This window comes from Gekko japonicus, unplaced genomic scaffold (genome assembly GCF_001447785.1).
Source record: "Gekko japonicus isolate JY-2015 unplaced genomic scaffold, Gekko_japonicus_V1.1 scaffold393, whole genome shotgun sequence".
Taxonomy (NCBI): Eukaryota; Metazoa; Chordata; class Lepidosauria; order Squamata; family Gekkonidae; genus Gekko; species Gekko japonicus.
In genome coordinates this window covers 338,239-409,257 of record NW_015177017.1, presented here as the reverse complement: position 1 = coordinate 409,257, position 71,019 = coordinate 338,239, and the positions used below count along the sequence as shown (strand labels likewise).

General features: G+C 48.4%; 2 protein-coding genes across 2 annotated transcripts; one reads left to right on the top strand and one right to left on the bottom strand.

The window, feature by feature from the left end:
• Positions 1-283: 283 nt before the first annotated feature.
• Positions 284-1,360, top strand: CCDC89 (coiled-coil domain containing 89). Its single transcript, XM_015427731.1, has one exon. It carries the CDS (start codon positions 284-286, stop codon positions 1,358-1,360), a length of 1,077 nt encoding a protein of 358 aa, XP_015283217.1.
• A 22,167-nt stretch (positions 1,361-23,527) lies between these two features.
• TMEM126A (transmembrane protein 126A) lies at positions 23,528-39,536 on the bottom strand. Its single transcript, XM_015427726.1, has 5 exons — positions 39,372-39,536; positions 30,411-30,542; positions 28,177-28,370; positions 25,146-25,260; positions 23,528-23,745 (listed from the first exon to the last, which is right to left on the bottom strand). Exons 2-5 carry the CDS (start codon positions 30,515-30,517, stop codon positions 23,541-23,543), a joined length of 621 nt encoding a protein of 206 aa, XP_015283212.1. The 5' UTR covers positions 30,518-30,542; positions 39,372-39,536; the 3' UTR covers positions 23,528-23,540.
• Between the last annotated feature and the right edge of the window lie 31,483 nt (positions 39,537-71,019).

The following is a 71,019-nucleotide window of genomic DNA, read 5'->3' as shown; positions in this document are numbered from 1 at the left end:
CTTATTTGGGGACTTCCGTTCCTAACCAGCCTTGCCTCCCACCCATTCACTACCAAGAGCAATTCTGCACCTTGTCACTGCTGCTCGAACAGGATGCCAAACGGACCCAAACATACTAGTTCTAGAAAGCCCGGCCTCTCCTGGCTTGTGACATCATAGAATTCTCAGAACGTTTTCGCCAACTGTCATCTGGGCGTCTAGAATGTTTGAAACCCGTAACCTAAAGCGGAGGCGGTAAGAGAACGTCGGTCTGAGGCATCGAGAGAAGCAGCAGGCCCTCAGTATGCCGCAGGACGATACGAATCCGGGAACGACCTCTCCTCCGACAATACAAAACGAGACAGGTGGAGATGTCGGTTGGAGTATGGGAGAACCCTTTGAGTCCTTGGACAAACTCCCGGGTTTGCCTGACGGGGAAAAGGGGGAGAAGGCTATGCTGCGCTCCCGGATCCATGAGCAATCTCAACTCATTTGTATCCTGAAGAAGCGCGCGGACGACAACCTCCTGCGCTGCAAGACGCTGGAGCAGCTCAACATGGAGCTGGAAGAGCTGAGGATGGCCGATACTCTGAGACTGGAAAGCCAGGCCCGGCGTGTCCAGCAGTTGGAGGACCGCTTCATGGACCTGGCTGCCAACCACGAGGATATGATCCACTTCAAGGATGAGCACAAGCGCCAGAACATGCAGCTGAGGGAAGAAAACAGGCGCTTGCGCCAAGAGAACCTCAGCCTCTTCAGCCAGCCTTTGAAGGAGAAAGAGGCAGAGCTGGACTGTCTCACGTCACAGTACAAGCAGCTCTCCAAAGACATGGAGGCCCTGACAGAAAGCCACAAGCAAGGAAGCCAGCGTGCCCAGCGGAGGGAGAAGGAGCTTCTGGAAGCCCAGAATCGGCGAGCCAGCGCTCACGCAGAGGAAGTGCGCTCGCTGAGAAGACAACTGGAAGTCCTCGAGGAAAAACACCGCCATGCCACGGAGCAACTGGAGAGAGCGGAAAAAGAACTCAGGGATGGCGACCTGAAGGCCACGGTGGAGCTGCTGAGGCAAGAGAAAGAAGAGCTCCTGAACCTGGCGATGGAGAGGGGCAAAGTGCTGCAGGAAAAGCAACGGGAGATTCTGCAGCTGGAGAAGAAGGCGGAGGAGATGGAGAAGGCCAAGCTGGCCGCGGAACAGCGCTTCGAGACAGAGGCGGCGGCGGTGGACAGCGTCCTCCGAGTCCGAGACCTGCAACTGAGGCTGGATGGGGCCGAGCGAGCTTACGTCGAGCTCCGGATGCAGTTTGAGGCTTACAAGAGGCACAGCATGGATTTGCTTACTAAGGAGAAAGAGTTAAATATGAAACTCCGCCATTTCATGGCATAAGCCTCGCGCATCTTTGCTGCCAGCCCCCAAGCAAAGGTGTCTCACGGGCATTCTTAAAACAATCTTTTACAAGATTATTTTCCTGCTTTAATGCCTTTTATACAGTCCGGGGGGGGGGGGAATCTTGTCCAAATCTTGAAGACCTCTTTGTATTGGTACAAGAAGTTATAATAAAATTTTGAAATCTTCGTTGTGTGTGAAATGCAGTTCTTGCTTCCTGACCTTTGCCACTTAATTCTGAAAATCTATATAGACATTAAACAGCTCTCATCTGCTAGCTAGAATAACAGAATCCTTGTGCTAATGGGGTTTGTAAACCACACAATGCCATCCCGAGCACAGTTGCACCTTTCTAAGCCTATTGACTTTAATAGACTTAAAAGAGCGTAAGTCTGCTTAGGATGGCGCTGTTAAAAATGGAACACTGCGAATATATAGTAACATTTGTTTTGAAGTTCTTACACGCTTCCGTGAACAATTCGAAATGCTACTTTCCTTCAAAGCTGGATTCGTTGTATGGGCTTTTCTGCAATCTCATTTCCTTCGCCTGTAAGTTTCTGATTCTTGAGGGGTGTGTGTCCTGTTCCACATGTCCTTTACCCCCTCTAGTGGTCGATTCGATGTCACGCCGGTTTATGTTTGATTTCTCTCCCTGCAGATTTAAACGATGGGTTTTAATGCTGGACCATAAACTGGTGTGATATTGAACTGACCACTAGAGGGAGCAAAACATGAACGGGACAGACCCCCTCCCCCCCCAAGAAAGAGGAACTTACATGCAAGTAAAATGAGAATGTGGGAAAGCCCTGCCTTAGGGAATACTTCTCCACTGTGAAATCTCATCCCCCCCCCCCCCGGGGGAGAGGGTCCATGTTATGAGTCACATTCATGTCGAGGTTGTCAGCTTCAAGTTGGAAAATTTGTGAGGATCTCAGGGTGGAGCCTAGAGAGTGTGGGGGTAGACAAGGGACCTCAGTGAGACATAATGCCATAGATTCCACCTTCCAAGACATCCATTTCCTCCAGGGGAACTAATCTTTGCAGTCTGGAGATCAGTTGTAATTCTGGGAGATCCCCAGGCTCCCCTGGAGGTTGACTGCCCTAGTCAGTGATACAGCCGGGCTTTTTGTTTACTGAAGCAAAGCTCTTTACAAGATCTTGCACAAGTTCAGATATGGGGGTCCCCTATTTGTAAACCTTCCCAATAAACGTTAAATAGTTCCACCCATAAAAGCGTTAGACTTTAAAACTGTTTCTGACTTAGGGGTGAATGAGCTCCCCCGTTTCCACTTCATTAGTAGAATGCTATAGCCCCCCCCCCCAATTAGGACATTGTCACCTGTAGAGGCAGGGCTATTTTTGGGCAGGAACGCACAGGAACGGAGTTCCAGCTGGCTCCCGAGTTGGCCACACCCAGCAGGAACTCATTAGCATAATAGGCCACACCCAACAGCAGAAACTCATTAGGATTGGCTACAATTAGGGGTGTGTGGCCTAACATGCAAAGGAGTTCCTGCTACAAAATAAGGCCCTGGGTGTTGACAACAAACAAGGTAAACAGAATAAGAAGCAAAAGGTGGGTGTGGCTGGGTGACCACACTTCTGGTAACACAGGGGTGTGGCCTAATATGCGAATGAGCTTTGCTGCCAGGGGTGTGGCCTAATATGCTAATTAGTTCCTATGGTTGGGTATGGCCTATTATGCTAATGAGTTCCTGCTGGGCTTTTTCTACAAAAAAGCCCTGTGTAGAGTAATAAGTATTCTCCAAAATAGACCAGTTGCCACTTGCAATTTCCTGTTTGCAAACACCTCCTCCTCCATGGGGTAAATAACTACCTCAGTCATCTATTAATGTTGCTGTTGGGATATAGGAATGCCACAGCGGGAGGCCTCTGCACTCATTGCCCACCTATGCCTCAAGCACTGGCAGGAGGAAATGAGGGGTGGTGGTGGTGGTGTATGGTGTGCTTATATCACTTCCAGTAAACATCAGAAGTGACATGGCAGATGCTCTAGCATTTTACAGAATCTCTATGATAAAACCATAGCATTTTTGTAAATGTTAGAGCATCTAAAGAGGAAGCTTCTGGTTTTTAACAGAAGTGAAATCTGTGTGATGCCACCTGTCGTATGTCTAGCCCATGATCTTTACTACCCAGGGAATCGTTTTTAAGTGCTGTTCCATGAAAAAACCTCAAACCTTCCTGAAAATCTGGAGAATATTTATCCCTCCACAGAAGGAGATATTCATGAGAGGTATAAATATACTGCAAAAGTACCTTAGCTGTAGAAACTATTTAATTTTAGATTGTTTCCTGTGAAATTCATGGAAGTTTATGTTTGTTGTCTAATGGCTCAGGTTCCAAAACATAGTTTTTGCCATTTTAAATAAGTTTCTAAAAAAGAAAAAAAAACAATCTATAGCTTTGTAAAAGAACCATACTAGTGTGAGTTATTCAATGTGCAACAAAGCAGTGGAGAATCTAGCAAAAGAAACATTCCACCTCATGTCAAAGCCTATAATCAAGTTCTAGATCTTTTAGTAGGTAAAGGTAAAGGTTTCCCTTGCTTGAAAGCTGGTCGAATCCGACTCTAGGGTTGCGGTGCTCATCTCCGTTTCAAAGCCGAAGAGCCAGAGCTGTCCGAAGACGTTTCCGTGGTCATGTGGCTGGCATGCCTAGACGCCGAGGCGCACGGAACACTGTTACCTCCCCACCGAAGCGGTACTTATTTATCTACTTGCAATTTCTTGTTTTCGAACTGCTAGGTTGGCAGGAGCTGGAACCAGAGACGGGAGCTTACTCCATCATGCGGCATTCGGGTCTCGAACTGCTGAACTGCCGACCTTCCAGCCTGCAGTTCAGCATCTTAACCACTGCACCATGATGTAATAACCTGCCACTGAATCAGTATAAAAGAGTTACCATTACCAGATGTCCTTTTTTTAGAGGACACATTCTCTCTTTTTTTTTTTGGTGTCCGTCCTATTTTGGGCTCTTAAAAAACCCCTGATGAATATGTCCTCTTTTTAGATTGGAAGATTAGGAACATTCCTAGTTAGTAGCAATGATCACAGCTTAAATAGTAGATGTATTTCAAAGGAGATTTGTCATAGTGATCACTTGTTTGAAGCAGTCAGTTGAGAAGTATGTCCTCTTTTTTGCTTTTCAAAATATGGTAACCCTATAATGATGGATTCAGGTGGCCCTTGTTGGCAGGGCTTTTTTTGTAGAAAAAGCCCAGCCAGAACTCATTAGCATAATAGGCCACACCCAACAACAGAAACTCATTAGCATATTAGGCCACACCCCTGACAGCACAGCTCATTAGCACATTAGGCCACACACCCCACGTTACCAGAAGTCTGGTCATCCAGCCACACCCACCTTTTGCTTCTTATTCTGTTTGCCTTGTTTGTTGTCAAAACCCAGGGCTTTTTTTGTAGCAGGAACTCCTTTGCATGTTAGGCCACACACCCCTAATGTAGCCAATCCTAATGAGTTTCTGCTGTTGGGTGTGGCCTGTTATGCTAATGAGTTCCTGCTGGGCATGGCCAACTCAGGAGCCAGCTAGAACTCCGTTCCTGTGCGTTCCTGCCCAAAAATAGCCCTGCTTGTTGGTCTCAAACTTTGTCCTATAATGATGGGACAGTTTTTACCACTAGGTACATGGGTAATTTGGCTTGGGGTTGAAAAAATATACCCCAAAAGGCAATAGGTGTGCATTTTCCCCAACTCGGCTATAGAGGGGGATAAAATGCTACAAGAGTCTTTATTTTGGTTCTGGGAGACTCCACACTAGGGTTGTCAGCTCTGTGTTCGGAAATAGCTGGAGATTTTGAGGGTGGAGCCTGTGGAGAGTGGGGAATCTCCCTTATAAAATAAAAGCCGAATGGTGGTGGCCAGGGGTCATTTTGTAGAAAAAGAGCTGCCGGGGCTCATTAGCATAACTTATTAGCATATACCACACCCCCTGACATCACCGGAAGTGTGCACCAGCCCCTCTGACAGGCAGAAGCACCTGGGATCCATTCTTTCCCCCCTCTCCCTTCCCTTCGCCTCCAAGTCGGGCGAAGGAAAAGGGGAGGGGGAGGATCTCAGGCGCTTCTGCCTGACAAAGGTGCTGGTGTGCCCACAGCCAGCCTGGGTGAATTATAGAATCATAGACTCATAGAGTGGGAAGGTACCTCCAGGGTCATCTAGTCCAACCCCCTGCACAATGCAGGAAATTCACCAATACCCCCCTCACACCCCAGTGACCCCTGTTCCATGCCCAGAATATGATTTAAAAAAAACCCTCCAAGATCACTGGGGGCCAAACTGGCCTGGAGAAAAATTGCTTCCTGGCCCCAAAGTGGCGATCAGCATTTCCCTGGGCGTGTAAGAAAAGGCCACAAGAACTAAGCACTGATGCAACCCTTCCTGCTCTACCTCTCGTGATTTGCCTAAGTTCACACAATCAGCATTATGATCCTTTTAAAGTTGAAAGCATGATATAAATGCAAAGGAATATTGGTAAGATTATCTGTAAAACACAAGACCAGGACGCATCTCACTTCTGGCAATCACTTGGAGAGACCCTATCACTCAACTTCCATTGCCCCCCACACACCCCACACTGGAATAAGAACATAATATCAGGCCATACCACCTTGCAATAAAGCCCCTACAACTGTATACAGAAATACTGAGCTTCCCTACCATTTGCCACAAGTAGCCCACCACACAACCAGGATCAAGACTCCTAAGTGGACCAACAGACAGGCATACACTAGTTTGAGAAACTGAGTATTACATTACAACACCTCTGGAACATTACAGATCAGTAGAGGCAGCACTGCACAGTGGTCAGAGTTGCAGATTGATGTGGGGAGACCCAGGTTTGTATTCTCACTCTGCTGGCTGAGTGACCCCGGGCCAAATCTCCCCTTCTCTACCTAACCTACCCCACAGGGTTGTTGTGAGGATGAAATGGAGACTCATGGGCAGGGTCTCCAGCTTCCCCGGCAGGAACACTATGTTAAGAAATCTCTCACAATTATGCAGCCATAGCAGGCAGGAGGGAAGGAGGCGAATACCTCCAGCGCCAGAGACTTGTAGAGGAAGAGTCAAACTTTGGGGACTCACCTATGCACCAGAGGGCCAAGGCAGCAGGAGGCAAGAAGCCTGGGCGAGCTGGGCTCCTCCATGCCTGGCAGAAGATGAGGTGCAGAGGTGAGAGGTGGGCAAGCAGAAGAGGCACTCAGCCAGCCGCACAAGCTGCGTGCAAAGAAACTCCCACCGCTCCAAGCTTCATGGCTGCCTCCTTAAAGGAGTGTGGAGGCCAGACTCGCAAATGAGAAAAAGCAAGCTCAGGGTTGGTGGGTCGCATTTTGGGCTGTGGAAGAGGAACCAGCTCCACTCCTGGAGTTCTCTCGAGTTCCTGTGCTTTTGGTTTTGCTTTTTGCCAATCCGCCTCCCAAGACTGCTCCAGGTGCTCCGGCCTGAGGGCTGCTGGGGGCGGGGCTCATTACTTCTGGAGCTGAGGCTCAATGTCTCCAGCTGGCTGCTGGAGGGAAGGAGAAGCGGTTTAAACCACCTTCCCTTCCCTTGGCTTCCTCAGGATCCCCTGCTGCTGGCCGAATCAGATTTTCTGATCTGAATTGGCTTCCTGCAGTTCGGCCCCATTATATCCTATGGGCCATTGAAGTCAATGGCGAAAACATAGGGTATATTCTGAGGGCTGGAGGAGAGGGGATTTGAGGGAGAGGCTCCAAAATCGCAGGGTAGCTGCTGGAGCCTCTCCCCAAGATACCTGCCATGTTTCAGGAACATTGAACCAGGGGGTCCATTCCTACGGGCCCCCAAAGAGGTTGCCCCCATCCCCTCCATTGTTCTCTACTTTTTCCCCACCATAGAGAACAATGGAGGGGATAGGGGCAACCTGTTTGGGGGCCCGTAGAATTGGACCCCCTGGCGTTGCCGCTCGGACATCAGACACGAGAGGTCATTCTGGCTCCCCCAACTCTTGATAGGAGCTCTTTAAAAAGTTATGGCCACCGTCGCTGTTCTTGGCAGCAGCTGCGATGCCCGCGCGGGGAGGGAGGGGCAGGGCGAAAAGTTCCCTTGCCTCCCTGAGCCCGGGGGTGGTGGCCTTGAACTCGCAGGGGCAAATTCCACCTCTCGCGTGTGATGTCCGAGTGGTGTTAGTGCTCGGACATCACACGCGAGAGGTCATTCTGGCTCCCCCAGCTCTCAGGAGGGGCTCTTTAAAGTTATGGCCGCCGCTGCCTGCGCCTCGCGTCTCTCTCAATCAGGCCGGAAAGGGAGGGTGTGCGAGCGCCGGAGAGAAGGGCTCTCTGGGGCGCTCTGGGAGGTTGGCAACCCCGTAATTGGGGGCGCGGGGGGGGAGAAGGTAGCCCCGCCTAGGGTGCAAAAAAACCTCTGGCCGGCCCTGGAAACAATACAGTAAATAATATAATAATCACTGTAACTCTCTGTATTCAATATATTATAGAATAAATTCAGTAAGTCAATAACCACGGCAGAATGAGCATATATGTACACCAACTGGTGTGAATTCTCACAACAAGCAAAGTTGCTTTTTCTTCTGTTGAGAGAAGGAAGCAGTCCACGCACTCTGGACTGTAAGTAGGCTGTTTCAGTCAAACTTCCTCAGGACTGCAAATAGACTGGAACCAAAGCCTTCAGATATTATATAAGCAGTGCCGGATTTACGCATAAGCTAAATAAGCTACACCTTAGGGCCTCGCAATTTGATGGGGCCTCGAATAAAAGCACAATATAAAAAATGATTTCAAATATTAAAAAGGTGTATATATTTTAAATTTTTCTGAGACCAGCTGATGTAATTTAAAACAGTAGGGGGCCTCTAGGTTTTATATAGCTTAGGGCCTCAGCAAGTCTAAATCCGGCCCTGTATATAAGGCAGAACAGAAGTCTCTAATCGGGTTAAATAGCTACCTTGTTTCTTTCCAGTTTGTTTCTTTTGCGAGGAGGAGGAAATTCAACTGAAACTGCTTACTCACAGTCCGAAGGAGCTCGTGAAGGGCTCCATTCTGTCAACAGTTGCTCTCTGTGTGTATATATGTGTGCATTACTGACAATACTGAATATTGACTTATTAAAATTATTCAATCAAATGTTGAATACAAAGAGTGCTGTTGTTATATTATTTACTGCAGGACATTATTTTTTAAAAATAAACGAGGTGCCTTAACTCTCAAGCGGGAAATGGAAGTTTTCTATCTGTATAGTGAAAACGTACGAACTTTTAAAACATTTTAAACAGGATTTTGTTGAAGAGGTTCCACCACGTGGGGGGGGGGGGGGGAGCCCTGTTTTGCTGCATTGTCTCACACGATGCTTGATGTACTTTTTGAGCACCTGGAGGTTGGCAACGCGACGCCACACGACGACTCCCCGCCCTGACGGAAAGCCCGCCTTTGGCGCCATCTCCTCTGAGGGGGAGGCTCCGCAACGTTCTAACCCGCCTCCTCCCCCCTCCGGGCGGCCCGCGTCGGCTGCGCAGGCGCAGTAGGCCAGGCTGGGGCCTGTCCGCCATTAACGGCCCGGCGGCCTCGCGCCGGCATTTTCCCCGGACGTCGTCGTCGTCTTCGTCAGGGTTGTGAGGGGACGAGCGAGCCTGCCGGTCTCCGGAGGCTTCTTTGTCCGCCCTTGCCTACGGACCTGTGCGTGTGGGGGGCGCTGGCTCGAGTGAGGCCTAGCCGCCCCTCGGCCGCGATGCGCCACAGCCTCTCCCAGCTGCTGGCGGCCTCGTCGGGCCAGGCCCAGGGGAGCCCCCGGGAGCCCGCCGCGGCCTTCTCCCTTCCCCTATCTATATATCTAATAGCCAAGTGGCCCCGTCTGTGCGGATATCTAAATCCGCGCTCCGGGGCCACTTGGGGGGCAGGGAGATTTTTGTGCACACGTGGGACGGTACCCAGGTGTGCACAAAAATCCTAAACCTAAAAAAAATTATCGGGGGGATGTTTAAATCCCCCCGAAACTGACAGAGCATCTCCTGCGCATGCGCAGGAAACGCTCTGCAAAGAGCAGCGATGGCCCGTCGGCCCTCGCTTCCGGGCCGGGGGAGCCCGCCTGAACCGCCAGCGGAAGAAGTAGTGCAAGGCCTGGAGAGCTGCCTGCAGGGCCTGGCTGCCGAGAACCGGCAGCTGCGCGACCACAACCGGGGCCTGTGCCGCCGCCTGCGCGACCTGGAGCGGAAGACTGGCTACCTGCGGGCCGTGCTGGCCAACCAGAGCACCCTGGGGCGCCTCCTGAGCCGCCTGGCCGGGCACGGCGGCGGCAGGGTCGGCCTGCGAGTCAGCAGCAGCCTCTGGGAGGAAGAGGAAGGCGAGGAGGAGGAGGAGGAAGGGGAGCCCCGCTGGCGCGGGACGCGGCTGCTCCCCTCCTGCGGGGAGAACAGCAGCAGCAGCAGCGACCACGACTACGCCCTCCCGGTCCCGCGGGAGGAGGAAGGAGGAGAAGAGGACGACGAGCCCCGCCGCCGTCTTGGGGCGGCCTCCCCCGGACCCGCCGGCCTCTGCCTCCACGTGGACCGCGGCCAAGTGTCGGTCGAGTTCTGCTCCGTGTGCGCCAGGCGGGCGGCCGCCGGCTCTGCTCGGGCGCCGGCCGCCTCCGCCCCTTCTCCCTCCTTCGCCGCTAAAATGTAGGGTCAAGTATTTCCGCTTTCCTTCGCCTTCCTAAGCCTGCGGAGCACGGATTCTGTGGGGTGCCGGCCAGAGGATCGTCCCCCGGGGGATGCTTAGTGGAGGAGGCAGTCAGAGGAGGACGAAGAGAGAGAGAGAGAAAAGACAGACACGGGAAAAGGGGGCTGGGCAGGGTGGGGGGGGGAGAGAAGAGCAGAGAAAACTGGCATGTCTTGCAGCAAAGGGGGAGGGGATGAAACCAGCAGACCCTTCTGTGTGTGCATGCATGTGTGCATGCGAACAGACGTCCGCCCGCTGGGTGCAATGGGGGTGTCTTTCTGGCATAGGGCGTGCCCTGCTGTAACTGAGGACCTGCTTTTCAGGCAGGCGTTGAAGCATCTCCCCTGCTGACATGCAGATGACATTTGGAGACTTGCCCGGGTTTCTTTAAAAATAAAAAGGTGGCCCAAAGGGGCTTATAATGTTGCCAGTTCTTAAAAAGGTGTCTAGCAGATAATATCCTAGGCTGCTTTCATGGGAAGTTGAGAATGTATAATCGTCGACTGCTTCGCCGGACAGACATTAATAGCCAATACCGCTCAGAAGGCAGTTTAAAAACAAAAAGTGCATGTGAAAATTGTAACACATCTGTTATACATTACTATTAAACTTCTCTTGACAGTTTCTTTTTTAGGTGCTTGCCCTGCCAGGCTCCGTTGTGTAGGGGTTGAAAGAACAGTCATTTTCCACCTCGCAACCTGGTAAGGATCCATAATATTCCCATAATGTGGTATCAGACAGCTTTGCTTTGAAGGGTTTCTTATCAGTTGTCCTTGGACAAGCCCCTCAGATGTTTTCATAAGCTCACAGACACATTTTCTGGTGTCAGTTCATCCTGATACGGCAAGTTGCAAATAATGGTTAGTCCAGCATAGCCTTTCCCTGTCATTCTTTCTATTCCTGACGTAGCAGTAAGTGTTTGAAGGCTTTATATTGGAAACATTGCTTCTACCTGATGGGAGAAGTTGAAAAACAGTTGCTGCTCTTTGTATATATTGGTAACAGATAAATATGAACAAAGGGATCAAAATAAATTTAAGTGAGAAGATGAGATGGGTTTTTAACCCCCCCCCCAAGATCAAAACATTTAAAACGTTGGTTTTTCAGTGGTATAAAGTTCTTATATTTTGGGTTATCCTTGTTAAATACTCCCCCCCCCCCCTTAGGACTTGAGGAGGAAGGATATATGTCCAGACAAGCATGCCAAGTTCTTGACTTCAAGTTAAGTTCCTCCTGTTTTGTTAGTATGTGAGTGTTAAGTCTCTATATTGATAAGAGCAACTCTGGAATGAAGCAGCACTCACTGCACAGCTGTGTAGTAGTGAATGCAAATGATTAAACTTAGTTCCCTTGCTTTTTAAAAAAATGAAGTCTGCTTATATAGCTCAGTGAAGTCTGTTTTCACAGATGTCTCATGTTAGAGATCTCTTTTTAAGTAAAGTTAACTAGTAAGAGGAAATTGGAATACCAGAAGTCTCCTTGCTTCTTACTTTAGTGAAAATAATTGCAGGTGAACCAGGGTTCATCACAGTAGTGCTCACGCAACATCTTTTGGCTGGTGGTGAGGAAAAGTTTCTGCTAAAACTCTTGGGTTTTTGGCCAGCACAGTGTCTACCCCCCCAAATAGCATTTTCTGTTGTATTATAAATTTTTATATTTTAAACATCTGTAAATTGGGGAAATAAGGGTTGTGAAAATAAATGTAAAGTGAGGTTTCACAATGAATGATCTGGAAAAGTTTTTTCTCTCCCTAAACGGGCTGCCTTTGGTTACTCTTTATATTGAATTAGAGGGGGGGAAAGGAGTCTTTCTCCTCTGATGATGATAGTCCACTCTCAGAACTGATTGGCCTTCCCATGCAACAGTCCTTGTGAAACCTCACTGTTTAATAAAGTATATGTGTATTTAGCATCCTTGTTTTTCTTTATGCTGAAGTGGATACAGCTGTCTTGGGGGCAGAAGAAACGGGACCAGCTGCTGGCCACACTTCCTGCTTTATTTTAAAAGGTAGTATGAGAGAGAAAAAAAGGGAAAGGTAACAGGGCATTTGTTGTCTTTCACTTAAAGAAAAACAGAACAATGTGAATGTTTTGAATAACTTAAAATCGCACTTATCCACAGAAAGTTGATACTGTACTCATGCGAAAAGTGGTAGTGTAAAAAAGCACAGAGTATTCATAATCTCTAATTGGCTAAAACTTTTGACTCATTACTCATAGTGAAGACACAACAGCACAACCATACCTGTTCTTGAGTGCAGTCACACTGATTTCAGTGTGGCTCACCTCCCAAGTTTAGAACTGCAACCGGAAGGAGATCTTAATCTGTCCTTCTCCTCCATGACGTGGGCCTTCCGTGACATTCCTGCCTGTTGTGGAATTGTGTCCCTGTCCCATCTCAGAACTCTGCTGTCCTTTGTAAAGGGCACCTAGTAGCCTTTTTCTGGTTGAAGAGTTCGCAGCACTCCACACAGGAGTTTGCTGAGTCATGTTTGTCTAGTGCAAACTGCAGGCTGTCAGCGATCATTTTGGTAGGCCTCTAGATACCCATATTCATGTTTGGAGGATCTGAATTAAGCATAATGAGTGAAAATAATTACCAAGGAAGTTTTAATTCTTGCTTTACTTGGTATTCTGTTCTGTGTGGTTGCATGGGGCAATAAAATGTAGTTGACAATGTGCAGTTCCTCTTGGCAATGCTCCTGTGTCTTCCCAGAGTGTTCTTTCTTAGCCAAGGGCCATAAGCCCTGGCTCTTGCATTCCATTATTCACTGCACCCACGCTCCACTGAAAGGGGTCTTCAGAAGAGGATGCATTTTTACAATCACTTTTCGCAGTGTACATTTGCCTAGTGTGATATTACTGTGAAAGTGAAAATTCACTTCTCTTGTGTATGACTAAAAGTGTGTTGTTGCTGGGCAAAAATATTCTGGGGCTTAATACTGTCCTCCACTTAGCATGTGTGTCATTGCCCCCTGAAAAATAAGTGTTTGCATCCAAAAACTTGCTGATTTCTGCAGCATGGCAAGTGACACATTTACCTAAGAGGAAAACCCCCAGAAGTATGACTGCAGGGATTTTTAGTGCCTCTTGAAGCATTGTTTGAAGCAGACAGAAACTGCAAAAGTTTTTTTCCCCCCTGCCCTTGCTCACTGGTTGGTGAAATACTGTTAAAATATTTGTTCAAAAAGCTAACCATACTTGGAAAAAATGTGTGAATGTTTCTTTGTAAATAGCTCTGTCACACAAATGGGAACACAGTGTCCTAATAAAACAAGACGTGTTTATCTTCTGGTTACAGGCTCGAAAGATTTTCTTTTTTTTAATCTTAATGGTCACTAAATTTGATTTGATAGAATGATATTTAAGTTTTTGACTTATTTGGAAAACTGCATCGTTGCAATACTGTGGTTTGATTTGCATCATAAAAGAGAGAAAGATCAAAGATGTACTAATGGCATGCTTTAAAGAAATTTCGTGCAATTGGCAGGCCCGTAGCCAGAAATTTCTAAGTCAGGGGGCATTTAAATTTCTCAGGGGGCACTTAGCTAATTTAGCTATTTCTCCTGTGCATCCCCCCTCATGCCTCCTCCCCGATCGCCAGTGCAATCAGTATCCCCTGGCCTCCTCTCTCTGGCATCCCCCCCCCCCGCCTGTTTCCAGCCACCTGGCTCTCCCTTCCCTCCATAGGCATCTCTCGCTCACTTCTCAGCTCAACTTTCTCTCCTGGGCACTGAAAGAGGCCCTGGAACGGCTCAGCCTTTTGGCTGCAGCCCAGCTCTGTCCTTCCCCATGCCACTCAGGTCTTGCTGCTACAAGCTGCTGTAGCCATTGGCCACCGCTCACCAGTTGTTAGGGAACAACTGCTCGGAGCCTGGGAATGGCACATGTGGGGGCCAGGCCCCGGGGAGTGTGCCCCCCTCTCCACGTGCAGGCAGCTGCCAGGTTGCGCCGCCCTTTTCTTCGTCCATGCCCCCCCCCCCCGTGTCCTTGGGCAGCAAAAGCAGAGGCTGCCTGAGCCAAACCCTCCAGAAAATCAGTTGGCTGTCAAAGGAATTCCTGAGAAATCCAACAAGCACCCAGGAAAGTCGGCCTGATGGCAAGTTGTGCGGCTGCTGGCAGGCGGGGGAAGGGAAGGCAAGGTGCAGCGGTGAGCCCTCCGTGCAACCCAGAGATTCGGAGGTCCTGGGCTACCTAGGAAGTTTGGGGGAGGCTTGGCAGGATGTCAGGGGACCGGGTCCCAGGAGCCCCCACTGTAACTACGGGCCTGGCAATTGGGGATTATTCAGGTTCTGCTGTGGTTTATTGATCTAAGGTCATTATCCAAAATTTACAAGTGGCATCAGTTTAGGTGATGACTTGCTATGAGTTCCAGTCACCATCCCCTTGCTCAGGATATTAAGAGATTACAGGCATCAAGTGCTTCCTAAGTGAAATAATGACTGTAATACAGGGATACAATAACTTAAGAGCAGCCATGCCTGTTCAGATAAATGGTCCATCTAGTCCAGCCTTCAAGTTCCAGCAGTGGCCAATTATATGCCATAGGGAGGCACATCATCAGGGCCCATAGGCAGCAGCCCTTGAGTGATGAATGCTCTCCGGCATCTGACAATCCAAATGATTCTGCCTCTAATCTTGGAGGTGTCACTCAGCTACCACGGCTAATTTTTCGTTGTTGTTCAGTCGCACAGTCGTCGCGACCCCATGGACCAGATCACGCCAGGCCTTCCTGTCTTCCGCTGTCCGTTCCGGCTAATAGTAAACAATAAAGAACATCCTCTGTAAATTTGTTCACCTCACCTCCCTTCTCCTCAGTGAATTACACAATCTTGGGTATTCTGCCAGTTAGATTAACCCTAGTACTACTGTAGCTTAGCCACATGGGTGTTCTACTAGAAGCTTTATTGCTCAGCTCACTTCAGTCTTAGATACGTACATAAATTACAAAGATAAAATTTCAGCGGCAGCATAGGAAAGAGTTAACCGTTTTAATTGTAAACTGCCTTGAGTAGGCCTCTGAAGAGGCAGCAATAGAACTCTCTTAATAAGCAAATTAACAAAAACAGCTGCTTCTCTTCAAATAGTCACTGTTAGGTGTTTGATATTGTGATCTTCACAATGAGAAAAATTGACCTTGGAAAATTTTATATTATGCCATTGCTGTGCTTGCGGGAGAAACATGGAATCCTTAGAACTGCGGTGTTTTTCAGGATGTAGCATTTCAAGTGCCTTCTGGTATGCTTTGTATTGCTAGACGAACACATGTCAGATGCTTTAGGTTGATCCTGCATTGAGCAGGAGGTTGGACTAGATGGCCTGTACGGCCCCTTCCAACTCTGATTCCATGAAATGTTTTTACAATTCATGGTTGCTTAAGTGGTGATAAAATTATAATTCTTGCAGGCACAAAAGTGACTAACCTGCCTCCTAAAAAGAATAACTAACAACAACAAAAAAGCTTTGCCAAGCATAATTGGAAGTTGTACTTTTTGCTGAAAAGTCAATACTGTTGTGTACTGTACCATTTTTGCTGAAAAGTTAATACTGTTGTGTACGGTACCATACTTCATGCATACACCTGTCTTTACAGGACAAAAATAATACGTTTCTTAATGTGGAAATGCCTTGCTTTGGCTAGTACTAAGTAGTAAGTATGCATCAATGTATGGTGCTAGGAGTCAGTACACTGTAAAATTGCTAAGATTTTAGATACATAAACTTCTTGTCTAGTGGTGTTTTTTCTTGCCTGACTTTCTAAGCCTTCATTATGGCACCGAGTCAAGAAGAGAGAGCTTTGCTCATTAAAAATGTTTAAATTTGTGTGTGTCTTCATACTGTATTGCAAATTAACTTACTATCCCCCCTTCTTTTAAACATCGTAGTAGTATCGAGGTGGGGGGAAAATAACTTTTTCTGTATTCTATAACACCCTGGAGAGATGGCAACGAAGTAGTTGTGGCCAATCATGTCTCAAACCGTCACCCAACAAAATGGTTTTTGTTCTGAGTTACAATTGGTCTGCTGCTGTTTAGCCAGCATTAGAAATCTTTCAGTTGACCGTGGTTTTTTGGACTGGTTTTGAAATACAGCATAAAAAGTTTGAGACATATTTTGTACTTAAAGAGCTGAGCAACGTGAAAACTTAGAACAAGACAGCAACCGAGTGCCAGTGTAAGCCTATTTGCATAACTCAAAATATGAAACGTTACATGACTAACAGTTGTTATGTTGCTTAATAATCTGTAAAGTTTCTGCAGGCCAAACACTGCAGAAATACTGGAATACTGTGTGCAATTCTGGTCACCACACCTTAAAAAGGATATTATAGCTTTGGAAAAAGTGCAGAAAAGAGCAACTCGAATGATAAAAGGGTTGGAACACTTTCCCTATGAGGAAAGGTTAAGGCGCTTAGGGCTCTTTAGCTTGGAGAAACGACGACTGAGGGGTGACATGATTGAGGTTTATAAGATTATGCATGGGAAAGAGCAGGTAGAGAAAGAGGTACTTTTCTCCCTTTCTCACAATACAAGACCCCGTGGGCACTCCATGAAATTGCTGAGCGGTCGGGTTAGAACGGATAAAAGGAAGTCCTTCTTCACCCAAAGAGTGATTAACACTTGGAATTCACTGCCACAGGAAGTGGTGGCGGCTACAAGCATGGATGGCTTCAAAAGGGAATTAGATAAGCATATGGAGCAGAGGTCCATCAGTGGCTATTAGCCACAAGGTATAGATAGGGACTCTGGGGCAAGTGATGCTCTGTCATCTTGGTGCGTGGGGGGGGGGGTCAACAGTGGGAGGGCTTCTAATGTCCTGGCCCCACTGGTGGACCTCCTGATGGCACCAGGTATTTCTGGCCACTGTGGGATACAGAGTGTTGGACTGGATGGGCCTTTGGCCTGATCCAACATTGGCATTTCTTATGTTCTTAACACTAATTGTTTTGAGTTGCTTGTTAGAAAGTGGCACACACAAGATCTCACAATAAGTAGTAATTATACATAGGAGCACCCTGCATGATGGTATACATGGTTTGCACATGGATTACTGGGAGCTGTTCACTCCTGTCATTTCCCCAACTGTGAAGCATCTCTAAGAAGTCCTTTAGTCCTCTAGCAATCTTTGTCTGCCATTCCTTTCTTATACTGGTTATTCTGGCATCCTGCCTCTCTCTCCTGTATACCTTAATTTAAAGATTCATTTTCTTGTCATATTTGGTTCTGTACTGAGCCACAGATTGCAGGCCTTGGTTTAGGGTAAGACATGTCTGATTTTCAGAATTTGGCTGAAAAACAAGTCATGTCTTACCAAAGCTCTGCTCCTTTTGTTTTCCTGTATTTCTAAAAGGGCTGTAGTTATGCTTATGTAGATACTTCCTGTTCAGAAACCCGCCTTAACCTAATGAAAATAGACTGGGTACTGACAGTTGAAGGTTGAAGGATTCAAAGAAGACACGGCAAAAAACAGCTCTGCAGAAATCTGTCTGCCCCCAACCTGGAGCAGCAGGGCTTTATTAAATCTCTTCCCTCCTTCCCCCCTCCCCTATACATCGAAACTTACATAGTCATTCTACTATGAACTACTATATCAGGAATGTTGTTGTGCAGACAACCTCACTGTCTTATCTCTCCCCGACGCTCTGCCAAGTTACTTCTCACGTTGAAGTCAGCAGATATCTACCAGTTCCTTGCACACAGTTGGCAATCTCCCGGCAGGAGCAGTGAATTCCGGGCTTGCCACGCAGATATTCACCGTTCACACAGACAGTGACAACTGATCATCATGAGAAAAAGAGTAGACAATAAGGCCAGGGAAGGGAACCTTCAGGTGTATTCCCTTTGATCTGAGGAGGCTTAAGCAAGGCCATAAGCTTTTTTGTGGTAGAAGTTAAATATCTGTTCAGAATAGGCTTGCCAAGCTCCTCCTTATGGCAGAGAATCCTGCCAGTTTGGTGTAGTGGTCAAGGGCCAACCTCCTCCTCCTCTTCTCTGCTAGTGGGTGCTTCCCCATCGCTGCTCAGCTGGCCATTTTGGGGGGGGGGGGGAAATCAACAGCTTTCTGATGTGCTGATGTCACTCCCTGTGCGTATGGAAGTGATACCAGTGCATCGTCGGGAATACTCTTGCATTTGAACAGTACTCTTTGGTTATACTGTAGAGTCTTGCCAGTATAACTCGTGGGGAGCAACATCATTGTGTCCCTGCCAGCGACATTACATTGATTGTAAAGCCCCGTCCCTAACAAGGTAAGTCTCCCACTTGTTGCTGGGGGCGGGGCACCTGGCAACCCTGGTTCAGATGCAGCAGTTAGATGACTAAGATATTGTCAGAGTCCCGCAGCAATCAGTTCCCAACAACTCCCATTCAGAGGAGTGGAGTTTATTGAGTACAGTAAAGGCAGGTCCTCTGCATACATTCTGTGTTAGAACTGATCGCAAGCGCGGCACAATGGGAAGTTATACATAATTCAGAGGGGTCCCCCTGAAAGACCTGGGCCAATCCGGGAACAAGCAAAAGCCCACCTAACTTAACAGGTCTGCGTTCTCATGGAAAGCAGCCACAAGGGTACCAAGGTCACCGGCCTAAGCTAGAAGATAAGACGAGTTAGGGAGAAACGAAAGTTAAGATTCCATTACAGCAACATACCATCCATCACCACCACCCCCTCCACCAGCTATGGCAGCAGCTTAGCTGACAAATATACAGATAGGGAAGACAGGACCAAGAGGAGCAGAAACTGTTGGACAGCATCTGTTGAGCCAGAGTCAATAGGTGAAATGCAATGTAGCTTCCATGCTGGGGCCTTTCCTGCATTTTGATAGGTTAGTGCATTATCTGTGTGAATTAAAGACAAAGTGCGCACAAATTCTCACAAGCTGTATTCAGACTGCCTTAGGTCTATGAAGTTTGTGGAAGGATGGCGGATGAGAAGGGCAGATGCATTTGTCTGAACAAAGGTCCAAGAGATGCTCTGTTAGATGTGAACTATTCAGGCAGCCTTTATCTACCATTGTAGAAAGTTAATTGTTTTGTGTGTGTGTGTGTGTTGTGTGCTAAAAAGCGAAAGCGAATAAGGAAGTATTCCATGTTTTGACTTAGAGTTACGAAACGAAGCATACTTGTATAAATGGAAATCTTTTTTGAGTTTTCAAATTAGATCTTTCTATGTATTTCTGAACCACTGTGGGTAATTTTCAGAAAGACAGGTTATAAATGTGTGTAAAATGAGAACAGATTTGTTGGGAGGGTACTATTTGAACATACGCATCTTCCTTTTCCCAAGGGGAAATTGGTCCACTGAGCCACTCTGGCTTGAAGCAGCACTATGGGTGGTATGAGAACACAAATTCTTTTCTGGCACCTGCTGCTTTAACCTGGGACTTGAGCCGTGGCCCTTTCCCTGACTAGGCAGTGCTAGTTCTTATACTGAAGAGATTCCCTCATCCTTCAAAGAACAGGGAAGGGTTGTTCCGGTCCTTGCATCTACCGCGAGGCTCACATGGTAGGCTGAATATTCCCCCTGCCCCCCCCCCCCAGCTCAGGCAGGGAGTCGAGGAAATATAGGGTTTAACTCCTGTTGTGCTGGACCGAATAGTGTTCCTGTATAGTTCTTCCCCTTCTAGCAGGTTTACTGCCTCTGGATGTGGAGGTTCCCTTCAGTCATCATAATAGTAGCAGAACCACTGATGAAATTCTCATCCATGAATCTGTCAGATGCATAACAAAGTGGGTCTGACTCACAGAGTCTTCTGTGACAATAAATGGAGCCTTAAAAGATTTTGTTCATGTAATCCACTAAACAGAGGCCCCGGTGGGGCCGCCGGCGGGGGGGGGGGAAGAGGGGGGGGGGGGGGGGACACGCGGCTATTTGCGCCATCGCATTCTGATGCACCATTATGTGATCAGACGCGACGGCGGCTTCCCCACGGCAAAGAGGACGACGGGGGAGAAAGCTGCGCGCTGGCGCGATCACACCCAGGGAGTCTGCATGCAGCCCATGGCAAACCATTTGCCAGTAGGTCGTCCCAGGTGCTTTTTTAATGCGCATCTTCGGCATCTTCGGTTTGCCACGGGTGCACTACGCCTCCCAGATGTTCCGGTGTGATCGCACCCGGAAAATCCGCGGGACTATCGTGCCTTCAGCGCAGCAAATGCTCCGTGTGAACGGGGCCAAAGTTCAGTTTTTGTTTCGGAGAAAATAAAATGTTTTTTTGTCAGCCACTTTTAGAAATTGGTCTCAGTGACCCAACTAGTGGGAATTCTGCTTCAGTTTTCTTTTATCTCTGTTTTTGCAGGTGCTCTTGGTAAATATGTGCCTTCTCCCCTTCCCCATTCATTTCTCGCAGCCTCCTGTCTGCTTTAAGACAGATGGTATTGCCGAAACCCTTTGACAGTGAAAGCTGCAAGATAATTTTAGATTTAGACTATTCATAAAAATGGTACATTGTCTACTGTGAGTGGAAACTGTGAAAATGTGTGTTTGAAGCACCAACAGTGCAGCGTTTATATTTACTTATAGAGAATATAGCAAGTTAGTTTACTAATCTGATTTCTTTATATATAGCCTTATTCGTTTAAGTCTTGTTATTGCCAGTTTGTATCTTTAAAAGTGAGCAAGATGACACTAGTTCAATTCACTTCTACAACATGTGTGATAAGGTTTCCATTTTATAATCAGTCAAAGAGTTGTTTCCTTGCTGTGTTGAGACTTAGATCCACTGGCTTATGGTCTACAGTCTCATTCCATATTATGAAGGTACTGTTCAAACATCCATTCACCCATGAACTGGTTGAACCAGGTGCAATCTTGACTTTTCCAATAAACATATATCCTGTCCCTATTTTTAGGGAGGGGCTGTGGCTCAGTGGTAGAGCATCTACTTGGTATGCAGGAGGTCTGAGGTTCAGCCCCTGGCATCTCCAGTTAAAGATCAGGTAGTAGGTGATGTGAAAGACTTCTGCCGGAGAGCCGCTGCCAGTCTGAATAGACAGTATTGACCTTGATGGACCAATGGTCTGATTCAGTATAAGGCAGATTTCTGTGTTATTACCTTGGCAGCTGTAAGCAGCATGAATGGAACTCATTAGTATATTCAGTTCTTGCTGGCCTGTCTTAAAAACAATGTATGAAATTTGTAGACTGGTTAGAACATAGCTGTTTTTATTCTGTTTCCAGAATCTCTTTCTTGGAAATTAGAAGACCAGTAATACCCAACAGGCATTGGTGAAAGGGCTTGTACGTGTTGTCCCCTAGCCGATGGTTTTAAGAGTATGTATTTAACTCTTTATGGAGCTGCGGTGGCTCAAGTGGTTAAGACGCTGAACTGCAGGCTGTGGAAGGTCAGTAGTTCAGCAGTTCGAGACTCGGGTGCCGCATGACGGAGTGAGCTCCCGTCTCTAGTTCCAGCTCCTGCCGACCTAGCAGTTCGAAAGCAAGAAATTGCACGTAGATAAATAGGTACCACTTCGGTGGGAAGGTAACAGCGTTCCGTGCGCCTTGGTGTTTAGTCATGCTGGCCACATGACCACAGAAACGTCTTCGGACAGCGCTGGCTCTTCGGCTTTGAAATGGAGATGAGCACCGCAACCCTAGAGTCGGATTCGACTGGCTTTCGAGCAAGGGAACCTTTACCTTTTTATTTAACTCTTTAAAAGTCATCCTTGAACCTGGTAAGCCTGCCAGACCTCTGTACCTTTAAACATGGAATCTGCTGGGTGCAGAAGTTCCTTGGTAGATGAACTGGTGAGTTTCTCATCAGTAGAAATGAGAAATAGTGGTGGATCAATCAGTTGTAAGGGCTGTGCATTTGCAAAACTACGACTTTAATAACTAACCGACCTGTTAAACTACAGTGGCTGTTCATTTGTTTGCAGTGCCTGCTTAAATTGTTTCAGGCCACTGTAGTGTTGTGCATCTGCTGATCTATGCCTAGGACTGAGGTTTCCCACATTCCTCTCCTTACCCACAGTCATTCCACCTGCCCATAAAGGTAATTGACAAATGACTCCCGTGGAGAAATAGCGGGGTGGGGGAACATGCTGGAGGAAAGAGATATAGGGGGTTTGAAAGTCTTTCCGTTCCATATTCAGCAAGCACAGCTGTGCTGAAGGTGGGGAGGGGCATTTCATCCCTTCTCTCCCCCCCTTCCATGTCCTGACCTACAGGGCAAACCCCCCCCCCCCCCCAATATAGCCTGAATAAAGAGCAGTAAAGAGCTTTACAGCTGCCTGAAAAATTCTACTTACTGGTTTCTGCTACATTCATATGAAATTGAGCTAAAGAGTAAGATAAACAGTGAACTGGAACTTAGTTGAGATTTGAAATCTAGCCTTTCAGTTATGCATGCATCACCTTCAACCAACTGTGGTGTTGGTCCTTATCTCATGGTTCCAATTTTGACCTTTTGGAAGCTTTTGGATGTTTATTTACAGTTCAAAAAAATTTGTGTTCATGCCCTGACCTGGATTGCCCAGGCAAGTCAGATCTCAGAAGCTAAACCAGGTTGACTCTGGATGGGAGACCTCCTTGAAATACCAGCAGTCGGGAGGACAGGGGCAGGCTTTACTCAGCCACCTCTCTGAATATCCTTCAGGCCCCCAGTAGGGGTCAGTCACCAGAGGTCGCCATGACTTCCAGGTGCAAACATACTCACGTGCACACACACACAAGAAAAAATACCAAAAAAATGTGTTCATGTCATATAACAGTGTGTGTCAGTTAAAAGAAGGAGTAGAGTCTTAAGTGGCTATTTTTTCACTGGTTTCTTAGTACCCCCTGAGGTCTAAAAGAAACTCTGTTCAGATGGATGCAGTAGATCACTCTACTTACAGAGTCAGAGGTCAGTAAGGACAACGTGCACAGCTTGTGTCTAAAGGAATAGGGAAGAATCAGCATCTAATTGTTATAATATTTCCTTTAAGCAGCATTTCTGAGATTAAAAACTTCTTACTCATCCTCTAAAACTAGGTCACTTTGCCCTTACACGGCATGCTGCCAGGCCCTGTGTAGATTACAGTTTTAATTTTGCTCTCCTGGGTCTCTATTGAACAATGCCCTTTTCACTTTCCATTAAAACCAGCAAATCCCTGCAACAGTTTGGAGAACAGCCCTGCCTGATAGGAAACTGACTGAATTCATTCAGAGCTGCCTCTCTTGTCTGGGCAATAGCGCTGCTTTGTGTTTCCATTGTGCTTGGTACAACATCGGGGCAGGACTTGAATATGCAAGGGTACTCCTTTAGGAGAAAAAAACGTAGGGCCCCACTGTCTGCTTTGCAGGACCCCCCCCCCCCAAGTACCCGTGTGGGTCCCAGTGTGAGAAATGCTGAGCTGTGGCATTTACAGGAAGGCTAATAATTGCCAGGTCAGCACTTGGCAAGAGAACTACTTTTTTTTCCTTTTAATGCGGATTTTATATTCATGAAGGGGGAAAGATCAAGCACACAAGTAGCTGCAAAATTTTGTCATTTTATTCAATGAGTTCTTCAGGATCCCTCCCAGCTTCAGGCAACTGAAGCATTTTGATATATATATCATAATTCTTTGTGCCCAAGTAGGTACCCAGTGCAGCTTGCAGGAGTGCAGCAAACCTCAGCTTTTTGTAAGCTGGCTTACAAACTGCCATCCAGTACCGGAACATGTTCTCCTTACTTGGCAGAGGAGCTGTGGAATACCTAGAAAAACAGAACATTTTAGTTCAGTGACAGCTAAACCAAATATTCTAGTATCCCCCCCCCCCCCAAAAAAAGGAAACTGGGAAAAAATAATAATACAAGAATATCTCCAGGAGGCAGACAGGCTGTTTATTCTGTCTCCCCTGCTCTTCCGGGTAAAAAAAGAAAAAACCCAACACAGATGTTTCTCCAGCTGTTCTTTTCAAGTTAGAAAGTAGGATCTCAAAGGTACGTGGTTTTTATTTGCACAAAAAAGAGGGGGGGGGATCCCTTCCAGATTAAGCAATCCGGCGCCCACCCCACCAAAGGAATCCTGCGCGGTTTCCCTTTCGCCCGATCGCTCTCCGATCTTTCTCACATCTGCCCTCGGAAATAAATGAGCCGGGCAGCGGCTGGTTACAGATGCAAGCCAGGAAAAGAAAAAAAGAAAAAAACCCCACGAGAATCACAAAAAAAGGCAACTGTGGTAAACCTGTTGCACAAAAAACAGCCCGTTCTACTTTAAAATAAAAATAGGTGCCAAAGCCCTACTACAGTTTTCAGGATATAAAATACCTGCTCAAAGGAGGGAGTTACCGGTTACATAAAAGCATGTTATGTAGTTTCATATACCCCAAATGGATGCTATTAAACCCAATTAGCAGTCAGAGAAAAGAAGCAAGAAAGGTGCTAGGGTGAGTGCACTGGAGGATGCCTTAATGCAAATATACTGAATGAAGGGAATAATTTGAATAGTAACTGGAGGAGGGGAGCATTTGTCAAAATAATAAACCCTTCAGCAGAAACACCTGCAGTAGAGGAATTCTACAGCAGACAGATGCTCCAAAGACTACCAATTATACATTATATTAAAGTGCCTTAGCCCAAGGAAAGAAATTTACACTATTTTTGCACACGCATCACAGAGACAGGCCAGCATTGCATAATCAAGTAGGTAGCTGCATCAGGTCGTAGTAGAAGAGTGCGGTCCGTGTCCAGTTGCACCATAAAGACCACCTTACAGACCAGAAAGATTTCCGAAGTGTCTGATGATTTGACTCTCCAAAGCTTATACCCTGGAAAACTTTAAGGTGGTTTTTAAGGTGCAGTTTCTCTCATATGAATCTTGCACAAGCACCATTTACAGCAGGATCCATTTATTTGCACCTCCATTCAGGTATTTTTCCCACACTGCCATCCAGCCATCAAAGACCAACCGTAAATACTTGAGTGCTTATCCTAGAAAACTTATGTGGGAGAGTTCTTGAAACTGAAATTATCCCAGCGTAGGACGTCACTGCAGTTTTAAGTATTTGCTTGCTTGTCAAGCATGGCAGTACCTCTTCAGCTACAATAATGCTCTTTTGACGGTGGGCTGTCCACATTTGCAAGGGGGCCTTCAACATACATTATAAATATACCTAGCTGCGAGACTTCCACACAGCGGAATAGCTGTGAGTGCAGGATACACACAACCCATAAAGGCTCCAATTAATCCTCCTCTGACTGAGGCACAAGTTGCACAGTTTAGATCACCTGGAGAGGAATAAAAGAAACTGGATGACATTTATTTATTTATTTGTGGATGACAGTTATTCACGTATCCTTTAAAAATTACATCAGATACGTAGAGCATTCTTGATGTGAGGACAACTCTCCTATTTCAGGGCTGGTTCAGTCTTTTAAAAATCCGTATTTCCTAATTAGTGTGAGATACTGCCAAGACAGTAAGAAGCAGCTCAAAAATTACATCAGAAAAGCTTTACTACCGCCCATCTTTTCCCACCGTTGTGTCTGTCATGAACATTAAAATGATAGCATCAGACGCATACATCGTGCTTTTGCCCTCTGGAGAGAAGGAGCACCCCACAACCTCCCTTCCCACCACTATAAGGCAGTCTCGTCACCCAGACAGAATAAGACAACACAGTAATCCCCATAACCTGCTCCGCCACTGGTGTGCACGCATCACCAGTGTCTAGAACGGGTCCCCAATGTGCTGCCTGAAGGCACCATGGTGCCCGCTGACCAATGCTCCCTCGAAGCTGTGGAGTCTTGTGAGCAAAAACTCTACTTTGTGAGCTGCTGGCATCAAAGTTGTGAGCTACTGCATAAATGAGTCTGCTCTGGAGCCATCGTGCCGGAGCGAAGGCAAAAAGGTGTGAGCCAGTGGCTTAAAAACTGAGCTGGCTCACACTAACTCAGCTTAGAGGGAACACTGCTGCTGACCCCTTCCCTGGCGCCCGCTAAGTGTTCTTAGAAAGTGGGTGGGGTCAGGTGGGTTTTTTGCCCAGCAAGGCTTCTGATTGGCCGCTGCATTGGTTGTATAGATTTTTCAAAACATTGCTGTGTGACTGAAAGTAAGCTGCAGCAGCCATCTTGTGCTGCATCCACCACACTGTCTCCAAATCCCCAATGTCCCCACAAGCTCAAAAAGGTTAGGGACACTGGTCTAGAAAGTATAGGTATAGCCTTGAGCCCTGACTCGGCAAAGGGAAATGTGTGGCAGGGAAGTAATATCGATCTGATACTGAAAGGACTATGTCCGCCTCTTGTTCTGTAGGGTAATTGGCAGGATATGGGTTGGATCTTGCCAGGTTTACCAATAGCACAAGAGAGAGGAGATACCCCTTTTAGACCCACCCCCCTCTAAAAGGCCATGTATTGGGGATCATGGGAGCAATGTAGACAAAAGCCGCGGAGGACAGTGAGAAGGGAGATCAGGTGAGACCACCTTCTTTCCTTGCCTGAGAAGAAAAATCCAACCCTATACGAAACCTGAAAGTGAAGTGGGCTTCCAACTTCAAATGTACACACGGGGGGAGGGGGGGGACCCTGCACCTCCCAGGTTTCGCAGACAGACCTGGGTTTGTATGTAATTTATAGCCCTAATTTAAGAATACAGTAGATAGAATAAGTACTTTTCTAAAGCATGGTTTATGAGGCAGTTGGAAGTGAAGCTGTGCTGGTGGGAAGTGCCAATCAAGTCCTGGGGACCTGAATCAGAGTCTCCCATCCAAGTACAGGGCGTACCCCGCTTAGCTTCTGAGATCTGACAAGACGGTGCTAGCCTGGCCCATCCAGGTCAGGGCAACAACTGACTTTTTCATTCTGGGCAGATTACAGAATAATCCCAGAAGATTAAAGCAGTGAAGGGGTCACCGCTTATTTTGCACGCAGCTGAGCCTGGCATAGAGGCGTCAGACTCTTGTGTTTTATCGCTTCCGGGTCCTTTTAAAAGCATTTTCTCTCTAGAATACACCTGCCAACCGCAGACCAGCACCATGCACCTGATCAAGCGGATTCTAGTTTGTGCCGTAATAAAGTTGTCAGTCTTTACAGTGCCACAAGCCCCTAGATCAGGAGTCCCTCAGCTTTTTTGAACCTCCACACACTTTTTAAATTCTGACACAGGGTGGTGGCAGCAACCACAGAATGGCCGTGTGGGAGGGAGAGACAGGCAGGCACGCACAGGAAGCCCAAGTGCAAGGGAGGAGTAAATTTTAAAAATACACTGAGGAGGAGGAGTCAGAGAAGGAATACAACGAACACTATAGCAGCAGCTGCTGCTGAAATGTTATTTTAACCTGCACAGCCGCTCAGGTCTCATATGGGTAATTAGAAGCTCTACTGGGCAGGAGCTCATCTGGCCCCACCCAGTTTTCTAAAAATACTTGGATTGGCACCATGGCGCCCCCTGGGCACCACGTTGGGGACCCCATGTCCTAGATAAGAATGGGGGGGTGGTGACCGTGGCCTGCCTTTTTCCTTGTCGGGTGGCTCCCGTGTCCACTGCTAGCAAAGCCACCAAACATCATTGCTTGCAAATTCCCCACTGTTTGTACAATTTATTTCTTCAAATTTGTACCCCACCCTCCCTGCCTAAGCAGGCTCAGGGCGGCTTACGCCATAAAACATAACGACAATCAAAACACCATAATACTGTTAAAACAGTTCATTAAAACCACATTATAACAATATCAACTGCTAGCAGTAATGCTTTTATCATATAGATGGTGCTATACATTGTATAGATTGTCTGAGTATTCAGCTCGTTGATCTTCTCATACCTGAACGGCAGGCACAGGCTGTTAGTACTAAACCAGGCGCCAGGCTCTACAGTTAATAACGGTACTGGTGGTGGTACTGGTGGTGACTGCTCCTAATCGAAGGCCTGGTGGAAGAGCTCCGCCTCGCAGGCCCTGCGGAACAGGTCTCTTCCGACAGTGGTCTCTTCCGGGAGCTCATTTCACCAGTGTGGAGCCGCTGCCAAGAAAGCCCTTTGCCCTGGTTACAGCCAGCCTGGCGTCCTTGGGACCTGGGAGGGCCAAACGATTTTGTGACCCTGGCCGAAGTGCTCTCCGGGGTATATATGGGGAAAGGCAGTCCCTCAGGTATGTGAGATACCATAGTACACATCAAAGGTTAAGTTTGAAAGTCTGAGCATCGTACCTCGCATTAAAGGCTGGGAAATGCAAAATTCGTAAACAACCAAAGTTGAGGCGAACGGCAAGAACACCATGGGCAGAGTGGACGCAAGCCGAGCCTGGGTTACGTTCAGGGCCCTCCTCAGATAGTTGTCTGCTATTAAGCCGCACAAGCTTGAGTTGAACGCAAGGAAGAAGGATCCCGTTCGAAATAAACTCCTGTCGGAATAGCCGGGAGAGGGGGGGAAAGGTATCTTAGAACTGCTACCTCAGAGCTATTGAGCTTTAGTTACCTGTGGAGTATTGCCTGGACCACCTCCTCTCTCATTCATAACACAAACGGGCCTATTTCTGGAACCATCGGGATATGGTATGTGCTGGACAACTCCTTAAATATCATCTCAGTCTTGTAGCATTAAAGCAGAATAACCAGAATCGTAAGAGGAGCCTCAGACCAGTGGTCCGTTTAGTCCAGCATCCTGTCTCACACAAGTGGCCAACAAACAAATTGCTGAAGTGTATAATTCTGAAAGTAATGCTCCCAAGGTAGCCCTGTCTCTTCCTACAGGAAGGTATCTGTCCTTCTGAAAAGGGAGGGGGGGGAACCTCACAGGCCTTGCGAAAGAACACAAGCAGTGCTTCAGGCAGGAAACGAGAGCAGATGGGAGAGTACAAGAACCACAGCTAGATGCCTCCTAAGGAGGGCAGGCCTTGTCTCTGGCTGGAGATAATGACAAGCTGAGAAAATTGTGTGGCACACTGCTAGTCCCCTGGGGGGAAAAACCCTACAGTCTGGTGACTTATGTCATATACATCCTTATAAATGCATAAGCCACATTAGAATAAAGGTTTCTCCTTCAACCTGACAGCACTGGGATGCAGCTAGGGTTGCCAGCCTCCAGGTGGGGCCTGGAGATTCCGCAAAATCTAGATTTCCTGCTATTACAACTGATCTCCAGACAACCAAGATCAGTTCCCCTGGAGAAAATGGCTGCTTTGAAGGGTGGACTCTATGGCATTGTAACCTTCTGAGGTCCCTCCCCTCCTCAAACCCCGCCCTTCCCAAGCTCCACTCCCCAGTCTCCAGGTATTTCCCAGCCCAGAGCTGGCAACCCTGTTTCCAGCTCATGAAACTTTATGTACCTCCATGAAGTTGTTAATCTTTAAGGTGCCACAAGACTCCCTTCTGCAGCAGAGGAATAGAGCTGCCACTACCTGGCCACTGGTCCATTTTATTTCTCTATGTATCGTTCACCTTTTTCTAGGGGGACTTAAGTTGGATTATACAGAGTGAGTCGACATGAATTAACACAATCGACAGGCTGCGACTTTCAGTAGACAATGCAATAGGATTTTGGCTGTAGAAACAAAACCGAAGCAAAGCAAATTGTCAGCACGACCCTTTAAACGAAGCAAAATTACATAGCAGGATCCAACGTGTAGCAAGCTATACACAGTACTATAGACCACAGTCCCATATAACTTATCTGAGTGACTGAATCATTTTGTACAGTGCTACCCTCTTATCTGCGTAGAAAACCTCTCTTAAATCAGTTTTGCATAGTTTGTGGAAAGCCAGGAGGGGTGGGAGCCCTCCTGACTTCCTCGGGCAGACTGTTCAATAAGGTGGTGGTGGGGGGAGGCACAACGGAGACAGCACATGTACGGGCAGTGGTTGATGTTGCCCGTTTGCAGGTTGGCACCTGCAGAAGACCCTGCTCGGATGAGTGAAGCTGACCTGGTAGAGGACTGGGCGGAGGGGGGGGAGACGGTCTCGCAGCTATGAGGGTCCAAGGCCGTGAAGGGCTTTGCGTGCGACAGCCAATACTTTCAATTGAGAACACCGAAGAAATCGAAATGATGAGGTGAGACCCTCACAAAATGGTTACATCCATGTTGGAGACTGTCAAAGAAGTTCTTAGAGAGGTGAAGAACAACAACAGTTCTCCACAGTCTGCATGGCCCAGCATGCACTATTCTCTATCACTAAAGAATATCCGGTGCCTACAGTTCAACACGCTAATATTCAACACATACACATCCCACACCCATCTTAATCCTTTCAGCTAGGTCATGAATCGTTGCATGCTTTAAAAATGAGGGAGATGAAAGCAGAAAATGAGACCTGGGAGCGTTCCATTGGCCCACCCTGGGTGTTGTATATTCCGCTGAGCAAACCACTGAAGACCATATACCTGGGGTTAGTGTAACCATTAGTGGTATAAAACTGTTCGAAAGGCCAAGGGGCCTGTCACTCACTTGTCTTTTTCTGGAAGCCGCTCAAACCTTTCTCGCAGAATCTCAGACCGGTCTCTTGCTTGGCGTTTCTCTCTCCTCAAGAGAGGATCAAGGATCTCTCCTGCCATTTTCGTTTTCAGCGAGCAGGCGGGGCTGACAAGAAACAAATCCGACACACATCACAAGTCATTATTGAGAAAGAATGCCGGCAAACGAAACGGAAACACACTTAACCCTCTCCAACTGTGTTGTGTGAAGCTGTTATTGAAAGCCAGCTGCCCTGCATCTGTGCGACTGGATATGTCGGGGGTCTCCAGATTTGTTGAGTCTGCAGGCACATTTGGAATTCTGATATGTCACGGTGGACGCAACAAAATGGCTGCCTCAAATTTTTAATTTTTTTAAAAGTTATTTTGGCATTTTTACCCCACCCTCCCCGCGAGCCAGCCACAAAGTTATCACCTCAGCTTAATTCCAGTAACACAGTGTAGATCCTTGTGCTGTGGTGGTAGCTGTTGCCAAAGCAACATTAATCTCCAATAGTCAATCAAAAGCCTCGCTGGGCAAAAGTCCTATCTCAGGGGTGTCGAACTCATTTGTTACGAGGGCCGGATCTGACATAAATGAAACCTTGATGGGCCGGGTCATGTGTGTCATAAAATGTAATGCCAGGTAGTAGGGATGTGCAAAAAAAAAAAAATTCGGTAAAATTCGGATTCGGGTTTATTGGACCCGAATTTTTTCGGGAAACCCGAAAAAACCCGAATAGATATCTGAAAATTTTCGGGAATCCCGAAAAATTCGGGTCCATTGTAACCAATGGGGCCATTGAAGTCAATGGCAAAAATCCTCTTGAAACTTTGCGGGGGGCTGGGGGGGAGGGGGTTTGGGGTAGAGGCTCCAAACTTGGAGGGTGCTCACTGGAACCTCTTCCCAACATGCCCACCAAGTTTCAAGGCGATTGGACAAGGGGGTACAATTTTATGGCCCCCCAAACAGGTTGCCCCCAGATCAGCCTTCTGCAGTTTATTCCCGGTTTGCCGCCGAAATTCGGCGGCAATTCGGCAACATTGTATCATATGGCCCTTGGAGTTGGAGGCTCCAAACTTGGAGGGTGGTTACTAGAACCTCTCCCCAACACACCCTCCAAGTTTCATGAAGATTGGACCAGGGGGTCCAATTCTATGGGCCCCCAAACAGGTTGCCCCCATCCCATTGTTCTCTATGGTGGGAAAAAATGTAATTTTTTTCCCACCATAGAGAACAATGGAGGGATGGGGGCAAACTGTTTGGGGGAGTGTGCTGCGTGTTGCAATTTCAAACTGTACATTGCCAGACCAGCCAGCCACACTGCAGCAGAACCATACAAGTGCCCCCCCACCTGCGCTACCAAACTGGGTGCCCAAAACCCCAAAACTACAACTTAGCTCAAACCAAAGAATCTCTCTACAGTAGCAGCAGCACTAGCATGTGCATTGTGCCAGACAGGCCCAGCAGAAGAAACAACCAGAGCAATCTGCCACCTGTGCCAGGCCAGCCAGGTTGCCAATTGCCAGTCAGTGCCCCAAAACCAGAACTAGGTCAAACCAGAGAATCTTTCAAGACAGCAGCAGCAGCCACTAGCCCACTACAGGGAGCAAGTGCATGCCAGCCAGGCCCCAGCAGCAGAAGAACCAGAGCAATCTGCCACCTGTGCCAGGCCAGCCAGGTTGCCAATTGCCAGTCAGTGCCCCAAAACCAGAACTAGGTCAAACCAGAGAATCTCTCCAGACAGCAGCAGCAGCCACTACAGACTGAGGGAGCAAGTGCATGCCAGCCAGCCAGGCCCAGCAGCAGAAGAACCAGAGCAATCTGCCACCTGTGCCAGGCCAGCCAGGTTGCCATGCCAGTCAGTGCCCCAAAACCAGAACTAGGTCAAACCAGAGAATCTCTCCAGACTGCACTGGAGCGGCAGCACACAGGCTGAGGGAGCATGTATGTGCATCGCCAATGCCAATGCCAGCCAGCCAGGCCCAGCAGCAGAACCAGTCCACCACAAGTGTGCCAATGTGCCAGTGCCCAAAAAACCCCAAAAGCAAAACAATCTCTCCCCTCTGCAGTGGCAGCGGCCTACATAGGGGAGCATGTTTGCTAATCGCAGCCATGCCCAGCTGCAGAACCAGAGCAATCTCAACTTCCCCCCATCAACCTCTGTGCCCAGCAATGCAGGAGATTCACACAGAGACGTCTCCCTTACAACCCCAGAGGCCCAGAGGCCCCTCCTCCATGACCAGAAGCGCTATTTGCCTAGCCTGCTTTGGAAATCCAAAGGTGGGCTGCCGAGAGGCTGAAAAGGAGTTGGGAACTTGGGAGTCGGGCTTGGTCCCCTGTTCAGGCCAGGGGACAGCAGCAGAACCTGTGCACTGCACGCCCCTCCCCCAACCACACCCAGCCCGCCTGCTCCATGGCCAGGAGAGACTGTAAGGAGAGATGACTACTAGTCCGCTCCGCTTTGGAAATCCAAAGGTGGCCACTGGCCACAGGCTAAAAAAGGATTGTTACCATTGACCAACCCCCCACTCTCAACAATTTGCCCAAAACCTCCTGCATTGCTGGGAACGGGGCGGGGAGACCCACAAGCCAGCCGCTGTGTGGCTCGGGATGTTTTTGCCTGCCTGCCCCTGCCCGGTGGGGGTGGAGCTATCTTACTTCCTTGCTGCCAGTGGTAGCGGAGATATAAACTTTATAAAGGGCACAAACATGAAGGGTGTTTTTTTTTACTTTAAAAAAATAAAAACATGCTTAAAACATTAGCACTCTTGCATATTTTGTTTATTTAACAGTGTCTGATAACTGACACCCCTTGCTCTGGATTATTGCCTCAAAATGTCTGTGCTGTTGCAATCTTGAGTATGCTGTTCAGGTGTGTATCTGTAAGCTGCAAACCTACGATGACGCAGCAGCAGCAGCAGAACTGGAAGAAGAAGCAGAAGATAGCCAGTTCCACTGCGGGCCTGATTCAGCCCCCGGACCACATGTTTGACACCCCTGCCCTATCTGATCCTCTGCAGGCAACATGGCACCCACAGCCTCCACGTTGGGGACTCCTGCTTTATATTTTCATGTAGCTTTTCAGCCAAAAATGGCCTCCCAGATGAACCGGCTGCTGTGTACAGGTAACTCCTGAGTGGCGTTGAATTGCACTGTGGTCAAGAAACAGAACTCCGAGCTCACTTCAGCATCTCACCCAGAGAATGGTCAGAAGGCATAAGTTACAGTTTACCCGCTGATGTCAAAGAGGTCTGACGCTGTACCGCCATAGAGGGGTCCTAGGGGGACCCAGGTTTCTATCTCTACTCTGGCATGGAAGCTCCCAAGGTGATCTTGGGCCAGTCGCACGCTTCCAGGCACAACAGCCCTACCTCTCAGTGAAAACACAGTTTCAGTGGCTCTGATTCCTTTGGAGGAAGAAAATATATAAGTCCCAGTTCTAGCGTGTTTTAACTGAGCTCTGTGGGCAAGTTTGGCCCCCACTGCAATGTTTCCCCCAAGGGCGATGCTTAACTTTTCTCAAGGGGTAAACAGAAGCCAACTTGTACAACTTGGGGTACCAAGGAAGCCTACGCTCGGCCCAAAATGCTTCATGGTCTAGAGCTAGTTTTAGACCATTAACAGCACTCCAAAGTGTAGCCATTAACTACAGCCAAACATCCACAGCCGCCCCCCCACCCCACCCCCCTCTCCAGCAGTATGACCCCTTTAGAGGAATTCCGTGTGTCTCTGTATAGGTAACATTTTACCTGGAGCCCTAAACAGGAATTGTTTCCTTTCAATCTTTACTTTTATGGGTGGTGAATGTGTTAACTAGGGGTAGGGATGCTCTAAATTCCACCATGAACATATTCAACCGTTGAACTTTGCAATTTTAAAGAACGGGTTGTGGCTCAGTGGTGCCTCTGTTCAGCATGCAGGAGGTCCCAGTTTCAATCCCCTGCATCTCCAGTTTAATGGATGAGGTAGTAGGTGATGGCAAAGACCTCTGCCTGAGACCCTGGAGAGCTGCTGCCAGTCAGAGTAGGCAGTACTGACTTTGGTGGACCAATGGCTTGATTCAGTAGAAGGCAAATCCACGTGTCCATGTGTGTCCAAAGGTGGTGACTAGATGCAAGCCAATCATTCCATTTGCTCAGTTCATGTGTCTGTGTGAGGTTTCCCCAGAACTGCAAATGCAAAACTGATTGGCAGCCGTCAACATCATTAAGGACTACTGGACAAACACGGGAAAGTAAGATTGTATTGAATCACAGCACTTATTGATGACAGATTGATATGATTTGTGCACGATCTGTCTATTTAGACAATTGCCTGCAAATCAGAGCCGTTATTTAGCAGGTGCAGGTGGGCAGCTGAACTCAATCGGACTGTAGAACAAAGTTTGAATCCAGTGGCACATTTTAAGACCAACGAAGTTTTATTCTGGGTATAAACTCTGATGTGCAAGCACACTTCCTCAGATACAGTGACACAGAATGTCCTCAGTCATTACATATAGGTAGAGGGTGGGGAGGGTGTTACTGGGAAGGGCTAATTAGAGTCAAGATGCTGAAGTAACTGAGCAGTAGATATAGCTAAGACTGGATTAAGGAAATTGATAAAACTTAATTTAGCCTACAGCATAATAAAAGTTTGCAAACAGATGTGAAAAGTGAATGACACCAGTATGTGTAGTGGGATAAGAAACCGTTATCTCTGTTAAGCCTGGGGGTTCCATTGTCCTGAGTGTTGTAATAACTTGTAACAAAGCAATCTCCTGTTCTAGTCTGTTTCTGAAATTCCTTTGCACCAAAACAGCTCCTTTGAGGTTCCCTCATTGAATGTCCTGGAAGTTTGAAGTGTTCACCTGCAGGCTTCTCAGTTCTGCCCTTCCTGGCAACACCCTTCCCACCCTCTACCTATATGTAATGGTTGGTGACTTCTGTTTCAGTGTATCTGAAGAAGTGTGCATGCATACAAAGGTTTATACCCAGAATAAAACTTTGCTGGCCTTAAAGGTACCACTGGACTCCAACTTTGTTCTGCTGCTTCAGACCAACACAGCTACCCACCTGAATCTATCAATCGGACTGTGTAAGAAGTTTCATGTACGAACAGCCAACTGCATTGTCCTGCACGGTTAGTACAGAATACAGCAAGACAACCTGCCAGACCCCCATGAACATACTGACAAACTACCAATCCCATTGATGAAAAATTAGATCTCTGTTTGCAACTGGTGAACAGGACATGAGCCAAAACTGGCAAGTCTTCAAGCTTCCCCGACTAGGATACATGGTACTAAACCATATGAGACTCCAGTTGCTGGGACCAGTATTGTTCTCCTAGCATGTAGCAAATTGTAAGCCACTCACTTTTTGGTGAGCAAATTGTAAGTCACTCAGAGTTTGGTGTAGTGGTTAAGTGCGCGGACTCTAATCTGGGAGAACCGGGTTTGATTCCCCACTCCTCCACTTGCACCTGCTGATGTGACCTTGGGTCAGTCGCAAGCTCTGGCACAGCTGTCCTTGAAAAAGAGCAGTTTGTGTCACTCAGCCCCACCGACCTCACAGGGTGTCTGTTGTGGGGAGGGGAAGGGAAAGGAGTTTGTAAGCCGCTCTGAGACTCCAAGTGAAGGGTGGGGTATAAATCCAATCTCTTCTTCTTTTTCCCATAGAACTTAATGGGAGCAACTGAGAACTGAGTCAATCCCTATATTTATACTCCAGGGCATTCCACAAGCATCTGGCTCTTCATAATAACTGGCATTTTGCTAGAGATGAGGAGGAGAATAAAAGCAGATTCGAAGATAAATTCATGACTGACGGCTTTCCTGTCAGGAGAGATCCCCAATTCTTTTAATATTAACCATGACAGGTCCTGATGATGTGAAAGGTCAGACAGTTCCTGTTTTAAAAACCATCCTCTGCTAAGAGACTGATCTCTGCCTCTCATCCCACAAGATCAAAACTTTACGTAACATGACCGATCGGACCAAACACTACTGGCTTACAGCGTCTATTTTCAGGATGTCAAACCTATCCTCAGACCAAACTTTTACATCCTGCAATGAAAAACAGTCTACACAATTACTTACAAGTGTTTTTGTTGAACCTGAAACACATATGCATATAAAGAACAGACATTACCAGCTGAACATGAGGGGTTCATTTTTATTTTAAAAAAAGGTAACACAGTGGAATGCGCTAGCCACCAAGAATCATAAGCACAAAGCCAATAGGTGGGAGGGCTTTTAATGCGTATCAAGTTTATCCAGTCTATTTTACTTCCTGTATATGCCACTTTACTTTCCTGTGGGGACCCAAAGTAGCTTACAACATTCTTTCCATTTGATCTTCACAACAACCCAGTAAGGTAGGTGAGGCCAACTGTGTGACTGGCCACCCAGCAAACTTTCATGGCAGAGTGGGGATTCAAACCCAGGTCTCCCACGTCCCAGTCCAGCACTCTCACCACTGCACCACGGCGACTCTTCCTTTTGCGAGTTCTGCATTCAGCTCTCTTTAAGTGCTGGGAAGAAGCAGGCAAAATGCAAGCCGGCATCTCTGAAGCTGCAGTTCACAGTAGCAGATAAGAGAAGCGGCCTAGAGAAGAGAACGGTGAAGTCGATGCACTTCTATGTATTGCAGATACAGCTGCCAACCCTTCAACTGGGCACTGTAGTTACACTTTTAACAGCAGTTTGGCACTACCAAGTAAAAAAAGGTCTATGCTGGGCAAAAGCTTCAATTATTTATGTTATTTATAATCTGCCTCTCTCAAGGGGACTCAAGTCAGATTACACAGAGTGGGTCATCAAAATGGGACATTCAATAAACAGCGCATTAGGACTGTAGAAGTCTGGGAGCGACCAGAAAAAACTGAAGTACAGCAAAAGGATTAACATGACACATTAAGTGGTGCAAAAAAGCCCACAACATAATAGGACCCTGCTTACAGTAAAAGGAGCTACGGTGGCTCAAGTGGTAAAGACGCTGAACTGCAGGCTGTGGAAGGTCAGTAGTTCAGCAGTTCGAGACCCGAGTTGCCGCATGAAGGAGTGAGCTCCCGTCTCCAGTTCCAGCTCCTGCCAACCTAGCAGTTCAAAAGCAAGAAATTGCAAGTAGATAAATAGGTACCACTTCGGTGGGAAGGTAACAGCGTTCCGGGCGCCTTGGTGTTTAGTCATGCCGGCCACATGACCACGGACACGTCTTCGGACGGCGCTGGCTCTTCGGCTTTGAAACGGAGATGAGCACCGCAACCCTAGAGTCGGACTCGACTGGCTTTCAAGCAAGGGAACCTTTACCTTTTTACAGTAAACCACACAACAAGACCATTTCTGCAGTGGTGAAATTCCCCGCATTGATGCTTTTAAAACTGGATTCTCTGAAATTTTCCACATTTGATTTTTCCTCACCAGGCGGAGACCTGAAGTTTTCTCCTTACCCCATGTTTTTGGAACTCGCTAAAAAGGGGGATTCTGAAAACGCTGGGTCTGTGCCTGGTGAGGAAAAATCTCCTGCAGAAGGTTTCACATAATGCACAGTTTTAAAAACATCAATACGGGGAATTTCACTGCTGTGGAAATGGTCCAGTACAGACCACAATCATTTATCCAAGTAAGTTTGAGAACCATTTTGTACAGTGCAACCCTATTTCCTGTACCAAAAAAAGAAAAGAAGCCCTCTTGAATAATTCAGTTTTCCAGTTTGTAGAAAGCCAGGAAAGTGGGAACCTTCCTAACCTCAGGCAGGCGATTCCATGAACTGGGAGCCACACTGGAGAAAGCACATGTATGGGCAGTTGTTGATTTTGCCCAAAGGCTGGCACCCATCTGACATGAGCAAAGCTGTGGTTGCAGAGCACATGGGAAGATGCAGTCCCGTGGATCAGAGAGATGAGCAGATTTTTTGCACAAATTGGAGTTAAAGGGAAAAACAACATGCTAGCTCTTCTTTCCACAGGTCAGTTCTCAATAATAGTAGAATGCCCATGACACAGCAGAGCTCAGCCAGTCTGTAATGGTTACAGCTTTTCATTCTGACTTAAAGGTCATATTATGCATCACTGTTGATTAAAGAACAGAGGCTGCCCGTGACAAACAGAGCTGTAAGGACCATATTGCATCAATTAATCTTCAAGAACCATTTGAATAATTTTGCTTCCACTATATTTCAGCTTCACTTAATCCCTCCTCTATGGGAGGCTACAGTAGGGTGGGAGTCAATACTGTCTACCCTGCTTTAACTTATTTGTATGTTAAAGACTAAGAAAATTTGTGGCAGGGTGTGACCTTTCGTGAGTCCTTGCTCACTTTTTTAGATACAGCTAGAAGAAGTGAGCACTGACTCATGAAAGCTCATACCTTGCTACAAATGTTAGTCTTTAAGGTGCAACTGGACTTACAGCTGCTTTCACTGGAGATAGGAACGGAATATGCTTACTTGAAATAGTCCGAGAAGCAACCTGCAGACTCTGAAGCACGGCGTTCTAATAAGAGTAATCAAACCACCAATTGTTCTAGCCAATAAAGACATATTGCACTATGAGAGTAAATCAAAACTTCTCTGCCATTTCCACAAGGAGGATACAGATATAATCAACATCCCATATATATTTTCAAATTTGCACTTCACCCTGCTTAACTGCACACATAAAAATATTATTCTATTACCGGCGGCGGTGGGAGAGTGAATGACAAGGGTTCAGTCATACACATACCTACCTTGGAGCCAGCTCGCTTGAAACAAACGGGTTCTATTTCCAAATCAGGATGCACAGCATTGCAGCCAGATCCTGGTTAGGGAAGGATACAGTACACCACCCATTCCGTATGCGCTGAAACTGGCCATGGCAAGCCGTCCCCCCGCCATCACAAAACCTCTCAGGCCGCATAACCCCCCGTAAAAAGACAGAAATGACCTTGAGTCCGTGCGACCGAACCCAAGCCGTCGTCCTTCTACTCACCCAGCGCTTCCTTCGTCCTCCCCTCAATTAATCCTTCAAATCGCCACCGGGAAAATTCCCTCCGCCTGCCCCTCCCGATAAGCAGCCGCAAAGCAAACAGCCGTTTCACGGCGCGGCCCCTCGGAGCACCGCGCACGCCCTTCCCGTGGGGGCCGCCATCTTGGCCAGTCACATGACGTTCACGCCGCTTCCCCCCGAGTCCGGCTCGGATTGGCCATTCCCCCCGCCGCCTCAGCACGCCGGTTCCCGATTGGCTGAGGCGCCGCGGGGCGGGGCGGTGGGCGTCTGCCCGTCAGTCAATCAATCACTCCGGGGCTGGGCCGGGCCGCGTTGCTAAGGGAGGCGGTGACCGCTCTGCCATGGAGACCGCCCTGAGGCGTCCGCAGGCCGCTGCCGAGTGACGGGCTGGGACGGCTGGAGCCCCCTTCCGCGGAGCGCCCGATGGGGGCGCAGCAGCCCGCGAGGTGAGCCCGGGAATGGAGGGGCGGATGGACCCGGGAGCCTGGCCTCGCCCCCCGTGTCCGCGAACCCGCACTTTCACACGTGCACAGGCTCCGCGTTCCCTTGCGCGCCCGACACTCCTTTTTCTCGAAGCCGGGAGCACCTTCCCCGTCTCGGCCTCTGCCCTGCTTTCCAGAGGCTGTCATCGGTGGGTGGGATAGACAGACGCCCTCCCTGCAGTGCTGTTCTTGGCCCCCTTCTTCCCGCCGCTTGCCTGTCTGTCTGTCAGCATCGTCTAACCTGCCTGCGTTGGCTCTTATTACCTGTTTTTTCTTATATCTGCCTGTTTAATTATTTTCAGTGTCTGTCTGCATTGCATCTCCTCCGTCTAGCTGCATCTTTGTGTGACTTGCCTGTTTGCATCCACCTGGAGTGAACCGAGACCTAGGTTTCCTGTCTCGTTACCAAGGCTGATTTCTCCGCACCTATTACCCCCTTCCATATCTCACCTAAACCCAGTCACGCCTGCTAATGTTATTTCCTTGCTATCGTTGTTTGCCTGCTGTTGTCATTCGGCATCTGAAATCACCCCAGTTTCCAAGAATTAAGACAGATGGACTCACATTTTAGCTGCATCTGAAGGAGTGAGCAGTGACTCACAGAAGCTGCCGTGTATTTTGTTAGTCTTTAAGGTGCTAGTGGACTCTTGCTCTTTTCTCCTGTTTGCATTCGTTTGTCTTGTCTAGTTGATCCTGATCTGCTTGCATTCCTTCTCTCTCGTTTTCAATCGAGCGGGGAACTCTGGGAGGCATACATGGTTCTTCCATTTTCCCCATTTTATTTTCACAACAACCCTTTGAGGTGGGTAACGCTGACTGGCCCATGGTCACCAATGGGGAGGGGGGGATTCGAACCTGCTTCTCTCTGGGTTTAGCGCTCATCAGCCTGTCACAGCCTTGGCTCTTTAACCCAGATTTGCTGCTCTGTTTGGATTTGCGTTTCCCTCCCTGGACCTTCTGCCCTTCTCTCTCCCTGAATCCAATCTACCTGGTTCAGACCTTCACACTACACCTGGCTCTTGCTTTCTCCCAGCCTCCTTGGAGCTCCACCTCCATCCGCCCACTGATGCTTACTGCCTTGCTGATCTTTCACAGGCCCAAAGTACCCCTTCTGCCCACCGTACCCCGCCCCCCTGTCAGCCTCTTGTCCCTGGCCTGCCACATTGTGAACCTGCCCCCCCCCTCCCCAGCATAGAATAAAAGATAATGGTGCATTGGGTAAAAAAATATTTTATTGTATTCCACTGAAAGTTCCCTGTGCCATTCACGCACTACTTTGTCAAGGGATCTAACCCTGACAGGGAATTTTTTGGGGTTCCCCAAAAGGAGTTCAGAATGGAGACTTCAGCAGAAAAGAATTTATTTAAGTAGTTCAGACTGCAGAGAAGGATCCTATCCAGACACTTAAAATAAGTAATCCAAAATTCTAACAGGCGCACCGTGCATTATAAGAACATAAGAGATGCCAATGTTGAATCAGGCCAATGGCCCATCCAGTCCAACACTCTGTGTCACCAGAAATACCAGGTGCCATCGGGAGGTCCAGCAGTGGGGCCAGGACACTAGAAGCCCTCCCACTGTTGCCCCCCCCCAGCACCGAGAACACAGAGCATCCCTTGCCCCAGACTGAGAGTTCCTATCTGTACCTTGTGGCTAATAGCCACTGAAGGACCTCTGCTCCATATGTTTATCCAATTCTTTCTTGAAGTCGTCCATGCTTGTAGCCGCCACCACCTCCTGTGACGTGGTATTATCTTGTCTCCAGTTACCCTGTGACTTATTCACTATGTTTTCCTTACCAATTACCTTTCTTTAATGCATTCCAGCACTTGGTTACTAAGGCACCCTAACCCTGAAGATAGCAGGCACTGACTCATGGCAGGCAACTGTTCTTGGTTCATGTCTTCATCGTCTAACCTCCAAATCTTATCTTTGAGGCTAGGCTCAGAACATTCTTAACGTGATGTCTCCTAAATGATGTTAGTATCATTTATGACAGTAGCAGAATTCAGGCAGAGATCAGGAATTTGGAACATACAAAGGTTTTGTGTTTCAGGGCACACAAGATGGAGATGGAGTCGTTCTTGGTTCATTTCTTCATCAAACCTAATACATTACAGATAATATTTTTAAATAACTAACAGAGATTTACAAACCGAAGACACGCAACTCGGGGCAAATTGAGCATAGTAAAAGTATTTTCCAGGAGCCAGATAATATTCTGTATGGCCAAGGCACCGGCCTTTCCTCCCCAGCCTCTGTGTAAACTTCCCTCCTTGTCCCTGGTCCTCTCTCCTGTGTAGTCACTTGGCTCATCTTCTCCCTCTCCTATTTAGCCCAACTAATTTGACTCTGGGAGCAACTTGGGTGTGTGTGTGTTTAACCTTTGTTTCCCACCCACCCCCAGGCTTCCCGGTGAGTCCTCTCACCTCCGCATCTTCTCATCCTTGGCAGGGGAAGAGGGCAGATGGCTTCACTGGGGGGGGGCATGGCTTTGCCCGAGGGCCAGCAGTTGCCGACTCCCACCGTCCACCTACTCCCATTCCCTTTCAGAGGCTCGCGGCTGACTCCCACTTCGCACAACTCCGACCGCCTTCTGTGAACCTTCCCCGTCTCTGCGCCTCACCCGCACCTCCGGCTCTGTCGCTGCCCTGTCTCCCTCCCACGCACAGGTATTGGATCCTGCTTCCTCCCCCCCCCCTCTTTGCAAATGCTAAATTCTGTCACGCGGCCCCAGTTGTCAGTCTGACTCAGCCGTGATATCTCTGTCATTGTGTGCTTCTCTCCCCCCCCCCCCCGCCCCCTGTTGCCGTGTCCCTGACATTGGGTCGCTCTTTGCTTTTGTGTAACCGTCTGATTCAGGATCACTTCGTGTCCCTGCACCCAGCCTCCCTCTCTGGGTGCCACTTTGGTGTAGTGGTTACGTGCGCGGACTCTAATCTGGGAGAACCGGGTTTGATTCCCCACTCCTCCACTTGCAGCTGCTGGATGACCTTGGGCAAGCCACAGTTCTGTCGGAGCTGTTCCCTCCAGATCTTTTCTGTACAGAGCTCTCTCAGCCTCACCTACCTCACAGGGCATCTGTTGTGGGGAGGGGAAGGGAAATGAGTTTGTAAGCCACTCTGAGTGAAGGGCGGGGGATAAATCTAGTCTCCTTCTGAGGCGGAGGACATCTTGCTGGGTGATTCCCACCGTCCAATCAGGGAGGCAGGAACTTTTCTTTTTTAACTTCCTGTCTCTTGCCTGTGGGAGTCGCACCTTTCTGCTTTAAGAGGCCCCCTGATTGGTCCTGCTTTTGCCACCTGAGCCTCTCTGAACGTCCAACGTTTTCTGCTTCCACAGCCCTTTTGTATGTGTACGCCTCCTTCTCCTCCTCCCCTCACACAGATCTCCAGCTCCTCCTCATCGAACCCCCTCAATCTGACACCGCTTTCCATCCCTGAATCCACTGCGCCTCCCTGACCCAACCCCCGCCTCTCCTCAACCCTCCTCTGCTCTCGCATCCCAAATATGTCAAGATGGGCAGCCGTGTTAGTCTGTCTGTAGTGATAGAAAAGAGTAAGAGTACAGGAGCACCTTAAAGACTAACAAAATCTGTGGCAGGGGAGGAGCTTTCGTGAGTCACTGCTCGCTTCTGCAGATACCCGAAGAGGTGAGCAGTGACTCACGGGGGCTCGCGCCCTGCCACGAATTCTGTTCATCCCAAATATAGTCCTTCTTCACACCCTGTGTCCTCTTTCACACCAACCTCTAACTTTGCCGTATTTTGTAAATTGGTTCCTGTACTTCCTTTACTGGCTTCTCATCCTCTGCCTGCTTCCCTCCCCAAACACCTGTGCTTTCATAGCCGACTTCAGGCAACGTACATCTGACTCTTTCGCACCGGTGACATTCTGACCCTTTTTATCTCGAGCATCCCTGATCCAGCCCCGACCTGGATAGACCAGGCAAGCCCGATCTCATTAGATCTAGGAAGCTAAGCAAGTACTTGGCATGGGGGAGACCTTCTTGGAATACCAGCAGTCGGGAGTTGGGGGCAGGCTTTATTCAGCCACCTCTCTAAATATCCTCCAGCCCCCCAGTAGGGGTCAGTCACCAGAGGTCGCCATGACTTCCAGGTGCACACACTCTCACACACACGCACTTATGAAAAATACAAACCCCCCCCCAAAGCATCCTTTGACCAGTTTTAGGATCCCAGCTTCTGATTTTGTGGATCAAAAACTGGCTAATTAATAGGAAACAGAGAGTGAGTATAAATGGGCAGTTTTCTCAGTGGAGGGTGGTAAGCAGTGGGGTACCGCAGGGATCAGTACTGGGTCTGATGCTTTTTAACTTTTTCATTAATGATTTGGAGTTGAGTAAGCACTGAAGTAGCTAAATCTGCGGATGACAAGAAATTGTTCAGGGAGGTGAAAACCGGGGAGGATTATGAGGCACTCCAAAGGGATCTGTTGAGGATGGGCGAGTGGGTGTCAACGTGGCAAATGGGGTTCAGTGTGGCCAAGTGCAAAGTGATGCACGTTGGGGTGCTGCAGTTGACTAATTCCCGCACTGAGCAAGGGGGTTGGAGTAGGTGACCTCTAGGATACCTTCTTACTCTGTGTCAAGAAACCGGCCTCCTTTAAGAGAGTTTTCCTGCCTAAGTGTTAGCTTTCTTGACTATGGAAGTCATCCCCCCCCCCCACCTGCCGGCTTGTTCTCTGCATTGTTGCTTAGGCTGGCAGAAGTGATTAACTTGCAGCAGCTGAGAACTGTAATCTCAAATGGTTGCCTGAGAACCTTCAGCCCCACCAGAGAAAATTTTGCCACACAAGCCACAAAATCCTGGCTACGGGCCTGGTTCTGCCTCATGGGGTTTTCAAGGCAAGAGACGAGCAGAGGTGGTTTGCCATTGCCTTCCTTTGCTTAGCAACCCCGTCTCCTGCGCAGGTACTAACCAGGGATGACCCTGCTTGGCTTCCATGCTCCGGTAAGCTCAAGCTAGTCTAGACCCGGGGTGTCAGTCATGCGGCCCGGGGGCCAGATCAGGCCCCCCGGAGGGCTTCTATCAGGCCCACAGTGGCACTGGCTGTCTTCTGCTTCTTCTTCCAGTTCTGCTGCTGCTGCGTCATCGTAGGTTTGCAGCTTACAGATACACACCTGAATGGCACACTCAGGATTGCAACAGCAGAGACATTTCGATGCAATAATCCAGAGCAAGAGGTGTCAGTTATCAGACACTGTTAAATAAAGAAAATATTGCAAGGGTGCTAATGTTTTAAGCATGCTTTTATTTTAAGTTAAAAAAACCCCTTTGTGTTTGTGCCCTTTATAAAGTTTATATCTCCGCTACCTGGCATTACATTTTATGACACACACACGGCCCGGCCCAACAAGACCTCATTTATGTTAGATCCGGCCCTCATAACAAATGAGTTCGACACCCCTGATCTAGACCATTCAGGCCACTGTCCATCCCAGATACTCCTCCTCAGTCCTTACAGACTTTGATTGTGGGCAGGCTTTGGTGCGCCGGTCCCTCCCAATGCCATGTATCTTATCTCTTGCCACAGGTGGCCCCAAAGCCACCTTCCTGACTCTTTGTGGTTTCTCACCATAGTCCAACCCCCTGCACTCTGCAGGAGCATAGCCGAAAGGTAGCCCTACAACATACCCGAAAGATGGTCGTCCAGCCTCCGCTTGAAAACTTCCAGCAAAGGAGCATCCACCACCTCCCGAGGCAGACTGTTCCACTGCTCAGCCACTCTTACAGTTAGGACGTTTCTCCTGATATTGAGCCGGTAAGGACTCCCTTGTAATTTCCACCCATTAGATCTAGTCTTGCCATCTGGAGCAAGAGAGAATAGATCTGCTCCATCTTCTACATGACAGCCCTTCAAATACTTGAAGACTGCAATCGTGTCCCCTCTAAGCCTTCTCTTTCCCAGGCTAAACATACCCAACTCTTCCAGCCTTTCCTCGTAAGACTTGGATTCCAACCCTCTCACCATCCTGGTTGCCCTCTTCTGGACACGCTCGAGCTTGCTTGGCAAGTGCAGTCCCCTCCCCACTTCTTTCGCATTCAGAGCTCACCTTCCCACGTGAGTTTCCTGCTGTCCGAGTTCCATTGCAAGCCAAGACTCCACCCCCACCCCCCATACAAAGTTCAGTCTTCACCCAGCCTACTGTATTAGCGGGGATGAGGAGAAACAAAAGATTCTTTAATATGAAGGGAGAGAAAGAGAGGAGGAGCAAGCCTTCCCTCCCCCCCCAATACAAGATTGCCGTTGCAATGCAGAGTTATGTGTAACTGTGTTTTAATTGCACCTTTAACACCGGCAAAGTTTAATTCTGGGCATAAGCTTTCGAGGGTAGGCACACTTAAAGGTGCCACTGGACCCCCAACTTTGTTCCGTTGCTTCAGACCAGCACGGCTACCCACCTGAATCTAATTTATTCGGTGTAGTGGTTAGGAACATTTGGGGAGAGCCAGGTTTGATTCCCCCACTCCTCCACATGCAGCTGCTGGTGTGACCTTGGGTCAGTCACAAGCTGTTTCAGAGCTGTTCTCTCACGGGGCAGTTCTCTCTGAGCTCTCTCTGCCCCACCTACCTCACAGGGTGTCTGTTGTGGGGAGGGGAAGGGAAAAGAGATTTTCAGCCGCTCTGAGACTCCTTTGGGTAGTGAAGGGCAGGGTATAAATCCAGTCTCCTCCTCCTCTTCTTCCTCTTCCTCCTCCTCCTCCTCCTCCTCTTCTTCTTCTCTTCCTTGCTGATCCTAGTGAGGGTGGAAAGGCGGGATATAAATTTTGTAAAATAAGCATGAAGAAATAACTTGTGCCTCGACTTCATCTGCCAGGAGGGAAGGCTAAAAGGGGCTCTGATCTCTTTATTTTCAGTATTATAGATGAGAAAGATCTCTCCCCCCCCCCCTTGTGCTTCTCTCTTCCTGCAGAAACAAAGCGGAACATGGGAGGTTATGGCGAGGCCAACCAGCTGCCCTGGCAAGTGGGGAGAACTCTGGACTGACTTCGTGGCTTGCTCGGCGCGCCATTCCTATTCCAGCCTCTCTGCGGACTAACCTTTGGGGAAGCTCTCTTTAGAACGTGCTCCGCTCCTCTTTCATCAGGCAGCTGCTGCTCGGCAAAACACACAGAGAGAGAGAGAGAGAGATAGCAAGAAGGCAGTGGCTTCGACAAACAACCGTCTGCCTCACCAGCCCTCCCCAAGAGCAGCCCTGTCCCTTTAATAATTCCCTGTCGAGGGATTGCTTTCAATCCTCTTGGGCTTAATACAAGTGAGGATCAGAGAGACATTAAAGGCCATAAGGCTGGGTGGATGAAATAAAAATGAAAGTGATGGCTGTTTGGGTAACCGCGTGAGCCCTGGAAGCTGGGTTCCCCCCCCCGCCTTCTTCTCCTCTCTAGTTCACAGAAGACCTTTCGCGTGTGTCCAGGGTTGTATCTAACTGGCAAAAGTCACCCACGATTGCAGCAAGAAAGTCCCCCCCGTGGAACGGGTTTTGTCTTCCTCCGAAATTCACTCGGATCCTTTGGGAACTGGTTTTCAGTATGCGTCGAAGCGGATTATTAGGACTGCCAAGAGTTGGATTGTGCCTTAATTGTATTTCCTAGATTCACTTCACTTCTCAAAATAAAAGCCCTTTGCCGTCACGAGAGGGATTCTTATACAAATTTGTAGGCTGACGAATGTTTTCTTTTGTGTATTTTTATAGCTCGGGAAATATTTTACAGATCTTTTGACAGCCGATCCTGCAAAAATTCTTAACTTTTCTTCTTCTTCATGTTCCACGAGTGTTGTTGGAAAGTTTTTTTTTTTTAAACTGGGGAAGACAGTAGGCGTCGCCGTGGAAAATGAAGACACCGAGAGCTCTGTTTCTAGGCTGAACTGTGTTAAGTGTGTCGAGTCGGATGACAGATTTCTGACCTCGCAAAGCAATCCCAGCGGGGGGCTCTGTTGATACCGGTAAATAAGCACTTTTCATCCAACGCCTGAAATAACAGCAGGATTTTTTTTTGGAATGCCGGTCAAGAAGAAAGGTGGGCTTTGAAGCTTCCTATCACGTTGTTGTTGTTGTTGTTTTTGTCTGTCTCTCTCATAAAACTGGATTTCCATACGTGCAATTTTATATTAAAAGCCTTTTAAAAGGGAGAATGATATCGTTGGCTTGTTTTTCTGTGGAGAGGAGAGAGAGAAAAGCCGAAGGTGTTGCCGGTTTGCATGTGAAAAGAGATGCCCGTTTCGACTGGAATTGCCTTAGCATGTGGCAGGTCACACTTTTGTCTCAAATGTTGGGTTGCCCAGAAGTTGGTTCTTGGGATAACGATGGAGGCCGGGGGGTGGAGAGCTGCAGTTATCTTATGCATACAATAAGTCCGACATTAAAAAAAAGAAGAAGAGTACAGTCTTGGTAGTTATTGCAGTGTTGGCATCTTGAAAGTAAAACTCAATCCTTAACAAAATTGAACATTAGTGTTCAGTTGTCAAAGTCAATGGGTTACAGCAATCGTCTTAAGAAACGAAGCCTTTCAGAGTTGTTACTTTGCTGTTATCTTAGGTACGTCTGTAAAAAGTGTGTTATTTGGTCACCAGATAGCGGTCTTTTGGCTACCTAGATAAATGGAAACCATGACCATGTTTCCAGGGTCCCCCCCCCCCCCCACACCCACACCCCGCTTAATAAAACTGCTTACAAAAGCAAAACAGATCTAAATAACCTCTCTTCGCTTCCTCTGGAGTTGGGAATCTTACCTAGCTGTAATTTAAAGGATAGCTCTGTTTCCCCCTCTGTCTTAATGTAGAGGGGGAAACGGGTGTGTTAGTGAAATGCTAATTGATAAGGTGGGAGAGTGGTGTTGAGAAAAGATTTATATTACTGCAGTGGAGGGGGGGGGTTGAGGAACATCTGCCCCTGGACAGATTGTCCGCCCCCCCCCCCCGAATCCCTGGCATTAAAGACCAGGGCACCCTTCCATGAAGTGTAGGTCAGATTTTTGCTGTCCCTACAATAGTGTCCCCAGTACATTACTTTTTTCCTCACAGAAATAGACGGGCAACCAGTGTTCCCTCTAAGCTGAGTTAGTGTGAGCTAGCTCACAGTTTTTTAGCCTCCGGCTCACACATTTTTGTCTTGGCTCAGGAAGGACGGCTCCAGAGCAAACTAATATATGCAGTAGCCAAATGGCCCGCTCACAACTTTATCGCCAGTAGCTCACAAAGTAGAATTTTTGCTCACAGGACTACACAGCTTGGAGGGAACATTGACGGCAACCACTCATTTGTGTGGGAGCAGTAGAAGAGTGCCCTCAGAACAATGCTGGGACGGGGGGGGGGAATAGGTCTGTATCTCCCCCCTCTTCCCCTTGACCCCCCAGTCATTGAAGATCAAGCCTGGTCCTGTCGGCATAGCTCTGGGTTCTGCTGCTTGGCCGCACTGCAGCGACAACTGGTTCTTTTTTTGTAGTAGTAGTAGTTCTTTTGGGGTTGTCCCTTCGGGAAGGGTAGCCAGCGTCAATGGAGGAGAAACATTGTGGGGGAAGCGGGAGCAACTGATGCCGTGGCTTACCAGGATGTGCGATGATGTATCCGTCGCTTTCCCCACCCACCCCTTCACTAATCATATTTACATTTCCAGAAGAGTGAATTCAAAATCAGGTGGGTTAGGAGCACTAGGCTGAGTGACACGGAGGGCCACAGCTCAGCAATAGGCTACGGTTTGTGCGGAAAGGGTCCTGGGTTCAACCTCTGACCCCAGGGCTGAGAGCGACCTCTTGTCTGAGATCCCAGGGAGCTGCTGGTGACAGAAAGGGCCCTCAAGTCACAGCCAACTCATGGCAACTCATAGGGGCTTTCAGGGCAGGAGATGTTGGCCATTGCCGGCCTCTGCATAGCAACCCTGGACTTCCCCGCTGGTCTCCCATCCAAGGACTAACCAGGGCCGACCCTGCTTAGCTTCTGGGGTATGGCAAGATGGGGCTAGCCTCAGCCATCCAGGTCAGGTTCATTCATTCATTTATACGTTGATATCCCACTTTTCCTTGTGGCTTAAGAACATAATAACATAAGAGATGCCGATGTTGGATCAGGCCAAAGGCCCATCCAGTCCAACACTCTGTATCACACAGTGGCCAGAAATACCAGTGCCATCAGGAGGTCCACCAGTGGGGCCAGGACATTAGAAGCCCTCCCACTGTTGACCCCCCCAAGCACCAGCAGCTTACAGTAATAGAGACATTTAAAAACAACCAGCTCCAAATCTCTCCCTCTTTGCCCCCCTTAAAGATGCCTGCCAGTTAGACCCCCCTCAAAAGCTCTGGCAGTACCTACTGAAAATAAGATAACTTTAACTAATGTTTAATTGCTATGGTGTTTTTATGAATGACCTTAACTGTATTTATATATGTACTTTTATGTAAGCCGCCCTGAGCCTGCCTTGGCGGGGGGGACGGGGGTACAAACTGAACGACCAAATAGATAAATAATAATTGACCCAAGGTCACCCAGCAGGTTGCCAGGGCAAAGCGGGGATTCAAACCTGGGCTTCTCAGATCCAAGTCCAACACTTTAACCACTGCACCACCAGTTGTGGCAGAAGCACACAGTCTTCTGTTCTGTGCGTAAGGTTTTGGTCTCCCACTGACACTTTTGCGGCTTGTAATACTGACATATAAGTTTAATGTGAGCAGGCAGCTGCCTACTGTTAATGTATACAGTCTGACTCAAAGATTCTGATCCATGCCAATAAAGGTTTTGAATTGAAATTGACTCAAAGAAGAATTTTGAATACAGATCAGTGTTTCAGGCTCGATACACTGTCCTAAATTCACAAGCCACAGTTTGTTATGAAGCCCTGCCCCTCCGCAGGGATGGCGCCCATCCTCCTGGGATGCAGGAGGGAGGCAAGAAGCAGACAAACTGGAGTTTGTGCATACCCTGGAATGTATTCCTTACATCGGGTAGACCAGACAAAGTTTGTTGCACAAACCGTGGTTTAAACAAACCAAGGTTTATTGTGCTGTCTGAATGTCAAGTGTCGATTAAATTGTTCCTTTCCTTAAACAGAGGGAGCAAAGTTCCTGGGGTTTCACCGCACCAACTAGCTTGTCCACAGAAGAATCCCCCCCCCCCAAAAAAATATCGAGCATAATAAATTTGTAGGCACACATGGAAGCTACCTAAGATCAACAGTCTGCAAACAAAGACACTTCAAAGGGAAATTACAACCCAACATTTCTGAACTTGAATTTATTCAGAAGTTTAGAACAATTGACCGCCCCCCCCAAAGGGCTGAATAGGGACCAGTGTTCCCTCTAAGCTGAGTTAGTGTGAGCTAGCTCACAGTTTTTTAGCCTCCAGCTCACACATTTTTGTCTTAGCTCAGGAAGGAGGGCTCCAGAGCAAACTAATTTATGCAGTAGACAAATCGCTCGCTCACACCTTTTAATGCCAATAGCTCACAAAGTAGAATTTTTCCTCAAACGATTCCGCAGCTTCGAGGGAGCATTGATAGGGACACAGGATTCTCATCTCACTACAGATGCTAATTTTCTGCCCCAAACTCTTCCTCTCTAATCAAGCTGATTACAATGTGCCTTGTACCTCTGCATCCTTTATGAGCCTTCTTTACAACAGCCCTCCCACCTTCTGGGTGGGATAAGAAGACTCAGATCTCCATTCCTACTCCTGTCCAGTGTCCCCTCTAAGCTGAGTTAGTGTGAGCCAGCTCACAGTTTTTTAGCCTCCGGCGCACACATTTTTGTCTCAGCTCAGGGAGGATGGGGCTCCAGAGCAAACTAATTTATGCAGTGGCCAAATTGCTCGCTCACGACTTTAATGCCAGCGGCTCACCAAGTAGAATTTTTGCCCACAAGACTCCACAGCTTAGAGGGAACATTGCTCCTGTCTAACAAAGAGAGCTGAAAAACCTTGTTGGTCTCTAAGGTGTGACTGGATTAGAATCTAACTGTTCCACTGCAGACCAACACGGCTACCCTCTAAAACTAGAGTTTTGCTTGCTGATTGGGGTTACCAGGTCTTACGGGACTGCTACCGGGGATGGGGTCCAGTCTTGTTTCGGGAATCACAGTGACCTCATTGGGCAGGACGCTCTAGCATTTGGGCAGAAAAACTCTATGGTCACCATAGAGTTTTAACCCAAATGCTAGAGTGCCCCCAGTGCAATGGTGCCCAGCATGATGATGTCACTTCCGGGTGACGTCATTGGGCAGGACGCTCTAGCATTTGGGCAGAAAAACTCTATGGTCACCATAGAGTTTTTACCCAAATGCTAGAGTGCCCCCAGTGCAATGTGCCCAGCATGATGATGTCACCTTCTTCATAGCCTCCATGCATCTAATGAAGAGAGCTGTGTTTCTTGACAGCTTATGCTACTGTTAAATAGTGGGCTCCATGGATGAACGGACCCCAAATACAGTGATCAGCTCTACTTTATTAGTGATTTCAGCAAGGAGAAGGAAGACAAAAATCCCAGGCAGAAGCCTGGTTTTTAAGCATGCACAAACCACACCCCAAACATACCCCACTCCCAACGATAGGCTATTTACATTTTTACATAACATTGTTTCTCTATCGATCCATTCTAGGATCCTAGCCAACTATTGTTTGTGGACGCAAGCTCAACCCGACCCCAGGTCTAGTTTAGGGGTTGATTTATCCTTAGTACACAACAGCTACGATAAAGTTGTTAGTCTTAAAGGTGCTGCTGGGCTTTTGACTATTTTGCAGCAACAGACTAGCCCGGCTAAACTCCTCTGGATCTAGCACATTTTTATCCCACCGTTCCTTCAAGGAGTTCAGGGCAGCATAAAGACTTCATCCATCCCCTTTTATCTTCACAACAACCCTGTGAGGGAGGCTAGGCTGACAAGAGAGAGAGTGACTGGCTCCAGGTCCTCCACTGAGCATCCTGGCCGAGTGGAGACCCTTAGTCCAAGATTCTAATCCCGACACCCGGGTGTGACCTGGAGGCTGGCAGTCCTTAGACCTCCTGCCTACAGCTTGCAGGTACAAGGGAAAAAAATTCTCAGTGCCAGCAGGTGGAATAGTATTTGTCAGGGATTTCTTTGTAGAAAAAGCCCAGCAGGATCTCATTAGCATATTAGGCCACACCCCTAGTAGCACAGTTCATTAGCGTATCAGGGCCCCCCCCCCATGCCTTCCATTGGCTTGCCGGGGCGCCCCGTGGCTGCAGAGAGCCTGGGCAAGCTGGCCCTTGGACAGGCTGGGGAAGGCATAGGGAGGCCCCCCTGACCCGCTCACCTTGGAGTCGTGGGGGGGGGGGGATCGCTCTCCAGGCCTTCCCTTTGTAGCCAGGCACTCAGAGGTTTTGGCTGTAGTGGGCGTGGCCAACTCTGAAGCCAGCCGGAACTCCATCCCTGTGTGTTCCTGCCCCCAAATAGCCCTGGCCTTTGTGTAAACGGATTGTTTTGCTTCCCTTTTAAAGCAACAAGTGGAAGACGCTTTTGTAGAACATCAGTTTGAATCATAGTTCCTTTAAGTTAATGTATTTCGAAGCAGATGTTGCTTTACAATTAATCAAACGTCGGCCGAATCTGTCAACTTTTTTTGGGTTTTTTTAAAATTTAGGTCTGACAAGGCAGATATGTACCAGGCTGCCAGATGGGAAACATCAGGGGGTCCAGAACAGTTCTGAAAGAGAATGGGTTTTGGCTTCATAACAGGCATTTTCCTCTCCCACGCACCCTGCTCTCTGTAGTAATCCCTTCTCTGATCATGGCTTTGGGGTAATGTCACAGATTGAATATGTGGCGGTGGATCCGAAGTGGATGTTGCGCGTTGCCGGCCGTGTCTTAATTTTACGGGAGGTCACGTGAAAGTGTCTTAAGCTTTTCAGAGCCTGTGCCCGCTACTGTGTAATTCACGTTCGGAAGGGATTATGAATGACTGCGCTGAAAACCGGGGTTTATCGTTTGGTCTGCAGAATAATTGGATAAGTACAAAGCACTTCGCCACAATGATGCCTTTTGTCATTGTGCTGGGAAAATGCGACCCCGCTTAGATGGTGTTGAGCGAGTTCAACAGGAAGTGACATCATCGTTGTGGTGTTGTAGAGCCACTGAGTGTGCCACAAAGAAGGAGGGGTGGAAGAAATTTGGGATAGGTCTATGGAACAGCATGTTTACTTGGAAGTATGAACTGTTGCCCTGAGCTGGATAGTCCAAGCAAGTCTGATCTCATCAGATCTCGGAGGCTAAGCAGGGTTGGCCCTGGTCAGGTTGGTGTACTGGTGCACGGACTCTAATCTGGGAGAACTGGCTTTGATTCCCCACTCCTTCACATGCAGCTGCTGGGTGACCATGGGTCAGCCACAGTTCTCGCAGAGCTGTTCTCTCGAGCAGTTCTGTGGGAGTTCTCAGCCCCACCTACCTCACAGGGAGGTAATAGAAGAAGAAGAGATTGGATTTATATCCCGCCCTTCACTTGGACTCTCAGAGCGGATTACAAACTCCTTTCCCTTCCCCTCCCCGCAACAGACACCCTGTGAGGTGGGTGGGGCTGAGAGAACTCTGACACAAACTGCTCTTTTTCAAGGACAGCTGTGCCAGAGCTTGTGACTGACCCAAGGTCACATCAGCAGGTGCAAGTGGAGGAGTGGGGACTCAAACCCGGTTCTCCCAGATTAGAGTCCGCACACTTAACCACTACACCAAACTGGCTCTCCTCCCTCTAATAATCTTCTCTCTAAGCTGTGGAGTCCTGTGAACAAAAATTCTACTTTGTGAGCTACTGGCATTAAAGTTGTGAACAGGTGATTTGGCTACTGCACAAATTAGTGCTCTCTGGAGCCGTCCTTCCTGAGCTAAGACAAAAATCTGTGAGCCGGAGGCTACAAAACTGTGAGCTAACTCACACTAACTCAGCTTAGAGGGAACGCCAGTTAACAACCCCCACGGAGTTGCCATAAATCAGCTGTGACTTGATTGCAAAAGAAAAAAAGAAGGGCTATTGATTTCAGTGGGACGTACTTCCTGGTAAGGGCGCATAGAATTCTTCAGATACCTAAGCAGGCTACTAACTGGGGCCGACCCTGCTTAGCTTCCAAGATCTGATGAGATCAGGCTAGCCTGGGTTATTCAGGTCAGGGGCAGGATAAATCATTGCAATCACCCTCAGCCCCTCAAGAACTGTGTTTTTGAGGGTGTGGAGCCTGTATGACCAGGTGGCAAAGACCTGGTCCTGCAACTTTGCTCCAGTTATAGTTCCTATGCCTGTGAACACACAAAGCAATCTTTTTCCAAGTCAGACCATTGCTTTATCCAGGTCAGCACTGTCCGACTGGCAGAAGCTCTCCAGAGAGAGATGTTGGGGATTGAACCTGGGATCTCCTGAAGGCAAAGCAGGTCCTCTTCCACTGAGCCATGATCTGCAGGGGCGGATGAAGGCTCACTGGTGCCCTAAGCACTGACCAATCTTGGTGCCCCCCCTCCTTTCCACACTGACCCCGGTCCATTTTAGTTCTTGACCTGTCTGACCAGATATACAATGCAGGTTGCAGCAAGGCAAAAATGTATTCATATGATAATAACACAATATACTGTACAAACTAAGCTTTTCACCCGTTCCCCAACTTTGTGGTGCCCCCTTTGGCCCTGGTGCCCCGAGCACGTGCTTAGTCTGCTTAATGGTTAATCTGCCCCTGATGATCTGTCCCTTCTAGTTCTGTGAAATGGGCTAGGGTTCTCTAACAGAGAATCAGCTTCATCTTCCACTTTCCCAGTTACAAAAATGTTGCGGTTTGATTGTTGGGAACATGGGGTAATCCCACGACAAAGTACAGCTGACCTGAGGATTCTGAGAAACAGTTAATATAATATATTACTGAGTACTATAATATAAATAGATTGCACAAAAAAAAACCCCAGAAAGGCCTGAGGGGAAACAAAACATGCTACCTGTAATTGCTGTGTTTATGAAGGTATGGCTTCTCCTTCACTGGATGTTCTCAGGGGGAAATTAGATGGGCTGCCAGAGTGGTTTTCAGTGCTGGAGAGGATTCAGTGATTGGGATGACCTTTTGAATGCCTACAAATTGATAAATCTGTCCTAGAACGAGGTTGATTTGTGGCCTGTGTAGCTCTGTCTGATCGGTCCTGTCTGGTAGCACCTCTCCAGCGGCTTTCCTAGCCCTGTTACTTGAGAGGACGCTTAACTGGAGATGCCAGAAATTCAGCATAGGAACTTTGGCTTGCTCAGCGTGTGTGTGCGCGCAGTGGTGACTGTAGGACATAAGTATAGTGTCCAGATCACGCAAAAGTGACAGTATCGCTTTTTATGCCCTGGCCCCTGCCTGGTGGAACGCTCTGCCGGAAAAAATCCATGCCCTGCGGGAGCTGTTACCATTCCGCGGGGCGTGGCAAGGCAGAGGACAGGAGCTGGAAATAGAGATGGGAGCTCACTCCATCATGCGGCACCTGGGTCTCGAACTGCTGAACTACTGACCTTCCACAGCCTGCAGTTCAGTGTCTTAACCACTCGAGCCACCAGCCACCGCAGCTTTGTACTGTAAACACTTTCAAACTACAACATCATGTTTAAAGCTTGAGCAAACCTCCCCACCACCCCTAAAATAGAATAAAACAGTGGCTCCCTGGGATGTGACATTTGGAGAATCTGAATCCAGTAGATGAAACTGGGAATGATATAGAGTTGCGTTGGCTGTCGGGCCCGAGAGGCACCTCTGGGGCATCTTTAGCTCATCTGCCATGTAATACAATGATGGGTTTTTAAAGACCTGGCTCTGGCTCCCATCCAAGCCTCTGAGTTGAACGGAGCTCTTCTGCTTGGGCAAAAGAGGAAGGGAGTATAGTGTGTATGGGGACGTCGAGCGAGCTCCGAGTGGATTACAAATGCACATATCTTTTTAAAGCTTAAGAACAGCTGCATTTGCAACCAGCTGTGCCCTATAAATAGCTGAGGAAGCACGACCTATTCCCCCCCCCCCCCCCCGAAGATGCCCTTGCAAGCTCAGAGGCTGGTAAATAAATGAGAGGGGCGTCAAGTCAGGCCAGACAACGGGTTGATCCCAAAGTTGTGAGGGGCCGTGGTTCAGTGGAAGGGCCTCTACTTTGTATGCACAGGGTCCCAGGTTCAATCCTAGCATCTTATGAACACATGAAGCTGCCTTATATTCAATGCTCCCCCTAAGCTGTGGAGTCTTGTGAGCAAAAATTCTACTTTGTGAGCGACTGGCATTAAAGTTGTGAGCGAGCCATTTGGCTGCTGCTTAAATTAGTTTGCTCTGGAGCCACATCCTTCCTGAGCCGAGACAGCAATGTGTCAGCCGGAGGCTAAAAAACTGTGAGCTAGCTCACACTAACTCAGTTTAGAGGGAACACTGCTGTGGCTGTCTCCAGGAAGCAGGGGAAACTGGCGGACACCCTCCCTCCCCACTCATACAACTGAAACAGAAGCACATTCATTCGAATCTGCGGCCCATATCTTTTTGAAAATAAGAACAAAAGTGTATTGGAAGAAACACCGGGGGAAGCTTTTGCGGAGCCACAACAGAGCGCCACAAGTTTAGGTGGCGCACTGGAGGACGGCACGAGGTTTCCCTTGAAACATAAAAGCAGAATTGTTGTTTCAGATCAGATCATCCCTTGGGGGGAGGCTGCGTCCAATTTCAGACGTCACCTCCAGATGGCAAAACAATCTCCCCAAACAGCTGGAGCAAAAGGGGGTGGGAGAGGAAGGTCGCTTTCAGTCTTTTGGTTGTTTACGCAGGAAAACTGCTACCGAAATCCATGTCAGTCTCGTGCAGGGATGGATTTAAGCTCATGGTATTAGTTGGTGTGTTTGGGCCGCGGTGGCTCAGAGGTTAAGGCGCTGAGCTGCAGACCAGAAGGTCTGTAGTTCGACGGTTCGGGACCCTGGTGCCGTGTGACGGTGTGAGCTCCCGTCTCTGGCCCCAGCTCCTGCCAACCTAGCAGTTCCAAAGCAAGACACTGCAAGTCGATAAATAGGTACCGCTTCGGTGGGAAGGGAACAGCATTCCGTGCACCTCGGCGTTTAGTCATGCCGGCCACATGACCACAGAAATGTCTTCGGACAGCGCTGGCTCTTCGGCTCGAAAACAGCGATGAGCACTGCCCCCTAGAGTCAGATTCGACTGGCTTTCAAGCAAGGGAAACCTTTATCTTTATTAGTTGGTGTGTTGGTGTGTTATCAACCAGGTAGTATTTCTGTAAAACAAAAGTTCTCTCAGAGAACCAGACCTGGGATCTGAAATCCCCAGTCCGATCCAGATGTTGCTGCCAGATCCTTCTGCAGTTTGGAGCTACTAAATCTCAATCTCACACTCCATCACTGACAGTCACCCACCGGATTCCTTCATGGTTAGGGGTTGCCGGCTCTGGGTTGGGAGTTATCTCGAGATTTGGGGGGTGGAGCCTGGGAAGGGCGGGGTTTGGGGAGGGGAGGGACCTCAGCAGCATGTGATGCCATAGAGCCCGCCCTCCAAAGCAGCCATTTAATCCCAGGGAAATTATCTTGGTCATTTGGAGATTAACTGGAATAGTGGGAAACTTCCAGGTGCCACCTGGATGTTGGCAACCCTCTCCACGGCTCTCCCCTCATTTGCTAGGTTTTCCTCCTGGCTCTTCCCCATCTAACTTTGCTTGCCCTTACAGGTCCACCCACCAGTCCTGCAGCTACTTTGGCAGCCTTCTGCTGGGAAAGCGGCCTACATAGGTGCAAAGACTAGCTCAGATGGCTCAGGCTAGCCGGATCTCGTCAGATCTCAGAAGCTAAGCAAGGTTACATAAGAACAGGAGAGAAGCCAATGTTGGATCAGGCCAATGTCCCATCCAGTCCAACACTCTGTCACACAGTGCCCAAAAATACCAGGAGCCATCAGGAGGTCCGACAGTGGGGGGGGGCCAGGACACTAGAAGCCCTCCCACTGTTGCCCCACCAAGCACCAAGAGGACAGAGCATTACCTGTCCCAGACCGAGAGTCCCTATTTATACCTTGTGGCTAAGAGCCACTGATGGACCTCTGCTCCATATGCTTATCCAATTCCCTCTTGAAGCCATCCATGCTTGTAGCCGCCACCACCTCCATGTGTTAATCACTCTTTGGGTGAGGAAGTACTTCCTTTTGTCTGTTCTAACCCGACCGCTCAGCAATTTCGTTGAGTGCCGACGAGTTCTTGTATTGTGAGAAAGGGAGAAAAGTACTTCTTTCTCGACCTGCTCTATCCCATGCATAATCGTATAAACCTCAATCATGTCCCCCCCCTGCCGTCGTTTCTCCAAGCGAAAGAGCCCCAAGCGCCTTAACCTTTCTTCACAATGGATATGAAGGTTGGCCATGGTTGGTGTTTGGATGGGAGACCATCGAGAAAGTCCAGGGTTGCTATGGCAGAGGAAGACAATGGCAAAGCACCTCTGAATTTCTCTTGCCTTGAAAACCCTATGGGGTCGCCATAAAATCAGTTGCTGCTTGAGAGCGCTTTCCACCAGTGTCTGACTCAGGTAGCAGAGGTCATTTTGGGGGGGGATCGCGGGGGATCGCAGTTCCCCCGGGTGAGGTACGGGGGGCGGGGCACATGACGAAGCCCCGCCCCCTGCTTCCGGCCGCCCCGCTTCCGGCCCTCATTCAGCCAGGAGGAGGCAGGAGAAGAGGGAGGGTAAGTTGCTTCCTCCCTGCCTCTCCCCACCCCTGCCTGCCTGGGGCCAGGGAGGGCCTTCGCGGGGCTTCCTTGCACTCCCGCCGGCCTTGCAGGTCCACCGCCGGGCCCCTCATGGGGCTCGGCAGTGGAGCTGCAAGGTCAGCGGCGGCGGCGGCCGGGACCGTTGGGGGCAGGGTGTGTGGCCTTATGACACACTTCCGGTGCTGTCAGGGGGTGTGGCATATGCTAATGAGTTATGCTAATGAGTTCCCCTAGCTCTTTTTCTACGAAACGACCCCTGCTCAGGTAGCAACCTAGTAGCCCAGGCTACCCCAATCCTGATAGATCTTGGAAGCTAAGCAGGGTCAGCCATGGTTAAAACTTGGATGGGAGACCACCAAGGGAGTCCAGGGTTGCTATGGAGAGGCAAACAATGGCAAACCACCTCTGGTTTGCCTTGAAAACCCTCTGGAGTCTCCATAAGTTGGCTGTGACTGGACGGCAGTTTCCACTGGTAGTTTGGTGTGGTGGTTAGGAGCACGGACTCTAATCTGGGAGAACCGAGTTTGATTCCCCACTCCTACACAGGCAGCAGCTGGTGTGACCTTGGGTCAGTTACAAGTTCTTTCAGAGCTGTTCTCTCATGAACAGTCCTCGAGAGAGCTCTCTCAGCCCCACCTACCTCACAGATTGTGGGGAGAGGAAGGGAAGGAGATTGTAAGCTGCTCTGAGACTTTGAGTGAAGGGCAGGGTATAAATCCAATCTCCTCTTCAGTACCGCAAATGCTACTGATATCAGAAGTTGTTTCTCTTGCACCTGCTCTTGTTTCTCAGCGAGTCTGATTGGCCTCTCTTCAGTTAACATGTCTGAGATGCCATTTTTGATCTTACAAAAGGTAGGATTCTGGAGCAGGCCTGAGAACGGCCTGCTATAACCGCAGTTCCTCCTTCTAGCCACCAACCACGGTGGCACACAAGAGCAATCAGTAGTCGGCTCGATGTAAGTGTCTGGAGCTCCTTCTTCAAGCCAGGTGTCTGGGTGATACAAGGACTAACAAGATGGAGCTTGGTTTCTGGAGTGTTTCTTTCTTAAAATGAACATGAAAGACACTGAACTGAGATCGTAGGGAGCCACTGCCAGCCAGAGCGGACAATACCAGCCTGCCTGGCTAGACCAATGGCCTGACTTTGTATTTCACATATTTATATGAGGAAGATGTTAGAAATGTAAACATGCCACATAGGGTTGCCATATCTCCTGCTAGGGCAAGAGGTAGGGTTGCCAACTCCCAGATATTGGCTGGAGATCTCCTGCAATTACAACTGATCTGCAGAGTACAGGGATCTGTTCCCCTGGAGAAAACGGCTGCTTTGTAAGGTGGACTCTATGGCACTGTACCCTGTTATAGTCCTTCTCCTTCCCAAACCCTGCTCTCCTCCGGCTCTACCCCCAAAATCTCTAGGTATTTCCCAACCTGGAGCTGGCAACACTAGCAAGAGGTCTTCCACCAGTACCCCCCATTTCCTGCTGCTTCCCTGTTGGCTGGTGGGAGGAAAAGTAATTTTAAAAATATTGTCATGACTCTTTAAAACCATAGAGTAAAACCATAGACTTTCTGGCAATTCCTAGAATGGCACAGTGTCACTTCCAGGTTTCTGGTGATTAATAGACTGGTCACTTCCGGGTTTTCCCTGGAAGTGAAGTCCCGCCATCATGTTCATGTAGGGTTGCCAAGTCCTATCTTCACCCCCAGCGGGGGACTTTGGGGGGCGTTCCTGGAAGGGGCGGGGCATCCCTGACGTGATGATGTCACATTGGGGACGTCCCCTTGCCCGCCTGCCTGGGGAGCCGGCGTTTCCCCACACGCCTGACCTCCGCGGACCCTCTCCCTCCTAATCTCCATGAATGGCCTAATCTGGAGTTGGCTTTGGGCAAACAGTGTCATTTTGCTGTGGTGACCTCAGCAGGGTATGATGACAGAGTCTACTGTTTTCTCCAGAGGAACTGATCTCTGCTCCCTGAAGAGCAGTTGTAATTTTGAGTGATCTGTAGCCCTCACATGGAGATTGGCAACAATTGTTACCCAGGACGAAATGGCTGGTTTGGAGGGTGGAGTCTATGGCATTCTACCTGTCTGAGGTCCCACCCCTCCGCAAACCCCACCCTCCCCAGGCTCCACCCCTCAAATCCCCAGGAATTTGCCAGCCTGGAGTTGGCAACCCCATCTCCTTCCCAGCTAACCATCAACCTACCATTATCTGCCCCTTTGACTTCAGCTGACTTCCGCCCTCCCTTCTGCAGAGCAATTGTAATTTTGAGTGGTCTCCAGCCCTCACCTGGAGATTGGCAACAATGGTTCCCCATGAGGGACTGAGTGGTTTGGAGGGTGGAGTCTATGGCATTGTACCTGTCTGAGGTCCCACCCCTCCTCAAACCTCACCCTCTTCAGGCTCCATCCCTCAAATCTCCAGGAATTTCCCATCGGGAGTTGGCAACCCTATCAGGATTGGCCCCAATATGTTTTCTCCCAAAGGCCAAAGTAGGTGACTGGACCAAACTTAGTTGCCTACCAACAGGCACTGAGGGGAAAGTAGGGTTGCCAGCTCTAAGGAGGGAAATACCTGGAGTTTTGGGGGGTGGATTCTGTAGAGGGCAGCATTGGGGGGCGGGCGGAAGGACTCAGCAGGTATAATGTCATAGGGTCTACCCTCCAAAGCAGCCATTTTCTCCAGGGGAAACTGATCTCTGTCATCTGGAAATCAATTGTAGCAGTGGGAGATCTCCAGGTCCCACCTGGAGTTTGGCAACCCTAGGGGAAAGTGTGCTGCACAGCAGGGGGTTGAAGAGAATGGTTTGATGGGTGCTGGGCCAAGATTGGCAACAATAGTTCCCCAGGAGCAAATAGCTGGGTTGGAGGGTGGAGTCTATGGCACTGTAACCTGTCTGAGGTCCCCCTCTCCGGCCTCCACTCCTCAAATCTCCAGGATTTTCCATACCTAAAGCTGGCAACTTTATCTCCTCCCCTCTCAGTAGCCTCTTATTTTGCCTTAAATTGGTTTTGATGCCAGCAGAGTGAGAAAATGCCAGAGGCTCTGGGGGGGTGCCCCATCGTAAATGCACCAAACAATTCCTAAAGATTTGCCAAAACACTACTCTGTCGACAAATTGCAGCACTTTGAATTAGCACCAGAGCTTTAAGAGCTCTCCAGCTGTCACCTGGAGACTGGCAACAGCTTGTTTGGAGGGTGGGGAGTATGGCATTGTATCTGTCTGAGGTCCTCCTCTTTCTCTTCCTCCTCCTCCTCCTCAGACCCCACCCTCAGCAGGCTTCATTCCTAAACTATCCTGGAAGTTTCCAACCTGGAGTTGGCAACCCTATCCAGGCAACCATCAGCCTAACCTTTATCTGCCTGTCTGTCTTCAAGTTTACTCCCCCCCCCCCAGCCTCTGCCTAGGGAAAGCAGCTGTCATCATTCTCCTCTCCCCCTATGAGGTATGTTAAGGTTGAAAGTGTGTGAATGGTCCATAATCCCCCAGGCAGCTTTTAAAACATGATCCTGGGACCTACACACCACCAGACATTCCAACTGCCTTGCGGGGAGGGGGGTGAGTTTGAGGTGTGGAATGCAGTGAAGTCCAATCAGCTTCCATATGCAAAAGACCTTGAAGGTTCCATATGCAACTGACATTCCAACTGCCTTGCGGGGAGGGGGGTGAGTTTGAGGTGTGGAATGCAGTGAAGTCCAATCAGCTTCCATATGCAAAAGACCTTGAAGGTTCCATATGCAACTGACATTCCAACTGCCTTGCGGGGAGGGGGGTGAGTTTGAGGTGTGGAATGCAGTGAAGTCCAATCAGCTTCCATATGCAAAAGACCTTGAAGGTTCCATATGCAACTGACATTCCAACTGCCTTGCGGGGAGGGGGGTGAGTTTGAGGTGTGGAATGCAGTGAAGTCCAATCAGCTTCCATATGCAAAAGACCTTGAAACGCTGGGCGGGACTGCACAAAGCAGCCAGTCAACCCAGCCAGCGTCTTCTGACTGACAGTTCAAGCGTCCATACACTAAAGGGGCCAAATTTAGAATGTTCAATATAGAATGTTCTTACTCAATTATATATAAGGAGAGATTTCATCATTCACAATATATCCCTTTTCCCTCCAACCCTCCCTCCCCTTCTTCAGGCTTCCCGCAGTGCTCCCACCCCCACCAAATCTCTTTATCTTATCCATTCCTTCCTCTAAAACAAAACTTACTTGGTAACAGTTTCTTTAACTACCTTATTCTTATGTTCGATTTTATAGGTAACATTTTCTTTAACTACCATCATCTTCTATTCAACTATTTCCTCATTCTATTCTTAATAATTATCAAAGCAAAATAAATTGTTCTTAACATCCCAATGTCTCTCTAAATATTCTTTAAAGTCCATCCAGTCTGCAAAGAATTCTTCATCTTCTTTATTATTGAGTTTTCTTGTCAATTTGTCCATTTCTGCCATAAAAAGCAACTTCCTTATCCATTCCCAAATCTCAGGTATTCGTTCTTGTTTCCAACACTGAGCATAAATCATTCTGGCTGTTGTGATCAAATACCATATCAATGTTCCCTCTCCCTTCTCTCTTGAAAGAAAGGAGGGAGTGGGGTGGCGGCGGGTGTTGGGGCTTGGGGGCGGGGCTGCCGGCGGGTAGAAGCCAACTCCAGATTAGGCCATTCTCGGAGATTTGGGGGTGGAGGGAGCCTGGGGAGCCTGGGATCTGGGGAGGGGAGCAGCCTCAGTGGGGTACAATGCTGTAGAGCAGCCGCCAAAGCAACCGTTTTTCTCCAGGGTAACTGATCTCTGTAGCCTGGAGGTCAGTTGTAATTCTGGGAGCTCTCCAGGCCCCACCTAGAGACTGCACAAAACAAGAGGGATCACAGGTATCCAACAGGGAAAAAAAAAACACAAGCAAACCCTGTGATATGAACACTATTAAGAAGATGTATATAACTTTTTAGACTTTATAAAATTGCAGAAAGTTCTTTTTCAGCATTCTCAATTATACGATATTGTAGAAAAAGTCCAATGTCGTCCAACATAATGAGTACCCGGTTATGAACTAATTTCAACTTTACAGTCTTCCTCAGATGTAATCCTCTATTGTAAGGAGGGGTCACTTCCTTAATCCAGCTCAGTATTGTAATTTCCTTCATAATATCCTGGAATAAACCATCATCAATGAAAATTCACGTGTAACTGCATGGAAACTGGTTATTTTAAACTATAATGATTTAATAATTTAGTTTTTAGAAAACTGACTTCTGGTTAGGGTTGCCACGTCGAAATATCTCCTTACCGGGGGACTCCCGCGCCGCGGCTGGAGCACCGCATGCACGTCACCTGGAAGTGACGTGACGATGCCGGGCACGCTGGGGGCGGGGCCACGACCATCCGAGGGAAAACCATAGAGTTTTCCCTCGGATGACCGTGGCCCCGCCCCCAGCGTGCCCGGCATGGTCGCATCACTTCTGGGTGACGTGCACGTCGGGTTGGGGTTCCCCCCGGGGCCCGATCCTCCGGTGGTGGGGAACGGGCCTTTGGGGCGGGGTTTTCCCCGCCCCCCGGGGGAACTTGGGAAGCCTACTTCTGGTTCCATAATAAGTGTTTATATGGGGAGCAAGCCAGTAGGTTCAAAGATTTTGTTGGCTATGCTCTCCTAAGCAGGAGATCTCCAGGCCCCACCTAGAGACTGTCAACCCTAGTGGCCATCCTAGTGTGCACGATAATAGTATTGTTCTGTGTATTTACCATTTTGCTGATCTGCTGGCTGTATTTACCATCATCCAGATCTGCCGGGTAAACATTTTGTGATGCTTTTTCTCTTTTGTAGACACCGATCGAGCTTTAGCGCTGCTGGAAGATTACTGCAAGAAGCTAAAGAGGCCGGAGGAGAAGCAGTTGAAAAGAGCCATCAAGAAAGTGATGGGCATCTTTAAAAGCAGTTTATTCCAGGCGTTGCTAGGTACGTCAGTGGTTTTTTACCCTCCCGGTTTTGCGCTCTAAAGTGATACATGGAAGTTGCTTCTGCCGTTCTGGCTTATACGTTGGCTTGGTAAAGGCGTCACCTGATGAGGATCTAGTTGTGGAAACATTATACGTTTGGTTTGGCTTGTTCATTGGAGCTGCTATGAACAATAGAAATGCCTAATATTGTACATGTGGATTCCGGGAATGACACAATTGATCAGGGGTCCCCAACCTTTTTGAGCCTCTGGGCACCTTTGAAATTCTGACATAGTGTGCTGGGCACCGCCACAAAATGGCTGTCACAAAATGGCCGCTGCAGCTTAGCTTCAGTCACCCAATGAAGAGCCTTGTGCTGTTGTGGCAGCTGCTGCCAAGCAGCCAAAGCAGTGTTTTTAAAGAATCTGCACAGCCAATCAAATCTCCAGTGGCCATTCAGAAATCTTGCTAGGCTAAAGCTCCACCTGGCCCTAACCACTTTCTAAAATAGGGTTGCCAAGTTGGTTTTGAGCCGGAGTGGGGGGCTCCCAGCTGGCGGCTGGAGTGCGCGCATGCGCTGCACGCACATCACCCGGAAGTGACGTGCACGTTTCCCCTCGGATGACCATGGCCCCGCCCCCAGCGTGCCTGGCGTCGTCACATCACTTCTGGGTGACGTGCACGTCGGGGTGGGGGCCCCCCCAGGGCCCGATCCGCCGGCGGCGGGGAACGGGCCTCTGGGGCGGGGGTTTCCCTGCCCCCTGGGGGGACTTGGCAAGCCTATTTTAAAAACACGTGGTAGGCACCAGGAAAGGTGTTAAGGACTCCAGCTCTTGATATTAGGGGGAAGCTGATTACTCAACTACGGAGGTGAATCTGCAGTGGACGGGAACCTATGATCTTCTTAATGCTCCCTCTAGTAAACTTTAAGGTCCCTGAAAAATCATAGAATCACAGAGTCACAGAGTTGGAAGGGGCCATACAGGCCATCTAGTCCAACCCCCTGCCCAATGCGGGATCAGCCTGGAGCGTTCCTATAGAATCATAGAATGTACTTGTATCATCCCTTTTCAAAAGTCCCTGTGTGAGTGCACAGAGATTCTTAGAAATAATCCATGTGGCAATAAGGCTTCAAATGTTGACAGATTTCCAGGCCCAGAGTGGGAAGTCGCTGGCACCCAATTTTTAAAAGCAGGGCTATTTTTGGGCAGGAATGCACAGGAACGGCGTTCCGGCTGGCTCCCGAGTTGGCCACGCCCAGCAGGAACTCATTAGCATAATAGGCCACACCCAACAGCAGAAACTCATTCGGATTGGCAACATTAGGGGTGTGTGGCATAACATGCAAAGGGTTCCTGCTACAAAAAAAGCCCTGGGTTTTGACAACAAACAAGGTAAACAGAATAAGAAGCAAAAGGTGGGTGTAGCTGAATGACCACACTTCTGGTAATGTGGGGTGTGTGGCCTAATAGGCTAATAAACTGCTATGTCAGGGGTGTGGCCTAATATGTTAATATGTTTCTGCTGTTGGGTGTGGCCTATTAGGCTAATGAGTTCCTGCTGGGCTTTCTCTACAAAAAAAGCCCTGTTTAAAAGGGATGGTCAGTAACAAAAAGGCCGTATCCTAGTACTAGGGAAATGTTCTTTCCACTGAATCGAATCTGGGACCTTGAAGCTGTGTCTTATTCCCACCCACCCAGTGATTTCAAACGCTGGGATTTCTTCTCGTTTTTGCGGAGGAGAACTACTGGGATACTTGGTTAATATAGCAGAGTTTTGCCCAGTCATAGAAATGTGATCCTGAGTGCAGGAAATAAATCTGCCAAGAAGGATATTGCAAAAAAGGTAAACTTGCATTTATTCAGGTAGATCCAGTTCACATTCAGGTTGCAGTCGAAAGGAGAGGGAGGAGCCTAATCTAAAGAGGACTTTCCCCATCAGAGATGGCCAGCTTGTCCGGCATCGTGTGTGTGTGGGAGGATGAGGGCATTGTCTCTACAGGAGAGCCCCGCAAAGACATATGTCTCCGTGGAAGGCCATGTGAAGAGAGGGAGAGGGAAAAAATGATGAGAGGTTAGAGGGCAGCTCCCAGGTCAAGGCAAAGAGAGGGATCTCATTCAAGGAGATAACATCTATACACACTTAGAGTGATGTAGCGCCCCCCAATGACCAGGCACGCTGAGTGGTTCACTCTAGTAAGAACTGCACTCTGAAAAGAGGGAAGGGAGTGAAGGCACAACACAGGAAATCTCAAAGTTGCACAGGAATGTTAAGCTGGAAACTCTTTCTCAGGGGTACCAGTTTGGTGTAGTGGTTAAGTGCACGGACTCTAATCTGGGAGGGACAGGTTTGATTCCCCACTCTTCCACTTGCAGCTGCTGGATGACCTTGGGCAAGCCATAGTTCTGTCAGAGCTGTTCTCTCAAGGACAGTCCTGGAAAGAGCTCTCTCAGCCCCACCTACCTCTCAGGGTGTCTGTTGTGGGGAGGGGAAGGGAAAGGAGTTTGTAAGCCGCTCTGAGACTCCCAGTGAAGGGCGGGGTATAAATCCAATCTCTTCTTCTTCTGTTATTTATTGCAGTTCTCTCCCCAATATAAGGAGCCGCGGTGGCTCAAGTGGTTAAGACGCTGAACTGCAGGCTGTGGAAGGCCAGTAGTTCAGCAGTTCGAGACCCGAGTGTGCCGCATGACGGAGTGAGCTCCCGTCTCTAGTTCCAGCTCCTGCCAACCTAGCAGCTTGAAAGCAAGAAATTGCAAGTAGATAAATAGGTACCGCTTCGGTGGGAAGGGAACAGCGTTCCGTGCGCCTTGGTGCTTAGTCATGCCGGCCACATGACCACGGAAACGTCTTTGGACAGCGCTGGCTCTTTGGCTTTGAAACGGAGATGAGCACCGCAACCCTAGACTCGGACTCGACTGGCTTTTGAGCAAGAGAACCTTTACCTTTATCTTTTACCCCAATCAGAAAGCTCAGGAGGGCACATGTGATTCTCCCTTCCTCTACGTTATCCTCTCAGCAATGTTGTGAGGTAGGTTAGGGTCAGAGAGGCCTAGCGAGGGTGACTACCTGGCTCTGCTCAGTTCCTAAAAACACTTGGCAGGCATCAGAAGAGGTGTCTGTAGGCACCGTGGCACCCACAGGCAGCACATTGGGGACTCCTGGTCTAAGGTCACTGCCCCATAGGTAGTGAATAGTCCTGGTCTAGGGACAGAGGTCATTCTTCTATATTCTGTTGTGTATAGTTTTGATGCCAAAAGTCAATGTGTGCTTTGTGTTTGAATGACGGCAACGTATCTCGTGATGTCTGACATTGCTACTCTATGAAGGGGGGGGCGTTTCTATGTACTGTGCTAGACTGTTCTTTGACAGGAAGCGTTGGAAGAAATTGTATGTAGATGTAAAAGGTTTGAACTTGTTATCTGCAATGCCACGTTCAAGACTTAAACAGGCTGCGGAAAAACTGTAATTTCATCAATGAGAGTGCATTATTATTATTATTATTTACTTTAGATGACCTCCTTCATTCCCACGGTGCCTTTTCATTTGATTAAGGAGATTTGGGGCCCGGTAAAAGATGCGTAATCTCTCATTATAAAATTGTTTTGCGTCTCTGGTGGCCTGGAACGGCTGATATCCAAAAGCGATTGTCCGGCCATATTCTAAGGTTGTAAGGCTACGTCGTTATGTAATCGGGTTTTATTATGTAACCGGTGTTTTAATATGAAAATTACACTTCGGATGTGCATTTCAGCCTCTTCTTGCATTAGGTCACACATCAAATCTGTTGGTTTTCTCAAGTCTCTTATTGCCTTTGCGGATTTCATCATACAAATATACATATATATTCTGTTTCCTCAGCATGCTTGAAATGGGTGACAAAACTAAAAAAACGGGGGGAAACTTAAAAAACAAACTTCGTATTAGCCAATAAGATATCCACCCCCTCTTAGAAGTGGCTCTACCTGCCAAACCCCATATTAAAACATCATTCATAAAAAAGTTGAGAGTAGGGTTACCAGGCCGTGGAAACTAGTTGCCTGGCAACTAGCAGAAGCTTTGGGGGCAGGGACATGGGGGGCTGCATCATCATCTGTGCTATGATGCCACTTCTGGGAAAACCTGGAAGTGACGTTGGGTAGCTCTAGGAACTGGGGTTTTCCCGGAAGTGACATGCAGAGAGCATTGACATTTGTCTCACCACAATTCCAAGTTAGGCTTGCTGGTGGAAGGCATGTCACCATACTGGGAGGTCTAGCAACCTAGTTTAGAGAGATACCAATCTTACCTTTCAAGGCCCTAAACAGCCTGGGACCCTGGGACCTGAAGGGCTGCCTGCTCCCGTACTGTTCACCTCACCAGTTAAGATTCTGTTCCTAAGACCAGCTGTTTGCAGAGGTGAACCAACATACAGCAAGTACCGTGCACAGGTGATTATAACATATAAATAATTTTATGTTTTTGAAAAATATTTTTACAATAATGTCTACATATATAATTAATCATCTTAATCACAACTCGAAATATAAGAGATATCAAAAATATCAAAATATCATCTCCAAGAATCTCAAAAGCGATTGTACAACCTTATAATTAAGAGAGCCAGTTTGGTGTAGTGGTTAAGTGTGCGGTCTCTAATCTGGGAGAACCGGGTTTGATTCCCCACTCCTCCACTTGCACCTGCTGATGTGACCTTGGGTCAGTCACAAGCTCTGGCACAGCTGTCCTTGAAAAAGAGCAGTTTGTGTCAAGAGTTCTCTCAGCCCCACCCACCTCACAGGGTGTCTGTTGTGGGGAGGGGAAGGGAAAGGAGTTTGTAAGCCGCTCTGAGACTCCTTCGGGTAGTGAAGGGCGGGGTATAAATCCAATCTCTTCTCTTCTCTTCTTCTCTGTTAAAAGTTTCAAAAGGGAGGACTCCTTAAAGTCTCTTTAGAACATGTGCTCTGTCTACTTGCCGTGGGTCCTTGTTTGGTTTTGTGGTTTGCAGAGGTGAGGCAGGTGGTGACCAGAGATGGGGCTTTTTCTGTGGGGGCACCTTGCCTTTGGAATTAGTGTTGCCAACCTCCAGGTGGGGCCTGGAGACCCCCCCCCCCCAGCATTACCCCTTTCCGTTTGTCTGCCAGGGGGGGCCTGGAGACCCCCCCCCCCTGGCATTACACCTGTCTGTCTGTCTGTCCGGTTACAGGTCCAGAAACAATTTATTCATAAGTCCGGAAACAAGGCTCAAGGTGATGTACAATTGCACAACTACATTCATGTCAATTAAAAACAGTTAAAACAGTAACAATATAGACAAAATAACAATATCAGATGGCCCTCGATCTCCAGACTACAACGATCAGTTCCCCTGGAGAAAATGGCTGCTTTGGAGGGTGGAGTCTATGGCCTTGTACCTTGCAGAGGCCCCTCCCCTCCACAACCCCCCCTTCCCAACCTCCACCTCCCAAATCTCCAAGTATTTCCCAGCCCAGAGCGCGCAACCCTACTTTGGAATGACCACCCCTTTGAGGCT

Excerpts from the sequence above, each read along its gene's own strand:
- CCDC89 (XM_015427731.1), top strand. The coding sequence starts at position 284 with ATGCCGCAGGACGATACGAATCCGGGAACGACCTCTCCTCCGACAATA.
- TMEM126A (XM_015427726.1), bottom strand. The coding sequence starts at position 30,517 with ATGGCAGGAGAGATCCTTGATCCTCTCTTGAGGAGAGAGAAACGCCAA. Across the intron at positions 28,371-30,410 it reads CGGCTTCCAGAAAAAGACAA|GAGTTTATTTCGAACGGGAT; the intron begins GTGAGTGACAGG and ends CTATTCCGACAG. Across the intron at positions 23,746-25,145 it reads TGTGGAAGTCTCGCAGCTAG|GTATTCCACAGCTCCTCTGC; the intron begins GTATATTTATAA and ends CTGTTTTTCTAG.